Consider the following 69883-nt stretch of genomic DNA (forward strand, 5'->3'; position numbering starts at 1 on the left):
GAAAAATTTATTAATTTTGCTTCCAATTTCCACCCCTCCATCATTTTCACATGGTCCATCTTTGACACTTCCCTTCCCTTCCTTGACCTCTCTGTCTCAATTTCTGGTGATAGGCTGTCCACCAATATTCATTACAAGCCTACCGACTCCCACAGCTACCTTGACTACAGCTCCTCACACCCCACTTCCTGTAAGGACTCCATCCCATTCTCTCAGTTCCTTTGCCTCCGTCGCATCTGTTCTGATGATGCCACTTTCAAAAGCAGTTCCTCTGACATATCTTCCTTCTTCCTTAACTGAGGTTTTTCACCCACAGTGGTTGACAGGGCCCTCAACCGTGTCCGGCCCATCTCCCGCGCATCCGCCCTCACACCTTCCTCTCCCTTCCAGAACCATGATAGGGTCCCCCTTGTCCTCACTTATCACCCCACCAGCCTCTGCATTCAAAGGATCATCCTCCACCATTTCCGCCAACTCCAGCATGATGCCATCACCAAACACATCTTCCCTTCACCCCCCCTGGCGGCATTCCACAGGGATCGTTCCCTCCAGAAGGTCCACTCCTTCATCACCCCCTACACCTCAACCCTCTCCCACGGCACCTTCCCATGCAACCGCAGAAGGTGCAACACCTGCACCTTTACTTCCCCTCTCCTCACCGTCCAAGGGCCCAAACACTCCTTTCAAGTGAAGCAGCATTTCGCTTGCACTTCCCTCATTTTAGTCTACTGCATTCGCTGCTCCCAATGCAGTTTCCTCTACATTGGAGAGACCAAACGCAGACTGGGTGACCGCTTTGCGGAACACCTTCAGTCTGTCTGCAAGCATGACCCAGACCTCCCTGTCGCTTGCCATTTCAACACTCCACCCTGCTCTCATGCCCACATGTCCGTCCTTGGCTTGCTTGCATTGTTCCAGTGAAGTTCAACGCAAACTGGAGGAACAGCACCTCATCTTCTGACTAGGCACTTTACAGCCTTCCAGACTGAATATTGAGTTCAACAACTTTAGATCATGAACTCTCTCCTCTATCCCTACCCCCTTTCCGATCCCCCTTTTTTCCAATAATTTATATTTATTTTCCCACCTATTTCCATTATTTTTAAATGTATTTCCATCCATTGTTTTACCTCTACCTTTTTGACTATTTTGATCCCTTCCCCCCACCCCACCCTCACTAGGACTATCTGTACCTTGCTCGTCCTGCTTTCTACCCTCAATGGCACCTATTAGTACATTTCTTAGCTAATATAATCACCGTCAACACTTCTTTGTTCTTTTGTCTATGACATCTTTTGGCAATCTCCACCTATCACTGGCCCTCTATCCAGCTCTACTTGTCCCCCGCCCACCCACCCCCCCTCACCCTCCCCCCTTAAACCAGCTTATATTTCACCTCTCTTCTATTTTCCCTTAGTTCTGTTGAAGAGTCATACAGATTCGAAACGTTAACTGTGTTCCTCTCCGCAGATGCTGTCAGGCCTGCTGAGTTTTTCCAGGTATTTTTATTTTTGTTCTTGTTTTGGATTTCCAGCTTCCACAGTTTTTTGCTTCTGGCTTAGACTGAACCCTAGGTGTGGGACATGTGTTCTCTTACATCACTGTGTGGGCGGCACTGGACTCAGTCCCACATTAACCCTATTTATGCCAGACCCTTATACAACAGAAAACAACCTCAACAGGTTCAGGAGTAAATGTTCCATTCCTGACACACAATGGCTGGAACCAGAATGTTGCAAGCACGCCACTCGCTGAATTATTCCAAGCCTTACCTCACATTATTTTGTGAGGTAAAAAGATTGAAATAACTTATATAAGCCCCCAGTCTAGATTGTGCCTGCAGATGGGAACTCACCCAAGGTTCAGCTAGAAAGTCTTGAGAGATTGCATCTCCTAAAGAGCTGCCATACAAATTTAAAGGATTGAACCCACAAAAAAAGATCTTTTGTTATGGGTGAAAATGTATTTTAAATACTTGCCACCCCAATGGGAGTAAAGAAGTGGTAGGCAAAAACAAAGGAAAGCATGACACTGCAACTGTTGGCAGGGTGCAGCAGAGCACCAACCCGAGATGGCTGATAACATTATGGTTTTATGAGGTGGATGAGTGGAGAATTGTCCTGATAGATACATTAAAGGACGCTTCTCAGAGGACAGCAGTGAACCATGAGGAGGTTTATAGTCAGGCTCAAAACTATTTTTGCAAGCACTGGGCCCAAATGTGCAAGAACTGATGGCTCACAGGAAGAAATCTGCAATGTTACTCAACAATATCATGTACCAAGCCAATGACCCCATAAGATGTTGTTGTAGAATCATATAGCACACAAAGAGGCTATTTGGCCATTCATGCCCTTGGTGACTTTTTAGAAGAGCTATCCAATTAGTCCCATTTCCATGCTCTTTCCCCATAGCCATGTGTTTTTTTTCATTTCAAGTATTTTTTCAATTCCCCTTTGAAAGTTACCATTCCGTTTCCACCACACTTTTAGGCAGTGTCGGTGGAAATGGCTTCTCCTTATTTACTCTATTAAAAACCCTTCTTAATTTGAACCCCTCTATTAAATCTCCTCTCAAACTTCTTCATCTTGAGGGGCAGTGTCAGGTGAAACAGAGTACACAGGTAAGGAGAAGCATATGGTAGCAGAGGAGGAACAGGAACTTGCTGGTGAGAGGGCCATATTACATAACTCCCATCAATGATCCCTCTCTACTCTTAAAAATACAGCATTGCAGTGAATTTAAGACATTGTGCCCTGCTATCTCTGCATTAGCCACATTCCAATCTTGAGCCTCCATGATGCAGGCATTTCATGAACATCACATGTCCAGTGGTTGAACCAAGAGGCCATAACAATCAGTAACAGAAGGTTAGAGATTTCAGCATAGAATCAAGGTTGACATGCCATGTGCACAACTGGAAGCAGATTTCAATTAGATATGAAACCAAGGCCCCTCCTCCCTCTGAGGTGCAGGTAAAAGATCCCACAACTATTAAAAAAACAGCAAGGCCCGGTGTTCAGGCCAATAATTTCCCCTCAAACATCACGTTGCTGTTACTGGGATTTTGCTAAATGTATCCAATTGCTTGTAAAGCACTTTGGGATGGCCTGAAGTTGTGAAAGGCGCTATATAAATGCAAGTCTTCCTTTTTCTTAAGTAAAGAACTACGAGCCGCATTCATTCACCTTCTCAGTCAGAAAATGGAGCAGAGGAGGGAACAATTGAAAAATTGATTGGAGTGGGGAAAACCTAAAAGGAACATATAGGCCTCGACCTTCTGATTGATGGAAATGCTGGGTCTGGGGTAATGGATAGGCAGGTCAGGGGTGGTGGATAGTCAGGTTAGGGGTGGGCAATTGGTTCGGGAGGGTGGGTAGTCGGGTTGGTGGATTGAGCAGTCAGGTTGGAGGGGTAGGTAGTTGGGTTGGGGAGATAGGCAGTCTAGTCGAGGGGGTGGCTAGTTGGGTTGGGGGTGATTGGGAGTGTGGGGGCTAAGTGTGGGGAGTGGTGGGTTTGGTTACGCTGTTTCTCTCTGAGTTACACCAGGGATTAAACAGGATAACAATTCTAGGGTAAGTATCCGGGTAAGTAGTGCATTTGTAGCCCAAGTCTGTGACCTGAGATCAGTGTCGGAGACATTCATCGAGGGTCTCAGGCAGCACAAATCAGCCCATCTGAAGTTTAAACATCCTGGGCAATTACAGTGCATGTGCACGCATCAGGACTTCCAATGGGTCCTGAAGTGCAACGGCGGTGGACATCTCAATATTTACCGCTATTGGCATTGAAAGTTCTGGCCCATGATGTCTCAAAGCACCAAAGTAGAAGAATTTATCAAGATGGAAGTGTACAATTAAACACGTGTTCTGCAGTTTTATTGGATTTCTTGTGGGTGGCAAGATGAAACAAGGCTACAACTTTCCTCAGCAAGTGCACTGAAGAAACAAGCTTGCTTCATAAGTTGAATGGCCATTTTTTGTTCCATTCTTTCTTAGGGTGATATTTAGTCTGCTAGCTGAGTGGTTACAGTAAGCTGCCATATTGTAGATGAGACACTCATATTGTGAGTTCATGTCCCTCCAGGATAAAATGTATGTATTAAATTCAATAAATGTTGTGATTTGTGGGCTGACAAAGAAGTTACCATGAAAGATATCATATTGCTGTAAAAATCCACTGGTTCACTGCTATTCTTCATAGGGGGAACCTGGTCTGGGCTACACATGACTCCAGTCCCACACTTAATGGTTGATTCTAAATGCCATCAGAGCTCTCAGGGGTGGGCAATAACAACTGGCTTAATAGTGTTGCCCACATTACGAGAAATAAAAAAATACTTTAACTCACGGGGCCAGATTTTTGTGGATGAGGCAGATTTTTGTTCAAGTCAGGAAACTTCCCAACCCAGCAACCCATCTCCTTTAAAAGGGCCCCCGCCCAGTGTACTTTTGTTCCAGGGGCAGGATGGAGTCGGGCCAGCCCCCTATGGAGGCAGACTCGAGGCGACAATGGAGGCGGTCAGATCCTGGCACTGGAATGTACACCTCTGTGTACTGGGCATCACCCCAGTTTTAATGATAAATATCAGGCCCACAAAACCATACCCCCCCCCCCAACCTACATTCCTCCTCCATGCCCTGATACTCCATGACCCCCATGTATCCTCCATAGCCACTCATCCAGTATCCATTGCGGGAAGACCTCAAGATATCTTTGAAATGGACATTAAAAAAAAACTTTTAACAATCTAATAGAGCTGAGAGACACATTCTACAGAAAAAAACCTCTCATCCCAAACAAAAATGTAAATCCCCTCAAGTGGGAAATTTGTTATAAAACAAACACTTATCCAATCACAATTTAAAGGCAGTTAATCCTTTAATACCCTCTTCAAACTGTAAATCAAAATGTGAACAAAGCATCCCTCCCGCTAACAGCCCCCCAACATCCCTCCTTTGAGATAAGTGGTTCTGGACCTTTTAAACTCAGCCAAGCATTCATATTAGCCCCAGCTATAAAAATAAATTCTGGGAAATGTCAACAATGAAGTCCATTGACATTGAGAAATCAGATGGCCTTATTTTTAAGCTGCAGCTACATTTCCCTTTCCATTACAAAGCAGATTGCCTCTCAATCAATGGAATAAAACAGGAACTCAGACTATTTTTAATGTTCAATAACAGCCATTTTTTTCAAAACTCAGTCTTAACTAGATGGGAGAGTTTCCCAGCAGATTTTCTAAAGTTTTGAATGCATTATAGCACTTTCTCTACTGGAAAAAAGCACTGTAAAGCATGTCAACACTTACACAATGGTAGTCAATGTAATAGTCAATGTACCTTTGCAGGACAGAGCCCTATAATCGCTGCAGTAAAAACACATATAACTTGCAACTCCTCTGTGGTGCTCGGAACCACATCTCCTACCACAACAGGCCCGATTCCATGAAAAAAGCGGGGTGTCTGAAATGCCCACCTCCACAATAGAATAGGCAAGGGCACAATTGCTGAGTTCAGGCTTACCACTTGCACCCTTATCCAAGGGCCTTAAAAACAAGGGTGGGAATTTCAGAGGCGTGTCCCACCTGCCATTTTTAAATCCTCCTTCTTCCATTCCGAAACAGATGGAGGCATGAAAATCCTGGCCGTAATGTTTGATAAGCAGTAATCGTTGTGGAAAACATAGCAGATGAAAGGCATTCAATACATTTCAATAGACATAAAGTCTCTTATACTTAATCTTTATTATATTACATCATTTTCATTTGGAAGACCACAAATATAACAGAGTTCCTTACATTGTATTTTTTGGCAACAATGGAATACTTTCTACATTCACCTGATAAAGGTTGTAGTGTGCGTGTGTAAAGAGTGAGGAGACCATAACAGAAGGAGAATGAGTTTCTCTTTTAAAAAGGCACATTGACCTACTTTTACCCTGAATTTTCCTGGTGTGGCATTTCTAGCAAATATCTGTGGTACAAATACAGCTATAGCATTTTATACCATAGATATTCATGGACTAAGGGTTAACGAATGCACAAATGGCATTCCTCTGTCTACCGTGCCGCAGCTCCACTGTCAAAACTGGAATCACTTTTAGTGACTGTGTTTCCACTGTGAATCCAGAATAAAAACGATGCAGGTGCTCTAATTGTCAGCAGAGACCATTCCATTTCAGCACTAGCTAGTAATTATAGCACTTTCATTTTTTTGGCTGTTCAGTCCAAGATCTATGAGGTAACAATGCTGGGAAATAGAATTTATGTTCACTTTTGCAGTGACAAAATAATGCTCTCTCTGATCTAGTACAGTGTTGGCTAGATGTGAATAAGGCATTTCCCCTTACATACTTCCAACAGTACATCCCAACAATTTTAGAAAAGAATCTGGATGAATATTTCCATTTACTTCACATTCTATACCCGAATGCCCTCTCAGAGACACTGATTCATCATTACCATATTAATGCTGTCTGTCTTTTCTAGATGGAACTTGAGACTAGGAAACACATCTCTGGGAAGGATAGGCTAACTACTGTTTGTTCACATTTTTCTTTCCATTTAATGAGACAGACAAGCTCAAACGCAAACCCTAGTAGACTGTATGAGTACAATTATGTCGATTTTCCTCATAGTAACAGTTTCCAGATCACATTAAGTCCCAGAAATTGCACTTTCAGCACGCATTGATAACTGTGGTGGGAGTGTTTCACTTATTCAGTCTTTTTGCATTTCTTCTTCCTTGTCCCTTCATTAAGTTCCTCCTTTGTCTTGGCCGTGTATGGAGACAGATTGCAAGGGGTGCTGCTCTGCATATTGTCACGAGAACAGACACGATCATGATCATCGTAGATACCGCAGGCATTCCCAAAGACAATGGGGCAAATAAAGGCTTCAATTGGAGCGAAAGGTGACCCATGGGAGTGTGTCGCTGTCATGAATATCTACAATGGCAGAATGTAAAATGTCAATAGCTAGTGACATTCATTTGCTTATAACATAATTTTTCTGACATTATTTTAGTCATTTGTAATTATAATTAAATGAAGAACAGGAATAGATAATTTAGGCCCTCAAGCATGTTCCACTATTCAGTTAGATCATGGTTGATCTGTACCTCAACTCCATTTACCTGCCTTTGATCAATATCTCTTAGCTAAGAAAAATCTTTTGATTGACCCAGCATCCACAGCCTTTCAGGATAGAATTCCAGATTTTCAATGCCTTTTGTGTTCTAAATGGTTTAGAATGCACCCCCTTATCCTGGATTCCTAAACCAGAATTGTCATTCTTGAAGCTGAAGTGGATTACCTTGCACTTCCCCATATTGAACTCCATCTGCTATGTCTATGGGCAGAAACATCCCAGATTTGCACTAAGTGCGGTAGCAGGTAAGAAAAAGGATGTTTCACCCACTGGCCGCAATGGCGGGTTTTTTGGCTGTATCGACCCATTCCCGGCTTCATTAATAATGCATTCCTGGGAAACACAGTGGATTGCTGGCGGGGCGGCCTCTGATTCACCCGCCGTGCCTTCAGGCCTTCAGTAACCCAGTCACCATATTTAAAGGGCACCCTGCACAGAGCTAGCATTCTCTAAGTGATCTGAAGCTGCTGCAAAGTCATAGCTGCCAAAGGGAGGAAACATGCTGGCCCCAAATTTACCGACGCCTCCCTCAGACCTACAGGATGGATTGGACGTCTGCCGCAAAGTCCTCTACTCCCGCCCTGGGAGAAGACCAGCAAGCAAGGTGACAAATCCAGCATGGGAAGCAATGGCAGAGGTGGTCATCACCAAACCCCTGCAAAAGAGGACAGCCATCTCGTGCCAAAAGAGGATGAATGATCTCCATTCCGGCAGGGCAATTCACTCTTATCACTCTCAAATCACACACACACAAACCCATCACACATCCACAGGGATCTCACTCACTGTCAGTTCAAGGGAAATTATCATTCACTCTCTCACACACACCTTCATCTGCCCTGCGGATTGTGTCCTCATCACGTTCATGGCACTACTCACCTCCCACACATGCCAGGCATCCTTTTTATCTGGCCTGGCAGGCGTCCTGCTTACACTCTTTCCAACAGTCTTCATGCAGGACAAGCTGGCACACAACAAAAGGGAGAAGTCGTAGACTGGTTGAGGAATGCCTGACATCAAGGTCCTAACAGACTTTGAAAGAGAGTCATTCAGCTGCCCGATCTGGACCATTCCTGTGCTTACAGTAAGGTCGGCAGTGCTTAACCAAATGAGGATCCAGCAGTGCAACATCCATCAGACAACCATGCTGTGAGTCAGTTCCCCTGTTCCACAATCCCCTGCCATGCACGAATTATCTCTCCTTGTTTTCACAGGCACATCTGGGAGGCAGCTGAGGGGGCCCATGAGCCTGGTCCTTGACTCAAGCCTCGAAGACATCTCGGAAGAAGAATCTGATGACACCTCGATTGAAGCACATTCACAGCGTTCACCCACACCCTCCACCCACACCCTCACCCACACCCTCCACCAGCACAGAGCACACACCTGGGTGGGACCAAGTTCTAGAGTATCCTTGGGGTCACAATCTGGTGGGCATATCACCCTGTCTGATCCACAGCAGGCAGCAGCAAGGACTTCCCAGGTTTCCAGCACTCAAAGGACTGCTGGAGGCCAGAAATCTGCTGAATCCAAGTCAGATGAGGAGCCTCTGGACTCGGTCATACCTCAGTTGCTGGAGCTGCAAAGGCAAGCTCGGGAACATTAGGGAGGGATGTCCGCTGCACTCCTCAGATTGCAAGGCACAATTGTCCGCCTTCAGTCTGACACGCCACCGCACTGAGGTCAAAACTTGTAGGATGGCGGCCGCCATGGAGACCTTGATCCAGGACACCTGTCCTGCACTGCTGCGCTGGCTGAACTCCATCGCTGATGCCATAGTTGGCCTCCAGCAGTGTCAACGTGAGAGGGCTGCAGGGCAGCTCGATCTCACTCCAGCTTCCCCTTCTGGTCAAAGAGTCAACCTGGGGCACTCGGGCACCCATAGGGAGGAGCATCAGCTGGTGCACACCCCAGGCCATCCACCCAGGTGACTCCGGGAGTGTCCGACGCATCCAAATCCCCTCCTGTGACCCAAGCAGGCCGGGGCCCTCCAGGTCTTGGCCCTCCAGAGGACGCCCATTAAGGTCATCACAGACAGGGCACAGCAGTCAGCAGGCTGCCTCCACCTCCACTGTGGATGTCGGGGAGCACCAAGACATAATGGCAAGGTTAGGAAGATTAAGAAGATGTAACTCGAGTTATCAACAGATCGCATGTAACTCATTCGAGTACATTCACAGTTCTTGGTTTCCGGCAGTGGGACATGAACCCACAACCTTCTGACTCAAAGGCGAGGGTGCTATGAACTGAGCCACAGCTGACACAGCCTGGGCACGGGTGTTAATCACTTGTACATAATATTCACTATTGTAAATAAACTCCCAAGAATGTCTCCTTACCTATGGCTCTTTGTTATGATAAGCAGTGTTTGTGTCACTCAGATGTGAAACCTTGGTTCCTGCAGAAGATAAAGGCAGGTGTCTCAGTCCAGGGCCTCTTTTCCATGCAGTTCCACTTCAGACTAAAGTGGTGGTCTGGCTTGACACTCACTTGGCACATTATTGATGCCTGCACCTCGATGCTGCTTGTCATTGCTCCTAGAATGTCGTGGGCAGGCATCAGAGATTTCCATTATTCTCTCTGAGCGCTCCCAGCACCTTTGAGGTGGGGCTGGCCCTCCCATCTCCTCAGCACCTGTGACTGATGACGCTGTGCTCCTGAAGGGGTCAGGTGCTGAAGGCTGACAAAGAATTAGGTGAATTTAAAGTTTTACAGCTGCATCTCCATGATATGACCCTGATCACAAAAGTGCAAGTGAGCTGCCCTCAGCCCGACAGGAGTCAGACATTCACAGAGGCAATGTAAAGATCTATGGAGTGTCCTCACTGCATGTCATCATCATCCTCCTGGAATCTAGTGACTATTAGGACCTCCACTGCGTCTCTATGACATGAGCCTGAGTACTGAGGGTATGTACCCTGCCATCAGCCAGACAGGAGTGAAACGTTCACAGATGCAAGGTGAGGATGTCAGGACTGTCCTCACTGCATCTGGTCATCATCCTCCACGAATTTTGCAGCTATGAAGGCCTTCCAATCTTCTGCCTGCCTCAAGAAGCCTTCTGTTTTATCATCATCATCATCATCATCATCCTCCATTGCCTGGGGAATTGGAGCCAGGAAGGCATTCTGTGGGGCCTGCAGAGGAAAGAGTAGAGGGAGAGAGGATGAAGGCCTTCCAAACGCACCTGCCTCATCTGACCAGTGCGATGGCCTTATCGTGGGCATCCTCACCTTTGAGGGCCTCACTATCATCATCCCCCTCAACGTCCTCCTCATCAGAGGATACGTGCAGCTCCCCCATCTCCTCAGCCAGGTCTTCCCCCCATTGCAGCGCCAAGTTGTGGAACGCGCAGCAAGCGACAATGATGCGCGACACCCTCTGGGGCCTGTACTACAGGGCTCCACTAAACCTGTCGAGGCACCAGAACCTCATTTTCAAGATGCCTATCATTTGGTCCACCAAAGTCCAGGTCGCGGCATGAGCCTTGTTCTGTTGTTCTGCAGCAGTCTGCGGTTGCCGCACCAGCATCATCCACCATGTCCTCTACAGGTAGCCCTTGTCCCCAAGGAGCCGACCCTGCAGCTTCTCTGGACCATGGAAGATGTCAGGGATCTGAGACCTATGAAGGATGTAAGAATCGTGGATGCTCCCTGGGAATCGTGCGGAGACCTGTAGGATACATTTGTGGTGGTCGCACACCAGCTGAACGTTCAGAGAGTGGAAGTCCTGCAGTTGACATAGTTGACTGCATTTTGCCATGGAGATCTAAACACTACATGAGTGGAGTCGATGGCATCCTGCACCTGTGGAAAACCAGAGATCTGCGCAAATCCCAGTGCTCTTGTTTCCTGGCTTTCCTGATCCCGGGCGAAATGCACAAAATTCTGTGCCTTCACGAAGATGGCATCCATGACTTCCTGGATACACTTGTGCGTGGAGGCTTGCAAAATCCCACACAGGTCACCAGTGGAGCCCTGGAAGGAGCCACTGACGTAAGAATTGAGCGCCGCAGTCACATTCACGGCCACAGGCGGTGGATGCCCTCCATGTCCCTGTGGCGCAAGATCCTACAGCAGGTGGCATATGTGACTGACCAGTCTTTGCCAACACTGGTTCTCAGTCATCTGCACGAATGACAGGCGCTGTCTAGCTAGGTGCCTCCAAGTGACAGCTTGTTGTGGATCTTCAACTGCGTGCACAGGAGGCCCTGCCGCACCTTCATCTTGATGGAGGTGCTCATTCCTTTGTCGAGCCAGGTGCCTCCGCCACTCCTTCTTCTCTGGTCCCTGTAAGCCATGAGGCAAACCGCTAAATCATCAGGCTTCATGATGTTCTCCTCCTGCAGGATCAAAGAGAGAAACATGTGGGTTAGCATATACATCCTAAGAACCTCTCTTGGTTAAGTCTAAAGGCCCCTTCATGCATGCAGGAGAGTGCTGGACACTACTTGGATGGCCATAGAAACATAGAAAATAGGAGCAGGAGTAGGCCATTTGGCCCTTTGAGCCTGCTCTGCCATTCATTATGACAATGGCTGATCATCCAACTCAATACCCTGCTCCTGCTTTCTCCCCATAGCCTTTGATCCCTTTCGCCCCAAGAACTATATCTAACTCCTTCTTGAAAACATACAATGTTTTGGCTTCAGCTACTTTCTGTGTTTGTGAATTCCACAGGCTCACCGCTCTCTGGGTGAAGAAATTTCTCCTCATCTCAGTCCTAAATGGTCTACCCCGTATTCGCAGACTGTGACCCCTGGTTCTGGACTCCCCCACCATCGGGAACACCCTTCCTGCATCTACCCTGTCTAGACCTGTTAGGATTTTATAGGTTTCTATGAGATCCCCCCTCATTCTTCTGAACTCCAGCGAATATAATCCTAACCAACTCAATCTCTCCTCAAATGTCAGTTCCGCCATCCCAGGAATCAGTCTGGTAAACATTCGCTGCACTCCCTCTTATAGCAAGAACATCCCTCCTCAGATAAGGCCAAAACTGCACACAATATTCCAGGTGTAGTGCGCTCATTGGCTGTCCAAAACCCCACCCACCTCCGATTGGTGGCAGCTTCGGCTATGGACTGAATGCTGTGCTCTCAACTCAGGTGCAGGCATTCTCCTAACCTGCACTGCAAGGCTACGCTATTAGCTTGAGCCATAATGGATACTGGTCCAAACCTTAATAAACACATTGCAAAGGGCTGTGAGTGCCGCCACCAGTGATTGCACAATGGCCACCTTTTTACAAGGGGATTGTACAACTTGCCCAGTCAACCAATTGTTCTGCTGCCCCCTGAAATGCACATTAATTTACATTTCCTGCCTAAGGGGTGAAAATTTCTTGAGCATTTGGTGGCATTTTCATGCTTTTGCATTGCTTGAATGGGCAAAAAGCTTCAGAGGCCCAACTCTAAGCATGTCAATGGAGCTACAGCTGAACAGCCTCAGCTGCAAAAGAATGCTCATTTTTGACAAGCTTTTCCAAGTGCGGGGCTGCTTCCATCACCTCCCCTCCCCCCGCCGCCCAGGCATGTGCTTGCGTGTTTCCTTCAGTCTGTCTGTGCTGCCTTGCTCCCCACGCCCCCAGCATGTGCTTGAATATTTCCTTCAGTCTATCTCTGCTGCCTTGCACCCCACGTGAATGCGTGGTGCCTCTTTCTTGATATCTTACCTCCAAGTTCCTCTTGAAGTTCAGGTCGCCAAGTGCACATCTTTTAAAGGCAGTCGTGAAGCATGCCAAGGGTGGTAAATTTGACGTGGGGTGATGATTCCAATGAGCAGGGCTTATAAATAGATGTAAATAAATTAAAATGACCTTCCCGACGTGCGGTGGCGGGAAGCGTGACCTGTTATTAACGGTGAAGCAGACAATCGCAAACTGGTTTCGTGACGGCATAAAATCGATTTTTGACCTTCTTACCAGAAGTCCCCCTGCCCGCCATGATGCCCAATGCCAATGGGGCTTGAAAATTCCAGCCTCATTTTTTTCTAACTTCCTGCTCCCATCTACAGCATTTACTGTGCCCTCTTAGCGTCATCTGCAAACTTGGATGTACAACTCTTTATTTCTATGTAATATGTATATATATATGGTGAAAAGCTCAGTTTAATTTAGTTGTCTCTGGATATATTTTAACATGTGTTATTACTAACATTGACTTATAAACTGTTTGAAAGAGTTCTTTTATTTTAAAATGAGGAATCAGTTGCAGTTCCATAGGAGGCATAAAGAACCTGAAGGGTTGCATTTAATGAGAATACCCTTTTTCATCAACAATCCAAGTCTTACATAAAAACCACCTCTTCTCTAAATTATATTCAAAAATGTGTTATCCCCATCAGATAAGCAACAGGATACACAATCACCAAATTAGTGGCATAGCCGTAGCATTATGAATTAGTATTACAGTAGCATTAAGGATAGTTAAATCAATCAGTAGAACAGTGGAATGTGTCAGTATAACTGGTAGAATCACAATGGTAGTAAGGATTGATATCTCTAAAAATCTTAATGGTATGGGGATTAGAATGTCTGCAGTGCAGTGGTGATGTGGACAGATTATCTGAACATGATCACTTTGCTGTTTGTGTGACCTTGCTATGCTCAATGGCTGTCGTGCTTCCTACATTTAAAGACTACATTTCAAGAAGAATTTAATTGGTTGTAAAACCCTTTGGAACATCCTGAGGTCATAAAAGGTATTATATAAATGCAAGTTTTTCTTTTTTTGGTCAGTCAGTGATAGCATGGGTTGGTACTACTGACAGTCTTTTGTCTTTGGCATTCTAAGTGCTATGTTCCATTGGTATCTTTTGCATTGTGCTTAGTCTGAATTTTTGCTGTCCAAAGCCTTAATGGTTGCTCACTCTAAAGGACAGCATTAAGTATGACCAGGCCCTGTATTCATACAATTCAAGATGGATTGGAACATCCCTGCAACCTCTATCCCTTCCTTTGCTTCATATTATTACTAGGAGTGCATCCGCTAGTAATAAAGTGAAAAAAACCATAGGTGAGGTGAGAGTGATTGCCCTTGACATCAAGAAAGCAACTCGACTAAGTGTGGACTAAGGAGCACGAGTAAAATTGAGGTAAATGGAAAACACTCTCCACTTGCTGCAGTCATACTTAGGAAGGTGGTGGTTGTTGCAGCTCCCAGATAACACTGCTAGAATTCCTCAGGACAGTGTAATAGGCCCAAACACCTTTAGCTGCTCCATTAATCACCTTCCCTCCATCATAAAGCCTGAAGTGGGGATGTTCACTAACAATTACACAATGCTCAGTCCCATTTGTAACTCCTCAGATAATGAAGCAAGACCTGGACAACATTCAAGTTTGGGTTAATAAGTGGCAACTAACATTCGCGCTACACAAGTGCCAAGCAATGACCATTTCCAACAAAAGGGAGTCTAAACATCTCCTGTTGATATTCAAAGGCGTGACCATTGATGGATCCCCCAACATCAACATCCTGAGGGTTACCATTGACCAGAAACTTAAATGGACCAGGTACATAAATACTGTTGCGACGAGAGGCTGTGAACTGTGCAGTGAGTAACTCACCTCCTGACTCCCCAAAGGCTGTCCACCATCTACAAGGCACAAGTCAGAAGTGTGATGGAATATTCTCCACTTGCCTGGCTGAGTGTAGCTCCAGTAACACTCAAGAAGCTCAACACCATCCAGGACAAAGCAGTCCACTTGTTTGGCACCCCATCTACCATTTTAAACATTCACTCTCTCCACCACTGACATACAGTGGGTGCAATGTGTACCATCTACAAGTTGCATTGCAGCAACTCAACAAGACTTCTTCAACAGCACTTCCGAAGCTGCAACCTCTACCACCTAGCAGGACAAGGGCAGCAGGTTACTGGGAGTACCACCACCTGCAAATTCCCCTCCAAGCCACACACCATCCTGACTTCGAAATATATCGCCATTCCTATGCTGTTGTTGGGCAAAGTCCTGGAATTCCCTACCTACTAGCACTTTAGATAAACCTACACCACACGGACTATAGCAGTTAAGAAGGCAGCTCACCGGCAACTTGTCAGGGGCAATTCGGAGTGGGTAATAAATGTTGGCTTTGACAGCAGCTCTCACATCCCATGAATGAATTTTTTAAAAACCATGTCCTAATAGACAACATTTAAAAACACCAAAACAAAGATTAGAAGTTTTGAATAACAATCAACATTGACTTTCAATATTTCAACCTCTCATGAACTTTTAGGTTGGAAGGGCATTCCCCACTTACCAAGGCAAGGCTTGGCACGACGCATTCCTGAATCCTATTTTTATTTTAGTGAATTGAAAAGATGTATTTACCTTTGTAACAACCATGAAGATAGTGAATAGGAAGACGATGTTGTGTTTGGATATGGGAAGCCAGCGAGCCTGCTGTAGGGTGAAGATAACTGCTCCAACCAAACTAGCTTTTGTCGGGCTGCGAGAAGTCATAATAAAATTGTACAGTTAGCTTCACCATCTGTGCAATATTTACAATTTCATTTTAGTGAATATTTTGAGAGATTTTTTGCGCTCTTAATTTCCATGTCTAAATCATTTTAATAGCTGAAAACGACAATAGATTGTCTGCTTTCAGGTTCCACCAGAAGGTTTGTGACTTCAAATCATCAGCAATGCTGTTCATGACTCTTCTGTTCCCTTGTGGGGAGAACCTAGTTTCTGCTTAGTGTCCTTTTCACCACCAACACCCCGACCCCCACTAAACCCCTCCACCACCGCTCCCATCCCTCCCACCTTTCCACATCAGCATGGCTGAGACCTGAAGAACAAGACTGAACCTGCATATGTCACTGTCATCAAAGATTCAAACATTAATTCCTCCACCCTAGAAATAACTGGGGGAAGGCGGAAGGGAAAGTAGTTTTGAGTGGCAGAATGAAGCAGGCTTCTATGAATCGACAGCCCATTTTATATTCCTTTTCATATTCTTTCCCAAAATTGGGCAGGTTGCAAAACAGGCTGTCAGTTCCCTTTAGCTCATTTGCGCTACTGCCCAGGATGAATTTTATCCCCTGTGTGCTGCTATTTTCACTTACAAGGACATGTTGAGAAATTCATTTGTTTCTGGCTTCCAGACTCCACGAATTAGCTGCTCAAAGTTGGAGATCAATGCAACTCCAGCACCTGTGGGAAACAAAATAACAATGACCACCACCAGTTAGTGGTCCAAGAAGATCTGGGTTTTTTCCTGCCTTGACTGTATAGCTAGCTTTATCTCTATACAGATTGCAATTTTCCATATCACAAATTTTTACATTCTTTGAAACCAATACCAAAACCCATTTCAGGTTCAACTGCAAAGAAATAAATTTTGCTTGAGGAGAAGGCAGCTGGAAGATAGGTAGCTCTCACGAGATTTCCAATTACTCGCACAGTAAGGGCAGGACTGGTTAACACAAAATGAACATTTAGCACTGTAATACCTAGTGTAACAAATCAAAAATTAATAGATAAAAGGTGACTTACCTTTGGCCCATCCAACCAAAGCCATGATGATCCATCCATGGTGGTAGGCGTGGTGTGCATGGACAACACCCATACTAATTTTGCGGACCCGCACCACCTCTTTCATAGCAGTAAGCACCAACTTCACAGGCATGAAGGCCACACATTTGTAGAAAAGGTTCAGCGGGCAGTAAAAGATTAGGTACCTAAGTTGAAATCATGGGTTTATTTGAGTCAGTAACGAATGTTCATATACTTTCATTATTAGCAACTAAAACTTATTTAATGGGTGCTATATAAAACCAACATAAGTGTCATCAAATACGTTTTTAATGTGATTTACTTTGAAGATTTCTTTCGCCCACAGTGCCCTGGAACAGTAGGCACAGTTTCAAGCTGCGTAATGCCTCTGCTGGGTTCTGAAATTCATTAAGCGACTGAGATGATCTAAGTGGAGGAAGCTTAAAATAGAGGGGAAAAAATCCAAAAGGTAAGGGTTTACAAAAATTGCCATCACTAAAAATTTCAATTGTTTTGCAATTCTCTTTTGCTTTTCCCAGATCTTGGTAAGCCATGACTGTCATTAGTACAAATCCATTGTGTTTACACATCATAGCCACTGAAAATGAAAGAAAGTGTAGAATGCAACTGAAAATTGTTTTAGCTGAATTGTAAGATTCATCTCTCAAATTACTGTACAATTGTTCTCCTTAGAGAAGGTTAATGGACGATTTAATAGAGGTGTTAGAAATTCTGAAGGACTTTGATCGAGTAAATAAGGAGAAACTGTTTCCACTGGCAAGATGGTCAGTGTCCAGAGGACACAGATTAAAGTTAGTTGGTAAAAGAACTGGGGGAGTGGCATGAGGAGAATTTTTTTTAGGAAGCAAATTGTTGTGACCTACCTGATAGGCTGGCGGAAACAAATTCAATTGTAACTTTCAAAAGAGAATTGGATGTATACTTGAAAAGTCAAACATTTCAGGACTGTGGGGAAAGAGCAGGGGAGTGATACTAATTGGATAGCTTTTTCAAAGAGCTGGCACAAGCACGATGGGCTGAATGACCTGTGTTGTAAGATTATTTGCACAAATGGGTCTAAAGTTAAGAGTTAGAGAACAGTTGGGAGTGTGAGGCATTCTATTGTCCTTCCCAGAATAAATTAGCGTTTTAGTTTAGATAAAAGATACAATCTCTCCACATACAAATATAGATTCTGTGACAGGTCCTGCAGTTAAACAAAACAGGCTTTTTTTCTGTGTGGTCCTGAAGTACACAATTTTCTGGTCATCCTAAGCTAACATGTAATAAATATTAATTTGTAAACTAGTGTAACTGCATGTGTAATATATATTAATATATAATTAATTAATATATATAGCCTATTGCTCCTAATTCGTATGTTCATATGTATATATGTAAACAGTTATGTTTATGCTCCATTTCATTTAGTTAATTAACTGATTCATTAAGAGCTAGAATGCACTGCTTGAGAGTATTGTGGAGGCAGATTCAATTGATTCAGAGAAAAGATTTGCAGGGCTATTGGGAAAAGACAGGGAATTGGCACTAGTTGATTTGCAGAGCGCAGCCGTGGACACAATGGATGAAATGGGCTCCTTCTGTGCTGTAACCATACAATGATTCTGTGTAGTGTGTGGTGTGTCAATGAGCAATACGAATCCAGAAAGTCCAGATTCCAGTCTCTGTTTTTTGTTGCATTGACAACACAATCATAAGCCTCAGCATTTTGAATTTGGAAAGAGAAATCAACCACACCTCTAAGCATCTTCCTATTATAGGAATTGACTCACACTACCCTATATTTACTTGCACAACAGTGTAATCACAGGAGTTGGAGTGTAACAATAGTACCTCCTTGTGACCTAAACACACATCTATCTTTTGCACATGTACTTCTCCAATTTCTCTAAAGGTGGATCAAAGAAACACTTGGTAAGTTGAAGCTTAATACAATGTTAAGCTGCTTTATTTGACAATGAGCGAAGACAGTGAATGTTGTGATCAGATTCTTTTAAATCCATTGATATAACTTGTAATTATGCAATAATAGAAAATCTAATGAATACATTATGCTTTCCCACATTTCATAGATTACTTAGAATTTTACAGCACAGAAACAGGCCATTCAGCCCAACAGGTCTATGCCAGTGTTTATGCTCCACACAAGCCTCCTTCCATCCTAAACAAAAACAGAATTACCTGGAAAAACTCAGCAGGTCTGGCAGCATCGGTGGAGAAGAAATCAGTTAATGTTTCGAGCCTTCATGGCCCTTCGGCAGAACTGAAGCATAGTTAGGAGAGGGGTGAAATATAAGCTGGTTTAAGGTGGGGGGGGGCGGTGGGGGAGAGAGAAGTTGAGGGTGTGGTGATTGTGGAGATAAGCAAGCAGTGATAGGAGCAGATAATCAAAAGATGTCACAGACAAAAGGATCAAAGAGGTGTTGAAGGTGGTGATATTTGTCTAAGAAAAGTGCTAATTAAGAATGGAAGACAGGACACTCAAAGTACAGCTCTAGTGGGGCTGGGGTGGAAAAGACTAACAAGGTTTTAGTTTTAGATTTAAAAATAATGGAAATAGGTGCCTAAACATGGACCAAAGAGCTGAACTCCACAGGTAAGGTGAGAGTGATTGCCCTTGACATCAAGGCCGCATTTGACCGAGTGTGGCATCAAGGAGCCCCAGCAAAACTGGAGTAAATGGGAATCAGGGAGAAAACTCTCCACCGGTTGGAATCATACCTAGCACAAAGGAAGATGATTGTGACTGTTGGAGATCAATCATCTCAGTTCCAGAACATCACTGCAGGAGTTCCTCAGGGTAGTGTCCTAGGCCCAACCATCTTCAGCTGCTTCATCAATGACCTTCCTTCCATCATAAATACTGTGGCTACAAGAGCAGGTCAGAGGCTAGGAACCCTATTGCGAGTAACTCACCTCCTGACTCCCCAAAGCCTGTTCACCATCTACAAGGCACAAGTCAGGAGTGTGATGGAATACTCTCCACTTGCCTGGATAAGTGCAGCTCCAACAACACTCGAAGCTTGACACTATCCAGGACAAAGCAGGCCGCTTGATTGGCACCACATCCACAAACATTCACTCCCTCCACTACCGACACACAGTGGCAGCAGTGTGCACCATCTACAAGATGTACTGCAGAAACTCACCAAGCTTCCTTAGACAGCACCTTCCAAACCCACGACCACTACCATCTAGAAGGACAAGAGCAGCAGATAGATGAGAACACTACCACCTGGAAGTTCCCCGACAAGCCATTCACCATCCTGACTTGGAAATATATCTCCGTTCCTCCATTGTCGCTGGGTCAAAATCCTAGAACTCCCTCCCTAACAGCACTGTGGGTGTAACTACACCCCATGGACAGCAGCGTTTCAAGAAGGCAGCTCACCATCACCTTCTCAAGGGCAGTTAGAGATGGGCAATAAATGCTGGCCTAGCCAGCGATGCCCACATCCCATAAATTAATTTTTTTAAATGTTGCCTAGGCCCCAAGCTCTGGAATACCCTCCTACATGTCTCCAGTTCTCAACCTCGCTTTCATCCTTTAAGACACTCCTTAAAGCTATTGGTCATCTGACCTAGTATCTCCTTAAGTGGCGCAGTGTCTTATTTGGTTCTATAATACTCCTGTGAAGCACCTTGTGATGGTTTCATTTCATTAAAGGCACTATATAAATATAAGTTGTTGTTGTCGTTTACTTGGTGAGTGCCCAGGACAGCAACTCTACAATACAATGGTTGTGAGCTGTTTATCATTTGTCAAGACAAGCAACAAATTGTTAACTCATTGGCATCTTAATGACCTATTATTGCATATCCATCTTTCTGTGAAAAGATAATCAAAAGATTCCAAAATGTGATTGGAATTCATCTTAACATACAAAATGACAGACAATGATGCAGCCTCTTCTATACAGTTGTGGTGCCTTACACATACACTCCCCACCTCATGTCAAGCCACATAAAAACCCATGTCAATTACGGAGTAGAAAAGAATCTTTTCCAACTAGCCCAGGAAACCATTCTGGCCCTGACTGATGTTACACAGTACCTACACTTGTACCAGGTGACCTCCATCCGAACTAGAAACAGCTCTCACTTGAAGAAATTTAACAATCAACATTCATCACACAAACCAACAAACTTGTTTTACAAGTTCACTATTCCTCTGCCCATTAACCTTGATCAGATTATCCCTAAATTTATGTTTCTGTAGATACCCAACTCTTTGAACTGATCTGGGTAACTATGATGATTTAAATTGGAAATTAATCATGTGGGTCTCCTCTATACCCACCCTCAATATCACCTAGTAGGGCACAGTATTTTAACTGGAGTCCAAACAAGGTCTTGTATAAGTGAAAAATCGTATGATTAGTTTTATGGTGAATTATGCTATAAATATACCCTTGTATCTTCATGGTCTCATCTGACCACTACCTCGGAGCTTGTCACATCCATAACAAAAAGTGAATTTAACAATGTAAATTCTCTGAACGACAAAATCTATGTCCACTCACCAAACTGCAGTTGCCAGCAAGATGTGAGAAGTGTTGTTAAAATAATGGAGGGGGGATTCTCCAAGCAGTACATCAGCCATTATATAACTGGCAAAGCAATAAAGCATTGCACACATCCATGAGGCAATTGGATTACGACGGGATACATCCACTGATCCTGGAAAAATAAACAAAGCAATTAGCCATTTCTACTAGTTGTTATCCTTTTATAACTGTCATTGAAGATGAGGTGCCTTCCCCTTGGTCTCCACCACACTATCTACCTTTTGCAGCCAAAAGGGACTGAAAATCTGTTCCCTTCTTCTTGCGATGCCATCCTGAAATTGCTGGCACAAGAGTTAAAAAAGACTTGCATTTATATAGTATCTTTCATAATCTCAGGACATCCCAAAGTGCTCCACAGCCAATTAAATACTTTTGAAATGCAGCCACTGTTGTCATACAGCCAATTTGTGTACAGCAAGCAGCCACAAACAGCAATGTGATAATGACCAGATAATCTTTTTTATGATGAAATTGGTTGAGGGATAGATATAGACATCAGAGAGAATTCCCTGCTCCTCTTCAAAATAGTGGCCTAGGCTCTTTTATGTCGACCTGAGAGGGCCACGGCTAAACATCTCATTCAATTTCCTTGATTGTCAGCCTAGATTTTGTGCACAAGCCTCTGGGGTGGGACATGAACTATCAGCCTTTGATTCAGAGACAAGAGTGCAACCACTGAGCCACTGGTAATGACTACTAAGTATGACCGTCTATTCCCCATTCCCTCCATTCAGGGCCTAAAATCATAGCTGAGATTGGGAGTTTAGAAGAGGACCACCAATGTGATGCTATATTTCACTTCTTTGTGGAGGTGGGCGCAAGCCCTTTGGCTCCAAAACACTGTGCCGACACAGTCACATTTATCCCCCTCCCCTAACTCATTTCACAGTCAAGTTAGTTCCAAGCATTATTGTTCAGTTTCGGAGCCACAAGTTGGCCATATGTCCCTATCAGTCCCACATCTTCCCGAATCGCTTCAGTCCACATGCTAACAATCTGGTTCTCATGAGTTGGTTTGAGTGCTGGGACCATAGCACCTTACCACGCAGAAGGAGGCCATTTGGCCTCATGCCTTTGCCAGCTCTTTGAAACTGAATGTAGTCCAACACCCCAACTTTTTCCCATAATCCTTCAAATTAGTCCTCTTCAACTACATGTCAAACTGCCTAGTTTCTCCTGATTTTCAATATTAAAACCTCTGATAATTTTTAATACTGTAGGTTGGAGAGGTTGGGACTGTTCTCCCTGGAGAGGACAAGGCTAAGAGGAGATTTGGTAGAGGTGTTCAAAATCATGAGGGCGCTGGATAGAATAGATAGGGAGAAACTGTTCCAGCTCGTCAAAGGATTGAGAACAAGGGGGCACAGATTTAAAGTGATTTGCAATAGAGGCAAATGTGATGTGAGAAAAAGCTTTTTCGCACAGCAAGTGGTTCGGGTCTGGAATGCACTGCCTAAAAGTGCAGTGGAGGCAGGTTCAATTGAGGTATTCAAGAGGGCAATAGATGATTATTTAAATAAAATCAATGTGCAAGAGTACGGGGAAAAAGCAGCAGAATGGCACTAAGTCAATGATGCTCATTTGGAGAGCCAGTGCAAACACGATGGGCCTTCTGCACCGTCACAATTCTGTGATTCTGTATTAGGTTTCTCTGCTCGAAGGAGAATAATCCCAGCTTCTCTAATCTCATCATATAACTGAATTCCCACATCCCTGGTTACAGTTCTCTGTACCTTGGATCTTGGCAGCATTTCTAAAGTGTGATACCCAAAATTGTACACAGTACTCCACCAGAGATTTGTAAAGGTTTTTATATTCAAAGCCCTATTTACAAAGCTAGTCGTCCCATATGTTTCTTGACTGCCTTATCAACACATTGTTCCACCTTCAAAGATTTGGGAATATGCGTATTCCTCATTATAGTAGCATTTAGACTTAACTGCCTCTCCATGTTGTTTTTCCCAAAGTATGTTGTTTCAAATAATTGTTTATTTGTATTAAATTGCTTCAGCAATGTTTCCGTCTGTTTCATTAGTCTGTCCTCCTGAAGTCTGCTTCTATCATGCTTATATTTACTGCATTGCCAAGTTTTGTATCGTCTGCAGACTTTGAAATGATACTGTCAAACCCAAGACCAGGTCATTTATATAATGACAAAAAAAGCAATGGTCTTAATGGACCACTGGAAGATCCCACTGCACATTTCTCTCCAGTCAACAAAACATCTGTTCATCACAATACTCTGTCTCTTATCCCATAGTAAATTATATACCCAAGTTACAGCTGTCCATTTAATGCCAAGTGCTTTAATACCATGTGCTTCTACTTTCCGAATAAGTCTGTCATGAGATACTTTATCAAATGCCTTTTCAAACTCTACATATACATCTACTGCACCACCTCATCAACTATGTAAGAAATAGTAGTGCTATAGAATTGTAAGGAATAGTGGTATATAGAATCAGAAGTTCGTTCAGGAAAAATCTTCAGCAGTCTGCCTGAGCTAAACAGAATAGTCTTAATCATGTCAAATGATGTTTTTCACAAGGGCCTGTTATGTGGCCAAGGACACCAACCCAGAAACAGACCCTTGTGTAGGCATAGTTGGACCTGATGAGAGAGAAGCCTCAAGATCCACATATCTTAACAAATGGTAAGGTAAAATGTCCATACAAGAGATAAGTAAAAGGTTGATCTTATGGGGCCAGAGCCTGGGTTTGGAGAGGTCCACTTGAATATCTATTCCCCAGTAATTGGACAACTCAATGAATAAATGTAATTGAATGATTGACATGAGGTATCCACTGGACCCTGAAATAAGGGTTATAAATGGGCAGTCAAGAAGAAAAGCGGGGCAGATGAAGGAGAACTCCTCGAAGTGGATCCATGCTAACTTCGGTTTAACACCTCAGCCAATTTGAGAGACGACCGAAGAAGAAATCATTACCGTAGGCTGCAAATGTCAAACTGTTCTGCTTCATCATCCATCTGTCTGATTTGGGGCCGGCAAACCTTCTCATCTGTTATGAGTCTATGTCTATGTCTATCTTCATTACGTGTTGTATTTAAAGTGTTGTTCCTCAATAAACTGCCTATGTCTCCTCGACTCTTTTGCGTAAGCTGTGACTCTTGATTAAGTCTCACAATCATATCAAAAACGGGGTCACAGAAGTAGGAGACATTCTCGCCTTGGTTTGTGAGAACTGTAAACTCAATCAACCCTGTGTGATCACCACTAAGACTGCGTACGAAAGAGAGGGCATTTTAAATAAATGAAACCAGAATTACAATGACAATAGCATTTCACAGGGAACAGTTCATAGATATCCTAACAGAGAAAACAGACACACTTGAGGTGATGAACATCCTAAGAGTTTTAGAGGAGTGCAATGGGGATTACAATTACATTCTCTCTGAGGATTACAGACTCTCTGAGGACATGCAGAAATGCAACCTTAAGCTAAGAAAAAGCAGAGATAAGTTGCTCTTTGGGGCACACTTTGTCTCACTGTTAAAACAAAGTAAGTTATGTATGGAACCAAAATGAGCTGCTGCGACCACAGTTCAAAAGAAGAAAGAAAATAAACTTAAAGTTGAAATCATCATTGAAGCTGACAGCCAGGCTCTGCATCAAGAAAAATGAAACATGAAAATTACTGAAAGTAAGAAGTTACCATGTTTCTTTTGTCTGAAGTCTCTTTAAAAATTGAGTGATTTTTTTTTGCTTTGATTCTAGCACCACCCACCTTCTGGGAAAGAGCTAGAAGTCATTTAACTCTTTGTAGTCTTGTCTTTAATGTTAGCAGTATATAGGCAGGTTTTATTTTAAGTTCATTACTTGCCGACTCCAAGCATGCATATACATGTATGTATTTTGGTGGGGAACTGGAGTCATATTTTTGGTTTGAACCAGTTGAAACTCTAAATTTTCTTTTTGCCCAAGATTTAGAAGTATCACAAAAAGTTTGGCACTTTTGAGTTCATAACCCATTACAGAAATCCGTATTTCTAAATTGCCAGAAAGTGTGAATGTGATTGTTGACTGTGTTCATTTTAATTTAAGATTTTGCACCCAGAATTGGAATAAAGGTAACATTTTAATTTAAAGATGCAGTTGTGGATTTATTAATAAAAATTTACTTGTATAACAATGAAAGGCACCAAAGAATTTGTTTTTATGAATGATGAGCTTCACTTTAAAGTGACCTTTAGTGGGATGCTTGGTAGAATTCAATTTAAACTTTTCAAAACACTTTGCTTTAACTGGATGAGAGTTTTAAAAAAAGCTGCCATTGCTTTGTCCAGTTTAAATTGAAGATGTGTGGTCTCAGTGACTGTTTCCAAATATTTGTGGTGGTTTACAAAAGAAGGGTACCAAGATTTGGGGAAAAATTATTAAAATAGTTTGTTCTTTTTCAATTGGATATTTTTTAATTTATGTATCGTGGTGCAATTGCATGCAACTCAAAATGTTTCACTCCATCGTCTTGCAAATAAGCACACCGACATTAACTATTTCCGCAGACAGCTGATTTTTTTTTAGCTCACCACGCAACAGCTTTTGTTTTAGTGAAGGTAAATTTATATACTGGGTTTTATTAATTTTTACGTTTCTAAGTTGACAGAAGGAAATTATAATTAGACAAATTAACCCCTTGGGCTCTTAACATTCTTTGTTTATTCTTACAGGTGATGATTGTTTTCTGTCCACATGGCACAGCAAAAGATCCAGCAGTTTTAGGAATTTAAGAACTCATCTGCAGACATCAAGGGCAGGATTTCTAGGTCCCACTAGGGGCGGGGAACAGAGGCGGATGAAGGGATGAGGGGATGAAATAACTGGCGCCAGCCAATATGGCTTCCCACCGCTGTTCCCAGCATAGGCAAGTTTCACCAGTCCTGGGAACCTGCCCGATCCATAAATAACAGTAATTAAAGTAGCTGAAGAGCTCATTAAGAGTTAGTTGAGGGCCATGTTCAAATTTTGATGGGGGTGCATGGGTTGCACACTGGGTTTGGGGAAGATCAGGTGCATGGAGGCAGACACAGCCGGGAGCATGTCATGGCTGAACCAGGGAATTAGATAGGTGAATTAGATGAAAGAGAGAATGGCAGAGGGGCACTCGGCCATTGGTGCACAGGTCTGCACAGGTTGTGGGGAGAGTGGTCAGTAAGCACTTGGGCTGTGCAGGGGTTTGTCAACTTACTGGAATCAAGGGAGCTTAAGAAGAGGGGCCAAGGCTTACAAACGCAATTGGGAGGCCACCTGAATACAAGAAAGGTAGCAGCTGGCTATGGGAGTGTGACCCTCGGATTTTGGGCCCAGTGATGATGAGGAGCAAAACCCTTCACAGGAAGGGGTGAGCCCCATGCATCAGAGGGCATGGGAGTGGGATGAGGGGCAGGAAGACAACAGAGGCCATATCCTCAGCATAGGATCTGCTGCTGAAGACAGAGCTACCTTACAATGACCAAGAACCAGTGTCAGGGGAGACTGTAGCTCTCCAGACGGACGTTCACAGAGAGCACAGAAGACATCACACCTCACAGCATTGCTTTCCGCTCCCTGCCAGTAGCCATAAAAGTCACTTTGGCCTTGAATTTCTTCGCTCTGCCTCCTTCCAAGGGTCAGCTGCAGACTTTGATGGCATCTCACAAAACTGATACCCCATTTGCGAGAGCTGGACAATACATTTAATTTCAGACAGACAAAGCCTCGCAGGCACAGAGGGCAATGAGTTTTATCCCCATCGTTGGATTCCCCCAGATGGAGGGCATCATTGATTGCACCAGCTGAGCAATCAGTGAGATATGTCAACAAGAAGGGCTTCCACTCTTTCAGTGCTCAGCCAGTCTGCAACCACAAGAGCTTCCTGCATTTGTTCACTTTCCTCGAGCTTCATATCTCCTTCATCCTCTGCCAATTCAGGCCGCCACAGCTCTTCACTCTACTCCTTAAATCCCATGAATGAATTCTATGGGACAAGGGATATCCCTCTACAAAAGACAGAGAAGCATTACAACTGAAGACAATTGCTCACTAGGACTACCATTGAGCAAGCCATTGGTCTTCTGAAGATGCTTGGACCAGTCGGGTAGTGCCCTGCAGTATACTGCTGCAAGGGTCTCACTCATTGTGATTGTCTGCTACGCTCTCCATAGCATGGCCCTCCAGAGAGGTGTGGACCTTGAAGAGGGAGGGGCTCTGGAGGGACATAGCTCATCAGAATAGGAGGTGGAGGAGGAAGAAGCAGAACACAGAGGTGCCCTGGCTGCACAGAGAGGTGGATGGGCCCAGTGCAAGGCTTGCGGGTCTCGTCAGAATGCTATTGATGTCAGGGAACATCTGATTCATGCTCGTTTCAGCTGAATGCCTCTAACTCAGGAGGAATGGCATAGTATAAAACTCACTTTGAGCTGCCTGTTGAGAACACCTCTGTCGAAGATGCAGCCTGGAATAGCTCAACTCCTACTGCCAATAAAATATGCACATTTGTCTAGAGCCATCAGTCACTTTCGTGGACCCCTACTCTCCTTCACCACTTCATCCCTATTTTCTTGTCCCACCATTAATAAAAGGAAGCTGATATGTCTGGTTCCAAGTGCCAATATTTGTATGGTGCTCAAAAGCCAAGAATAGAAGTAATAGACACCCCAGTGACTCACTCAGTTCCCTGCCCAATACGGAGGCCTCTGTTCTTAGTAAGCCTTGTGGCCTCAGAGGAGGTAGAGGCAGCCTGCTCACTTGTCTCTGCTTGTGGCTGAGATGCCACATGGCAGACCTCCCCACTGTGGAGGTCCCAATGGGGGCGCCTCCAGAGGCTGCTACACCAGTGCCTTTGCAGGTGGAGCATCTGTCTCTGAGCCCTGCTACACAGATGCTCCCTCAGTCAGAAAGAGCAAAAAAGCAGCTGATGATGTTGGTGCCCTGTGAGGGGTGGCTCCCTCATCTTCCTTGGTGATAGCCTCAGCCCTTGGCTGGCGGTCTGGATGACTGGAAGGGGCCACCAGATTGGGCACACTCTCAACCCCTCAAACCATTTCTGAGCCATCAGTTTCACTGACCGGATGATGCTACATTGGGTGCTCATCACCCAGTGCCACCCTATCTAATCATGTGCAAGGACCCATCAAAGTGTATCTGCGCTGGTGGAAGGGGAGCTTGTATGGTTCAACAGTGCTTGGTCTGAGCTCTGCTCTGGCATCGCTTGGCCAGATGGTGGTGCAGAATCAGTCTTAGCACTTCAATTTCTGAACCTGTGGGAGACACAAGAGATCATGAGAACTAGCCTTTGAGAGCAGAAACCTTTGCAGTGCTGAGATTTCCCAATGCCTTCGACATGTTGTTGGACGGGCTAGGGTTCAATGCACCCCCTCAATGTAAACATTCCAGTTTCTATTCACCCTCTCCTCCAGTAGTGCCCATCTCATTTTTCCTGACTTGCTCTTCATCAGCGATCCAGATGATTTCCATGGTTTCCTCTTCCACTGAGGTGATAGCATGCAGGTAGGGAACCCCTCCTCTGGTCTGGGCTCTTGGGTCATTTTGAGCCCATTTCTCCTGCAAGGGCAAAAAAGAGAGAGGAGGCACTGCTGGCCTCTAAGGCCAATGCCAACAGCTCATATACATAAGACGCAGCACCATGGCTCTGAGCCTTGCTGAGTGGTCACAAGTGCCCTGAGCACAAAATCCTCCCGTGTTCAGAAGCAGCATGCACCCTCAGGCTCCTCAGTTGGTGTGTCTGCTGCAGGGTGAATAACCAGGGACCAGTCCTGAGAGTTGAGCATTGAACTTAGCTTGCCTGAGCGAATCAGGTCATTGAACCTTTTTTTGGCACTGGACCTAGTTTCTGCACATCACACTCTGTATGCTCACGTTCCGGTTGACCTCAATCCAGGTCTGCTTTGTCTGGGAAAGTGGCCTTCTCTTGCCAACCTGAAGGAAGAGGACCTCCCTCCTCTCCATCAATGCCTCAAGGAGGATTCCAGGTCAGCATCTGCAAAATGAGCGGTAGCCATGACTTGGGTTCTATACCTCTGCCTCTCCTGCTCCATGTTTATTTCAACAAATAAATCTGTGAAATAGCAATTAGTAGTGGTTGCCATGATCTATTCAAATAAAGACTATTCTCTTTCAGTCCTGCCTCCATTCCTGCCCTGCAGCCAATTAACAGACCACCCCCATGAAAATCAAGGGCTCTAAGTGCTTCCCCATGGGGACAGGATTGGGATCCAGAAACAGTCACAATGTCCATTTGCCACCCTCAGGATGAAAATCCTGCTCCAAATGCCACAACATAATGATAATTATAGACTAATGGTTTTGTGTCACACAGACTTGGCCTCAATCCATTCAGGTATTTTTTTTCCTAGACAAAATGCTTGAGAAGGGAGATATGGAAGCCACCTCCAAAATAACTGCAAGCACTTTTTCCTCTAATGTGAAACCACTGAGCCTGGGATTCTTTGTTTCTGAGATTTGAATCACTAAAAATAAATTGCTATGTGTTGCTATTTCAAGCACTCAGGGAAGGAAAATTTACCTGAAGTTTAAGGGAATAATCAAATTTTCACTTAAAAGGAATTGGTGGAACTAGGTGGGGTTCTTATGTATCATGGCCTCGATGCTTGCAGTGCCTGAATGTGAGAGGACACTGATGTTGATGCATCTGTCCTTCCACCACTGCCTGCGGAAAAATAGGAGGACAGATGCACCAACATCAGTGTCCTCTCACAAGCAGGCACCACAAGCATCGAGGCTATGATCATTCGCCATCAGCTCAGTTGGGTTGGTCATATAATTCGAATGTCAGGTACCAGGCTCCAAAAGCAGGTCTTCATCTCCCAGCTCAGTTCGACACACCAAAGGAAAGTGCTTCAAGGATGTGCTGAAAGCCAACATGAAGAAATACAGCATTGACATTAACTCCTGGGAGATCATGGCTTTGGACCAAACCAGATGGTGGTAGAGCCTGTGGGAAGGATCCCAGCATTTTGAGATGAAACAACAAAATGAAGAAGAAAAGCAAAGCAGCGAAAAAAAACACACCATGCCTCGAACTGATAACACACAACCAGACATCCCACATGACAACAAATGCCCTATATTCTATAAAGGCTGCAGATCCCAAATTGGCCTCATCAGCCATCTTCCAACTCATGGAAGACAATCATCTTCACTAGTGTGGGATAGCCAATAATAATAAATTTTCAAGTAATAAAGTTTCTTTTCAGGAGAAATAAAATTGAACATTGACAAAAGCCCAACAATGCTGCTATTGAATTTGGGATAATTTTCAAATGATTAAAATGTCAGGTTCAACATAATTGTTATTTTTAGGACAGAAAACGTCATCCAAAATAAAAAAAACAAAATTTGTTAGTAACTGGGACCACATGGAAATGTTTAACTTATATTTTAAAACCTTATAAGAATATTTGCATTGGACAGTAAAGTTCCTCTAGGGTTCATGAATGAGATAGAATGGTAACTAATGTGATGCCCAACTGAGGATTGAAGGTAGGGACAGGAAGAACACAGCACCAAATGAGAATTGGGATAATTGGAACTTATTAACCTGGTAACCAAGTACAATTCTAGTGAAAGTCTGGAAAGTGTTGATTAGAAAAGTAATTTTGATAGCTTTCTCTTGAAGATATGTGAATCATTGCCAATGAACATTTTAAGAAAACTGCATTTGATATCCTGGCCATTACCCAAGATATCGGGACCATGCAAGGGAGATAAGAAAAGATCTCAGGTCAGATACCCCTCCAATCTTTTGTATCAAATGGCACATGTGGCATAATATTGAGATAGCACTCTGTGTACAAATGTGATTTGTTAGATGTAAAACAAATAACATGCGGTAATGCATGGTGAATCTGCACTGAAGAATAGGCGTCAGACATGCTTGTCCACTTGACAACAACATAACATAAAATAGTTAATGTGGCCAGTAGGGTGAGACATTGGCTGGAATTTTCCATCCCCGTTGGTGACAGGCATCATGGACAATATGGCGAGAAGGCCAAAATTCAGTTTTACGTTGTTGTGAAACCAGTTTGCGATCATCTGCTCCACCTGTCAATGGCGGGTTGCCTTTCCTGCAATCCAATTTCGGGAACATTATTTTAATGCATTTGCATCTATTTATAAGCCCTGCTCACTGGAATAATCACCCCATGCTGAATCATCCGGGCCATGCCTACGTGTTTCACAACTGTCCATAAGCAACATGCATCTGGCGAGCTGCACTTCACTTGGGACTTAGAGATTTGTTTGCCCATCTTTCTTCAGGCAGCACTCACAGTCATTAGCGCCAGGTTTCACAGCCAGCGCCCTATCACTTTTAGGGTGGGTTCACGGGCAGGTGTCTACCTACCGGACCAGCTTTAAGGCGGGGGTGGCTTTTCAACAGCTGCAGGGCTAGGGCCTGCTTGGGGAAGGGGGAGAAGTAGCTTCAGGCAAGGGAAGAGGCTGCAGGCTGAGGGCTGTACTCAGAAAGGGGTGTATCCCAGGGTGTGTGCGGGGGCACGTGTTGTTCTGCACAAGTGGCCTCAAGGTGGTGAGGGCTGAGGAGGCAGTCTCCAGAGGAGATGAGGCCAGATGATGATGTGAGGGTTTGTGTGAGAGAGTGAATGATGATGTCCCTTGAGCTGGCTATAAGTAAGATGCCAGTGAATCTGTGACGGCCTTGTGAGTGTGTGGGTTTAGAGTGATGAGATGGTTGCCTTATGCTGCACATAAGAGGTCAGCCATCCGTTTTCTGCACTGGATGACCGACCTCTTGTGTGCAGCATTGGCTCTGACCACCTCTGCCACTGCCTCCCAAGCCAGAATGGTGAGACTGATGGGCCTCCTACGGCCAGAGCTGGGGTAGAGGACATCGCGGCAGGCTCCATGGTGTCCAGAAGGCATCCCAGGGATTATTCACTAAATCAGGGGATTGCACTCTTCTTGGCTTTTGGAGCCAGGTCTTCACCAGTGCCCTCCTGGGCTGCAAGCATTGAGAAGTGTGCACACAGCTGCAGTCACTAGCCCTCAATTTTCTTAATCCTGATTCCATATTCTCCTTTAATTTTACTCCTTTTGACAGCTGCCAGTGTGTTTAATTCTATCCTGATTATGTTAAAGTTGATTTCTCTATGGTATATGTACCAATGCCTTGATGATTTAAAATGTTGGGCAGAATTGTCCCAGATTTGCACTAAATGCAGTAACAGGTGAGGAAAAAGGATGTTTTACCTGTTGGTTGCAATGGCGGCTTTTGGCGCCTTATTGTCCCATTCCCACATCATTAATTATGTAGACACAGGAAACACGCCATCTCGCTGGTAACAGCGTGGCGGGCAAATCGGACACCGGTAAAAGTGTCACTCCTCAACAAAGTGCTTATGACTCCTCGACCCTTTTGGGTAATCTGCGACCCTTGATCAAATCTTGCGACCCTTGATCAAATCTTAAAATATTTTTGGTTACTCTATCATAGAACACATTCAGGTTAGTCAAACATGATTTACCATTAACAAATCCATGTAGGCTGTCCCTTATTAATCTATGCTACTCCCAGTGAGAATTAACTGTATCCTTAACAATGGTCTCTAGTAGTTTGCCCACCAGTGACATTAGACTGCTTGCTCTGTGGTTACCAGGTTTTTCCCTCTCCCCTTTTTGACCAGGAGTATAACATTTGCAAACCTCCTGTCCTCTGCCACTCCTATAACCAGGGAGATTGTGGTCAGAGCTTCGATCTCCATCATAGGTTCTGACATTACAACAGTGACCACACTTCCAAAGTACTTCATTGATTGTAAACCACTTTGGGAGAGATGGAAAAGGTGCTGTATGAATGCAAGTCTTTCTTTCTCTCTTCCTTCAGAAAGGTTATGATTTTAAGCCTATCATTCTACATGTGGCAAGTCTCACCAGATCTCCTAGAGAGCAAGAAGTTCTGAGCAGAAACAAATCCTTTATGTTAGCATTGGTGGGATTCTAGGAGTAGGATACCTGCCACGTCTTAGTCCAGGAACAGCATGTGACACTTTGGCTGGGAAACTTGTAAAGAAGCGATTTGATAACTTATAAGAAAATTATTGATTTGACTTTTGAGGTTAGAGGTAATCGCACATGGTTGAATGATCAGAATTAAATAAAAATTATAAAGCATCAATAACTCATGTAAAATCTGAGACAAAGCTGTAAGTGAAAGCAGCTTTAAATTTCACTTCATAATCGGGTTCATTTGGATAGTAATATAGTCAATGCAAATATGTTATTTCTGTATACTGCAGGCTTTTGCATATCTGAAGGGGATTGCAAGTGATACAAAACTTGTGATGCTCTGAATGCAATTTAATGTAGTCAAAGGTGAAAGCCTAATTATATCACTGCTTATTTGGAATCATTTCCACTTCCCCATCGACACCTCCAACACCATTCAAAGGAGCCCATCTATTTTCTCATCTTGAAGATTGAAACGATTCACTGCTCCCTTCTTAACACCCTGCCCTGAACTCTTCCCAGCAATCCCATATCCAGCTTTACTCCATTCCTTCCTTTCCCCAACCATCATTTGCATCTGACTCAGGTCTTCACCAGGCTGATTTACATGAGCTTTATCTCCTGTGCACTTGTTCCCCACTCAGCCCAACAATTATCACATAGCTACCCTCCCTCAGCTTAATGACTGCTGACTATCAGTCACCTCACTTCAGACTGTGTCCTCCCTCAGCCTAGTGATTACCATTATTCATAACCTTCAATCTGTTTCTGATAGTGCCCTAGTTAAAGTCATGAATAGTATTTTCTGTAACTGCAACCAGAGTGCAACATCCCACTCTCATCCCCCTTGGCCTCTCCATTGTGTTTGACACTTTATCCTGCTACACATCTGTGACCTTTCTCTGTGTCACTGCCCTAGTTTGTTACTTCCCCTACCTGTTCCAACACATTTCTCAGAGTGGCTTCTTCTCCTGTTCCCACAGATATTCAGGGGCCCCTGAGGCCTCTACCTTTGGTCCTTTCTTTTCCTCATTTACATGATGCTCCTTGGCAACCTCATGGAGTCAATTTTCACATATATGCTGACCAGCCCTGACTCCTCAACCACTATTCTGCTGTCTAATTGGTGATATGAATTTAAGGCCTGCAAAAGAGGAAATTGCTTCAACTCGACAGCCAGAAAACTGAAACCTTCCTGTTTGGCTCATACATCTTAGTCTTCAATTCCTTCCCTCTCGCTTTGGCAATTTCTTCAGTTTTAACCAAACATTCCAAAGCCTCAGTGTCCTGTTTTATCCTCAACTGTTAGACTGTATATCTTAGACACTACCAACATTGTCTGTTTCTGCCTCAGCAACGTTGCCTATTTTTACACATTTGTTATCTGAAGTGTCAATTATTGCAGCACTTGCTCTTACAAACCTCTCGAATTCTGGCCTTCACAAATTGCAACATACCCATAAGCTATCATCTGCACCTTAACCAACACTAAATTCCCATTCTGCTCACCTATTGTCCCTTCCCTCACCAACACTCATTGACTCTCTGTCCCCTAATATACTGATTTCAAAATCTTTGTCCTCATCTACAAGTCACACTTCACTCTTCCAACTGGCTGATTTTACATTCCCCATGTTTAGCTCCAGACCTATTTTGGCCCCAACATCTGGAATGCTCATTATGCTTGCTTTGTTCCTCCTTAAAAGCCTCCTCAAAATATATTTCTTCAATCTTCCCTTCACAGGTGCCAGTCTTCAGCCAATTCGATTCACTCCATGTGATATAAGGAAACGGCTGAAGGCACGGGATACTGCAAAGGCTATGGGCCCTTACAATATTTCAGCAATAATACTGAAGACTTTTGCTCCAGAACTTGCCGCGCCCCTAGCCAAACTGTTCAGTATAGCTACAACACTGGCATCTACCCGGCAATGTGGAAAATTGACCAGGTATTCCCTGTACACAAAAAGCTGGTCAGATACAACACGGCCAATTACCGCCCCATCAGTCTACTCTCAATCATCAGTAAAGTGATGGAAGGGGTCATCAATAGTTCTATCAAGTGGCACTTGCTTAACAATAACCTGTTCACTGACGCTCATTTTGGGTTCCGTCAGGGTCACTCAGCTCCTGACCTCATTACACCCTTGGTTCAACATGAACAAAAGAGCTGAGGTGAGAGTGACTGCCCTTGACATCAAGGCAGCATTTGACCGGGAAACTCTCCGCTAGTTGGAATCATATCTAGCACAAAGGAAGGTGGTTGTGGTTGCCGGAGGTCAATCATCTCAGTTTCAGGACAGCATTGCAGGAGTTCCTCAGTGCAGCATCCTACGCCCAACCATCTTCAGCTGCTTCCTTCCATCATAAGGCCAGAAGTGGGGATGTTCACTGATGATTGCACCATTCACAACTCCTCAGATACTGAAACAGTTGATGTGCAAATTCAGCAAGACCTGGACAATTTCCAGGCTTGGGCTGACAAGAGGAAACTAACATTCACACCACATTAGTGCCAGGCAATGACTATCTCCAACAAGAGAGAATCTAACCATTGCCCCTTGACATTCAATGGCATCACCATCAACATCCTGGGTGTTACCATTGACCAGAAACTGAACTGAACTAGCCATATAAATACTGTGGCTGGTCATAGGCTAGGAATCCTGTGGCAAATAACTCACCTCCTGACTCCCCATCTACAAGGCATAAGTCAGGAGTGCAATGGAATACCCTCCACTTGCCTGGATGAGTATAGCTCCAACAACACTCAAGAAGCGTGACACATACCAAGACAAAGCAGCCCACTTGATTGGGACCCTATCCGCAAACATTCACTCCTGCCACAGCTGATGCACAATGACAGCAGTGTGTACCATCTACAAGATGCACTGCAGGAACTCATCAAGCCGCCTTAGACAGCACCTTTCAAACCCACAACCACTACCATCTAGAAGGCAAGTACAGCAGACACATGGGAGCTCTAACACCTGAAAGCCAATCACCATCCTGATGTGGAAATATATCACCGTTCTTTCACTGTCGTTGGGTCAAAATTCTGGAACTCCCTCCCTAACCGCACTGTAGGTGTACCTATGCCACAGGAACTGCAGCAGTTCAAGAAGGCAGCTCACCACCACCTTCTCAAGGGCAATTAATGCTGGCCTTGCCAGTGTCACCCGCATCCCATGAATGAATTTTTAAAAAATTCACCCAGTCACACAGGATTGGTTAACAACCTTAAGCACCTTAAGCACAGGTTAATTATGGATCACAATTCTTGTGAGAAATACGGTAAATGTGATAGTGTAACGTCAGAGTTTGATTGAGGGTGCAGGGGAATATGCCATACCCCTTATTGCAATACTGTGCCATGCCACACTCTTCACTGCAGCATTCTCTGAAGTGCCACATCCCTCATGAGAACACTTAGATACACAGATAATTTATATTATGGCTTCCACACAAATTTCTTATACCTGTTATATTGAGCAATGTAGTACATCAGTATTGTACCGAGCATGAGTGATTTCAGAGTGCAGCATATCAAAGGGTTATGCAAAGATGGATGAGGATTAGAATTATAGTGAGGGATATGATACATCATATAAAGGCCTATGGTACATCAGAATATTAATGCAAGGCATGTCATTTATCAGTGTTATGTCGTAATTGGTGTGGAAGAAAGACAGGCATTTATATGCCTAGTTATTTTTGACAGATTAAAAGTATTTCACATGCTTTATAGAGAAGCGTTATACTGGTTTGGTATATCAGAATGCTGGGTGAGGCATATATTGTATTGAGTAGTGTGATATAGTGCATTAGTGTGTCATTAGTGTGTCATTGGGAGAATAAAGAGGCTGCTGTACTTTAAGCAGGAGCTTCCAACAAAAATAACTTGTTGGTAGTTATGCTTCCAAGTAACTCGGATACTGAAGAAATGATTGCAGAATCATTAATTACATCGTAGAAAAATGATAAAATAACGGATAGACATGACAACTTGGGTTCAGGTCTCCCATTATACGCTATAGAAGCTAGAGTTGAAAAGATGACAGAATGAAGTTCCATTTGTCCAACGTAGTGTTTCCAAATTGGTCTACCACAAAACAAAGTTGTTTTATAGGATTCTATTTGATGTTATATCATTCACAAGGCTGTACTGAACTCCCATTTAATATACAAATATTCATTATTATTTGAATGTTAACATTATTTTTTAAATCTCTGCCCAACACATGAAAAACTTGTTAGGTATTTCCTTCTAAGGGTTAGATCTCCATCGCAGTCTTGTTAGTAATAAAAAAAATTATTATAGATTTAATTCTAATGGATCTCAATGTACTCAAAGCTGAGGAGTTAATCTTCCAGAGCAGCTGCTCTCAGTTTGGTCCAGTACAGAATGATGAGGCTGCAGTTCATGTGTAAGAGATACTAGGATTCTCAAAATATCGTGACATGATCACTTCCAACTCCCTTGACCTGAACGCTCCCTGCCTCCAACAGGCTATCACCTGCTATAAACCTTTACCCAACTCGTCATCATGTCAGACTGAATATACAAATCATAAGCAACACACACCTAGTTTATATGAGGACCAAAAACTGAGATGCTATGCAGTGAGGCAGTTTGTCATGTAAAATAGCTTCTGAAGTCCTCAAATGTATCCAATTTGCAGACTGAGATATATGGATATATTATTTAAAAGATTTAATAGTTTGAGATAATGGTGGGGATTTTTAACCTAAATGGGCAGTAAGAATCAATTGACTTCAATGGAGAATAAAATTGTATGGGTGTAAAATCAGTGTTAAAACCTAATCCCATCAGCTTCTGAACGGGCCCAAGTCAAAATACAAAGTTTGTTATAAAGAATCTAACTGTCTAACACTTTCAGTGTGCCTGCTCTGTATTTTTTGGATAAATAGAGCCCAGTTGAAAGAAGGCGGCTCAGTTCGTAAGAAGGCAAAAGTTTAAAATGTTTTATTTTTACTGAATTTATAAATTTGGTTTGAATGTTCATTGATGTATGAATGTATACCACAATGGAAGGGTGGGGGTTGATTCAGCATTGAATCAATCACATTGAGTGCAACCAGTATTAGATGGAAACCAGAGTAGGGCAAGGACGGCAGGTGCCTGCCTGAGGCGCATTACTGATAAATTTGGATATTTATGAAAAGGCATCAGCTTTTATTATTACATTTCTAGTGCTAACTCAATATTACCAGGTATTTTAAAGTCACTTTCACTGGGTATCAGACCAGGTATTTTAACCTCTTTGTTACTAGTCTAGTACCATAACCACAGTTTTGAAGAAGTCATATTGGACTCAAAACGTTAATTCTATTTCTCTCTCCACAGATGCTGCCAGACCAGCTGAGTTTTTCCAGCATTTTCTGTTTTTATACCATAACCACTAGACTGTCATACCTACAGCTGTTCCTATTGTAGATAAGCAGAGGGAGGGGCAATTTTTCATTGGAAGTTGGTTTGAATTTAGGTTTGGGTTTGAATTCACCACAGTTTCTAAAAAAGGATCAGTGTCATTCTTACATGTGATTTCAAAGTCATGACAGAATTTATCAAACAGAGAAATATTTTCCTTGCTGTGTTCTGATGAAAGATGAAAAATCTGAACTGTTAACTCTTGTTTCTGTCTTCACAGATGCAGTCTGACTTCCTAAGTACTTCCAGCATTTTCTATTTGTATATAATTGTTTGTCTTGATTTGTTTTCATTAAAGATCACATGGTACAAAAAAAAAGGGCTGGAAGCCCATTTAGCCCATTTTTTCCACAGACAGTGCACAATGAGCTCTATCATAGGCTCCCCTGAGGGAGGCGAAATAATAACCGGTGAGCTTTCAAAAAGGCAAAACTGAAATTTCTCCACCATTTTTAAAAATAAGAGTAGGAACTACAAGATATAACACTTATTCAGACCTTATTGATGGCCATCCACAGATGGTATACTCTTGGCCCCAAAGGGACTAGAATCCCAAGTATTTCAGAGAGTACGTGATCATCTATTCATCCAGATTCTGGTTAAAAAGAATTCACATAACAGCTTTTGACAGGAATCTATTCCATTGGTAGAGAAACAATTTTCTTCATTGGTAATTGGCAAAAGAAACAATGGCAACATGAGGAAAAACATTTTTACGCAGCCAGTGGTTAGGATCTGGAATGCACTTCCTGAGAGTGGTGAAGGCAGGTTCAATTGAAGCATTTAAGAGGAAATTGGATTATTATCTGAAAAGAAAGAATGTGCAGAGCTGTGGAGAGAAGGTGGGGTGAATTGTTCCTTCAGAGAACCAGCACAGACATGATGGGCCGAATAGCCACCTTCTGTGGTGTAACCATTCAATGATTATCAAACTGAAGAGTCTTCTTTTAATATGAAAGGGCTTGAAGCCTCTGGACTTTGGATAGAACCTCCATAAGTGGCTTTCCATATTGTGGCTTTCTCCAAAACCAGAGTATTTTCACATCTAACATTCTTCATTTCTAAATCTATACTTTTCTAACTACACTATATAGTTTACATAACACAATATCTACTGTCAAAGTTGCCAGCAGGCAAAGAGAGACACATATACGTAAGGTGCAGTTTTAATCCCGCTGGCCTGTTCCGAAACCATTTGCAACACACTCCATTTTAATTGCTGAATTTGGCTTTTAAGATCTCAATAAACACACTGCAACGCTCAGGACACTGCTTCTCAATGTTGTCACAGCTGCATTAACTGGGACTTGTTTCATCATAACCACTACTTCAATCACAAGGGCTTTCTCTCGCTGAATGTTCAGCTGGTGTGCGACCACCACAAATGCATCCTGCAGGTCTGCGCACAGTTCCCAGGTAATGTCCATGACTCCTATATTCTCAATAGGTTTCAGATCCCTGACATCTTCCAGGGTACACAGAGGCCAGAGGGTTGGCTCCTTGGGGACAAGAGCTATTGGCAGAGGACATGGCTGATGACACCCTGTGACGGCCTCAGAGTGCAGCAGAGCGAAGGTACAAGACTCATGCTGCAACTCGCACCTTGGTGGAGCAAACCATCGGGATGCTGAAAATGAGGTTCCAGTGCCTGGACCGGTCTGGCAGAGCCCTGCAATATAGTCCACAGAGGGTGTCACATATCGTTGTCGCCTGCTGTGCCCTTTACAACAAGGCACTGCAAAAGGGAGAGGAGCTGGAGCAGCTGGATGTCTCCTCCAATGAGGAGGATGTCGATGGGGATGAGGGTGAAGAGGACCTCGAAGGCGAGGATGACGGCGATGAGGCCATTGCACTGGTCAGATGAGGCAGGCGCGTTCGAATGACCCTCATTGCTTCTAGATTTGTGGAGGATGATGATGACATGCAGTGAGGAGACATCATAGATCCTCTCATCGCATCTGTGAACGTTTGACTCCAGTCTGGCTGATGGCAGTGCACATTCCCTCTGTGATAAGGCTCCTGTCATGGAGACGCAGCAGATGCCCTGATCGTCACTAGATTCCAGGAGGATGATGACGTTATGCAATAAGGACACTCCACAGATCTTCACATAGTGTCTGTGAATGTCTGACTCCTATCTGGCTGAGGGCAGCTCATTTGCGCTCTGTGATCAGGGTCATATCATGACGACGTAGTCGTGAAACTTTAAATGCACCTGATCCTTGGTCAGCCTTCAGCACCTGACCCCATCAGGACCACAGCATCACTGGTCACAGATGCTGAAGAGATGGGGGGGCCAGCCCCACCTTAAAGGTGCTGAGTGCACTCAGAGAGAATGACGGAACTCTGTGACGCCTGCCCACGACATTCTAGCAGCAATGACAAACACCATCGAGGTTCAGGCATCAGTAATGTGTCCAAGGACTGTAAAGCCAGTCCATAACTTTGGTCTGAGGTTTTCACACTGCTCAGGGAAGAGGCCCTGGATGAGACACCTGCCTTTATCTCGTGCAGGAACCAAGGTTTCACGTCAAAGTGACAAGAACACTGCTCATCACAACAAGGAGCCATAGGCAAGGAGATATTCTTGGGAGTTTATTGACAATAGTGAACATTATGTACAAATGACTAACATCCAGGCCCATGCTGTGCAATTACATCTTCTTAACCTTCCTAACACTGCCGCTACAACTTGGTGCTCCCCCACTCTCCACAGCAGAGGTGGAGGCAGCCTGCTGACTGCTATGCCCTGTCTGTGATGATCTTGATGGTTAACCTCTGGAGGACCAAGACCTGCTTTTGGGGTCCTGCCGTACAGCAGTGGCACCGTCCTCAGGCTGTGGAGCTGGAGCTGTTTGGGATCATAGGAAGAGGGGATTTGGAAGGGTTCGACACTCCTGGAGTCACCTGGGTGGGTGGCCTGGGATGTGCACGTGCTGATCCTCCTCACTATGGGTGCCAGTCGGTCCCTAGCTGACTCCTTGAGGAGAAGGGGGAGCTGGAGTGAGATTGAGCTGCCTCACACCCCTCTCACATTGACACTGTTGGAGGCCAACTATGATGTCAGTGATGGAGTTCAGCCCGCGCAGCAGTGCGGATCAAGGTCTCCATCCTACCAGTGTCGACCTTGGTGCATTGGTATGCCAATGCTGTCACCTCAGGCTGAAGGCAGATGGACTCCTCCATCATGCCTTGCAATCTGAGGAGTGCAGCAGACATCCCTTCCTGATGTTCCTGAGCTTGCCTTTGCAGCTCCAGCAACTGAGGTCTGACCGACTCATCTGACTCGGACTCAGCAGATTTGACCTCCAGGAGTCCTCCAACTGCCAGAAATCTGGGAAATCCTAGCCACCACCTGCTGTGGATCAGACAGTGCAATGTGCTCACCAGATTGTGACCCTGGGGCTACTCTAAAGCTAGGTCCCACCGAAGTGTGTGTCTCTGCGCTGGTGGAGGGAGTCGGTAAGTGCTGTGATGGGTCTTCAATTTGGATTTCAGCAGATTCCTCTTCTAAGGTTTCTTTGGGGCTTGAGTTGAGGACCTGGGTCGTGGACTCCCTCAGATGTTTCCCAGATATGCCTGCAAAAGCAAGGAGAGATAATTAGTGCATGGCAGTGGCCTGTGAAACAGGACACATCACTCACAGCACGGTTGTCTGGTGGATGTTGCACTGTTGGATCCTCACTTGGCTGAGCACCGCTGACCTCACTGTCAGCATAGGAATGGTCCAGATCTTCACTGGCCAGCTGGATGACTCTATTTTCAAAGTCTGTTAGCATCTTGATGTCGGGCATTCCTCCACCAGTCTGTGACCCCTCCCCCTTGTTGTGTTGCAGCATGTCCTGCATGAATACAGATGGAGATAGCGTTGGCAGGATGCCTGCCAGGTCAAATGATAAGTATGCCTGGCATGTGTGGGTGGTGAGTGGTCCCATGGACGGGATGAGGACAATGAAGGGGTGTGTGTGAGAGAGTGAATGGTGATGTCCCTTGAATTGGCAGTGAGTGAGAACCCTTTGGATGTGTGATGGGTTTGTGTGTGAGCTGGAAGCACTGAGAGGTGTGCAAGTGGCTGCACTTTAAACATGGCGGTAGGTGTAAGAAAGTGGCAAGGTGACGGTGTGGCGGGTGAATCGGAGGCTGCCTGTCATTGAAACAGCGTGTTTCCCGGGAATGCATGATTAATGAGGCAGGATTTGGATGATACGGTGTGAAAAGCCACTATAGTGACCGGCAGGTAAAACGTGCTTTTTCCTGCCCACTACCTCACTTAGTGCAAATCTGGGACGATTCGTCCCTTTGTGGTTGATAATAAAAACTCCCCAATCAGCAAACTAGAAAGGCAAAGGACTGATTTGACTTCAAATCCTAGAAGGTACAGCACAGAAGAAGGCCATTCAATCCCTTGTGTGTATGTTGGCTCTTTGAAAGGGCTATCCAATTAGTCCTATTCTCCTGCAGTTTCAACACAGCCCTGCAATTTTCTCCTTTTAAAGTATAAACAAGCTGCTTTTTACTGGGTTTTTTTCTGGACTTTGCCATGTTTCCAAGTGTCCACAAGTGAATGTACACAAAGGAAAGTAGGAAAACAATGACATTCTTATAGTTTGGTAGGTACTAAGCTGGTATTTTCACATTGTCTGGAACGGCTGCAGCCACATGGGCCATCTACGGCCATGAAGGCTGCTTGTCAGTGATATCAGATTATGTTTTCAGGGAGGATGCTGAATGGCCTAATTCTATCTGTTCTGTTTCATGCAATAAAGTTCTCTTTTTAAGATCAATACCACCTCTTACTGGACTATTAATGAAACACTGTGAAGTAGGGGACAAAGGAGGGGAGAGTGAGCAATAGACACCCACTTGTTCTCTCATGTAACATCAGAAAACGAGGATCCAGGATAACTTGCTCTTTTCATGGGCCATATACAATCTGCTGGTCATGGATTCTACCCAGCCATTTTATCTCTTCAGTGGCGATTCTGCAAAAATTTGATCCCCAAAACTCTTAGAATATCTATCCATCCACACTTCCACTGTTCAACCATGACCAACTTCCTTCTAAACAATCCATTCTTTCCTGCCCCTGTGGAGATACTATTGCATTCACTGGAATATTTGTTCAGATCGGTCTATATTTGTACCTATGACCTTATATCCTACCTCAATTAGATATTTATCCATTTCTTTTTGAAAACAATCAACACAATATTTACTGCTTTCCTGTTCTATATATCCACTAGATCACAATTAGTAATTACAGTTGAGGAAGGCTCATCTTATCTATTCATCAAGAAAGAACCACATAAAACTGTACCTTCCACTTCAGCCCTCAGTAACCTCTGTGGGCAAAACACCATTCATAATGTTTTCAAGAATGCAACTGCAACACAAAAACTGACTTCCAAGTTCCCAGTAACCAGCAGTTTTGAAGTATAACACCCTCTTAAAGGAACAATTGAGAGCAACAATAAATGTGCAGGTGATCCTGATTATAAATTTTAGAATTAGGGGCAACTCAGTACCATAAGCTTGTCCTTTAAATAGTACTTAAATACAAAATTTAGCCTTGACTTTAGCCTTGCCTCTGAGTCAAAGATCATGGGTGGTACTTAATGGAGATGACTGGGATCTCGCCTGCCAGTTGGAGAGACAGCGAGAGTCCCATGTCACCTTTTTTGGAGAAGGCCTGCTGTATTGAGTGGCAATCAGGCACTTAGCTGGGCAGTGGCAGGATCAAGTACCCAGGGGTTGGGATCCTGCCCCTTGAGAGCTGCCAGTCAATCAGAGGCTGGCAGCTGTGCATTGTTCGGGGAAACAGTGGCTGCTGTCGGCAATGCACCCACCCAAGACCTAGGACTGACAAAGGATCCAGGCCACAGGTGAGCAGTGGCAGGATGGTTTGTCGTGGAGGAGTGGGGTAGAAGTGGTCCCAGAAAGAGTAGGATGTGGCTCTCAGCCAACCTCGCCCTTCTCAATGCCAGGCTCCTTGATCAAGCACTGAGTGCCTTTGAAAGAGGGACCCAGCCTCCCCAACCTTGGAAGCCCACAAGCAACTCCACCAGGGTTTGCTATTTGGGCTTCCAGTGTGGCAAGTCCCCACCCACCACTGGGTGAGTAGCAGCAGCAGCAAGATGAGGCCTTTAAGTGGGCATTAACTGCCCACTTAGGGGCCTTAATTGGTAGTGGGGCAGAAAGGCCAACCATGAGCCTTCCCATGCCTGACTTTTTAAAAGGCAACCGGACATAATTGATCAACTGATTGAAGAAAGAAGATGGACCTCCAGGAACACTCTGAAGCTGAAAGATGGGCCTCCTCAAAGTCATTGATGCTGGAAGATCCACCTGATAGATGCTTCCCCCAACCACTGCTGCATGGGTCGCTGGAGACCTCCATCCCAAACTCTGGAGGCAGCCCAGGCCTTCTTAAGGTAAGTGCTGACCACGCTACGTTGGTCCAGGCGTGTTCTGGATTGGCATGATTTCCCACTGGCGGGGCGGACGATTGGGGGGTGGGGGCAGTTCCGGTTAGGCCATCATCTGCTTCCCATCGGTTTCACGCCGGCATCTGGTGGTAATTGTGACCCGTCATGGTGGGCGAAAGCAGAAGATCTCGTTGTCATTTTACGCCGGCGTGAAACCGATTTTTGGAGTTCCCACCGCATTGTTCCCCACCCTCCCCCAACCCGCTGACACACCCACCCTGCATCAACCAACATCATCACATCAGATTGACTGGACATTTATTTCATTGCTGTTTTTGGGACCTTGCTGTGAAAATTGGCTACTGTTTCTGTTAAGAGTGTGTGAGAGATGCAATATAAAAGCAATTCCTTTCCTATTTAAAAAACACAATTCACCTCTAAACATTTCCAAGCTGACTGGTCTCTGCATCATGGTGTTGCAGTTGCAACCTTCATTAGCTTAGCAATAATTAAAATGTTATGTCTTCATCAATTTATCAACAAACTATGCTGCAGCCTTATACTATCTCACAATATTACTCTGCCCGCCCCCCAAGTGCATTTGTGCACCCGCCTTCAGCCACCTCCTCCAACATGCTTCATCTGATGTAAAGCTCATACAATTAAAGAGGCTTGCTCATTGCAATGATTTCAAGCACGAAGTTAGGAGACTTTGAAAGCATTGACTCATTACTAGTTGTTCTTTGATTTAAGTTTGGGTCTGAACGTTAGTGGATTCCATTTGCACAGAACAGCTGTGTAAATATCAGTGGAGGCTGGGGGCTAAAATTACATGCTCTCATAGGAATTCAGTGTTAATGCCTCAGCTACACCAGTTCATTTCAACCTTTCATCTGACAGTGTTGAACATTATGGCCCGAATTTTTCGGTGATCGGGCGCGTGTGATCGGCGGGCCCGGGAGTGGCTGGGAAATGGACTCCTGACTGCAATCGGCCCCCGACTGCGATTTCATGCTGGCTGGCCAATTAACGCGCACTGAAAAGCTCAGCACTGCCGGGATGGGGGCAGAAAGAGGGCAAGCGATGACATCACCACAAGCATGGGTGAGCGCTGCAAGAGAGCTCCCTGAAGACAGACAGCTGCAGGGAGCTGCAGACCTGCAAATAATGAAATAAAGCTGTAAAAAGTTGCAAAAAAAATGTCCATGCATCACAATCAAGCACCTGAAAGCATACCTCATAAAAATGCCGTCCACAGATATTTATTTTCATTTTATTTCCTAACGGAAATTTCATCCTGCTCTTGGATGATGTTTGATGAAAAATGTAAAGGCAGCCTGGCCGATTTGCCCGTCTGCCAACCATAAGGTTGGACGGGCCATGAAAAATCGCAGACAATTGCGCTGTTAATGGACTTAATTGCTCGTATAATTGTCAGCGGGCATGCTTCCAACTTCTGCATGCACCCGCCGAACGAAATATCGCACGAGTGTGCGATGAATTCGGGAGACCCGCCCGGCATTATCTCGCATGATTTTACGCCTGATCGGGTCAGGCGTGTGCCCGCCCGCGGAATGTAAAATTCTAAACCAAAAAATCTGTAAGAAAGCTAATATAGACCATGGTTCACACTGTGTAGACTTTAAGCAATCAACATGGCTGGAATTTGACTTGCACTGTGAACTGCACCATGATATTCTTATATGCTCACCGTTCCTCAGTATGGGTTCTGCCAGGATCACTCAGCTCCTGACCTCATTTCAGCCTTGAGTTAAACATGGAGCTGAACTCCAGAGGTGAGGTGAGAGTGACTACCCTTGATACCAAGGCAGCATTTAACCAAGTGTGACATCAAAGAGCCTTAGCAAAACTGGAGTCCATGGGAATCAGGGGGAAAACTCTTTGCCAGTTGGAGTCATACCTAGCACTAAGGAAGATGGTTATGGTTGGAGGTCAATCATCTCAGTTCCAGGACATCACTGCAGAAGTTCCTCATGGTAGTGTCCTAGGCCCAACCATCTTCAGTTGCTTCCATCATAAAGATGTGGGGATGTTCGCTGATGACTGTACAATGTTCAGCACCATTCGCAACTCCTCAGGCACTGAAGCAGTCCATGTCCAAATGCAGCAAGACTAGAATAATATCCAGGCTTGGGCTGACAAGTGGCAAGTAAAATTCACACCACACAAGTGCCAAGCAATGACCATATCCAACCAGGGAGAATCTAACCATCGCCTCCTTGACATTCAATGGCATTACAATCGCTGAATCCCCCACTATCAACATCCTGGGGGTTACCATTGACCAGAAACTGAACTGGACTAGCCATATAAATAATGTGGCTACAAGAGCAGGTCAGAGGCTAGGAATCCTGCGGCGAGTAACTCACCTCCTGACTCCACAAAGCCCGTCCACCATTTACAAGGCACAGGTCAGGAGTGTCATGGAATACTTTTCACTTGCCTGGATAAGTGCAGCTCCAACAACACTCATGTAGCTTAACACCACCCAGGACAAAGCAGCCCACTTCATTGACACCCCATCTGCAAACATTCACTCTCGCCACCACCGACGCACAGTAGCAGCATTGTGTACCATCTACAAGATGCACTACAAGAATTCACCAAGGCTCCTTGGGCAGCACCTTCCAAACCCACGACAACTACCATCTAGATGGACAAGGGCAACAGACACCTGGGCACACCACCACCTGGAATTTGCCCTCTAAGCCACTCACAATCCTAACTTGGAAATATATTGGCGTTCCTTCACTATCGCGGGTCAAAATCCTGGAACTCCCTCTCTAACAGCACCGTGGGTGTACCTATTCAACATGGACTGCACCGGTTCAAGAAGGCAGCTCACCACCGCCTTCTGAAGGACAATTACCACCACCTTCTGAAGGACAATTAGGGATGGGCAATAAATGTTGGTCTACATCTGATGAATGAATGAAAAAAGAGCCCATGTCCTGTTTAAATGCTGATCTAGGTGGAAAGGAGGTTTCAGTGTGTATTACTTGGGTTATGGGAGGTCAGGCGTATTTGGGGCTGGAATCATGATCTCCACTGGTTAGAAACACAATGGGAGCTATATTTGAAGGACAAATCCAAGGACAATGGACAAAGATTAAGACATACAAACAAGTGTTGACAGAAACTGAGACAATTGATCAGACTATGAAAGAGTGGCAACCAACTAAATACATTTTTCGGAAATTACAAACTGAGAAAAGATAAAAAGGAAATTTTTACAGTGTGTGAGTTCACACTCAGCCTTTAAAATCACACAATGAGAGAAAAGAAATTCAAGAAGGCTGGGAAAAGAATGGATTGTTATACCAATATACTGCTATCTTTGAAGACCCTTTATAGATTCAGTATAGTTATATATTCTTCATTGGAATACGTTCAAAGAAGCAAGAACTGAGGCTGATTAAGGCTAAAGGTTAGGTTGGCAAATGGGCATTAGAGAGAGGCAGTAGCCCTATGACTTGCATAACAGGAAGAAAACGTAAGTTGTTGGACATAGGTAATGACTTGCATTTGAAGGTGAGGTCATGTCAGTTGGTTAATGCTGCTTGCTGATTTTGACAGGTGTGGTGTTCTATCCCTCAAACAGACATTAAAGGAAGTGCTTTCCTTAAGGAAGACAGGAAAATGGGAAAGGAGACTTAGCTATGCTCACCCAGCCCTACCAGCCTGTTATAGAGCAGCAACAGCAGGACTTCATTGTCACCAACTCCATTATAGGTTGATATGGATGTAGAGAATCATTCACCCCATCATGTCTGTGCTGGCTCTTTGAAAGAGCAGTTGTGCTTAGTCCCACATCCTTTTTGTTTGTAATGCTGTAAGTTCCTTATCCTCAAGTACCTGTCCAACTCCTTTTTAAAATTATTTAGGAATCAGCTTCCAGATCGGCACGCAAGAAGGGCAGTGGCTGTCTTACTGGACTGTGTTATCCAGAGGCCTGGACTAACAATCTGGAGATATGAGTTCAAATCCTACCATGGCAACTGGGAAATTTAAATTCAGTTAATTAAATAAATCAGAATTAAAAACCTCGTATCAGTGTGGTGACTATTGCATGACTGGATTGTTCTAAAAACCTGGCTTCTATGAAGTCCAGACCCACAACAATGTGGTTGACTCCTAACTGCCCTCTGAAGTGGCCTAGCACTCAGTTGTCTCAAGAGTAATTAATAAATGCTGGCCTTGCCAGTGATGCCTATATCCCATGAATAATGAAAAAAAACAAGTTTCTGAGTAAAAACATTTCTGCTCATCTCCCCTCTAGATTATTGTCCAAATTTTGAATCTATTAGCTTTGATCCACTCGACAGATAGATTTTTTTCACTATTTACTTTCTCAAAATGCCCCATCATCTTGAAAAGCTGTATTGGGTCTCCTCTTAACCTTCTCTGTCCCCAGGAGAACATTCCGAACTTTTTCAATGTCTCTTCATATTTGAAGTCCCTAATCACTAGTAACATCCTGGTAAACCTCCTCTCTATGCTTTCTACTCCCTTTGCATCTTTTCTGAAGTGTGGTGCCCAGAATTGTCCACAATAATCTAGCTGAGGCTTAACCAGTGACTTATAGAGTTCTAGCATGATCTATTAGCTTTCACATTCTGTTCCTCTATTTATAAACCCAAATAATCCATATGCCATTTTATCACCTTATTAATTTGCTACTTCACCTTTAAGAATTTGTACACATGAACATCATGGTCTCTCTGCTCATCTACACTTTTTAAACTTATGCTATCTATAGTCTTTCTATATTAGTTCTCCAGAAATGCATCACTTTACACTTAAGAGGACAAAAAGAATTGTTGGTAAGCAAAGGAAGAAGAAAACAAATGGTTTTAAATATTTAAAGTAAAGGAAGGGAGGACTTGAACAGTACTGATGCTCATTTGTATAGCAATACAATGAAATGACCATAGAGCCTCATTCCTCTACACAATGAGTGCCTAATCTCGGCTGTGCTGACATGGAAGACCAAGAAGGAAAATGAGATCCTACTACTCATGCACCATCTATTGGCACTGACTCTGACAATGATCTTGCAGTGGATTGGCCATCTCTCCTCTCAGATGGGGCATGACATGGACAGATTCAGCATTGGAGGACACAATCCCAAACTAACTGCCCAGATCTGAGAATTTTGGTCTCTTATATATCAACAGTGTTGCTCTTGTGGAAGATGTTCTAATTCAATATTCAAATTCAATTGTTATTTATTTAATACCCTGCCCCATAGCAGTGAAAGGAAGTTTAAAATTTCAACCTCGGACCAAAAATATTCAGCTGAGCATTAAGTTGTATTTTTTCTTCCAGATTCCAAAACTGTTTATGTTTTTTATTTTCCTTTCTTGGAAATTGTGTGGTTCTGTGATATCTGAAAAGTTAAGCTTCTTACATCTATATTAAGAGTAGCTGTGTGCCTTCATTGCCCCTACTGGGAATTAGCAGGTACAATCCAGGCAGCTGCAACTATTCTTGGACATTTCTATTTATTCTATCCTCTTCTGGCACATCAGGAGATTCCTGGAGATTCTCAGCCCCCCGCCCCCCCAAAAAATGTCATAAATGCCCCCATCTATTTTGATTGGGTTTTTTTAAAACAAAAGGAAGATGAAGTAATATAAATTTAATTAAATTAATTTAAATATGTTTAAATAGCAAACCCCATCAGTCACTGAGATGAACATGAAAGTAGCATGCCTCATTGTAAATTGTTACATGGAGATAAATCCCATTCAGGAGGTGGAAAGGGACAGAGTGCGGTACTGGACTCGCTGCACCAACACAGCGTCCGACTGATGTCCTCAATTTCTGGGACGATCGCTCGTCTTCCTTACCCTGATGTCGTTCTGACCAGCAACAGTCTATATATATATAGGTACAGAGTCATGCGTTTAAGGCCCCTCGCTTTTAGATTCAGGTAAAAACGCCCCTTGCATTGCTAAACAGGCTAAAACACAGCAAATTCTACACATATTGTACTTCTGGTCACAGCGGCTGTGAACGGTGCAAACATCGAAAGATATCTCTCACCCTAGCAAAAAAAAACAATGCCCTCAACACAGCAATGAGAGTGAAATACACAGACCTGGTTCGTATTTCAGGTAGAGAATGGACACGATGTAATATGCCAAGTCAAACAGCGGGAACATGGACATCTTTGAAAAATAAAGAGCGACTTCGCTTAGGTTCAGCACCGCCAGGATATCCATACTGAGGGAATTCGGCGTCTGCAGCTTCTGCGTGTGATTCCGATAGGTGCTTTGGCCAAGTGGTTCTGAGTCTTGTCTCCAGTTCCTTGTCTTTCTGATGTATCTTTCTCTCTCTCTCTCTCTCTCTGTCTCTCTATACTCTATCTATCTGCCTTTCCCCAGCTGCGGTTGACAGTGTAACTGCCCCAACCAGTCCCCTGGGCTATCACAAATAACCCCCTGACGTCACCCACACAGCACACAATTGCACAGCTAACGTCTAATCCAAAGCCAATCAGGGAGTAAGTACTGCAGCCCAGCCAGAAATAAACAACACACACAGCCCTAAAAAGGCAGCAGAGGAAGCAGTCATCCAGGCACAGCCCAGTCAGAAGCAAGGCTTGATGAAATTAATCTGTCACCCTGCAACATCGTCAATGGCCTCTTGGAGTTTCCTAACGACTCAGGACTGAGTGGTACCGGGGTGAAGCAGAAAGCAGCAGCCCGGACCCCACACAAGCAGACTTAAATCCTTTAAACCTGAATCCAAAATGCACGTTTGTAAATCAAAGGCAAAATACTGTAGGTGCTGGAAATCTGAAATAAAAACAGAAAATGCTGCAAATATTCAGCAGTCAGGCAGCATCATTGGAGACCGAAACAGAGGTAATACTTCAGACCAATGACCTTTCAGAACTCCCTCTGTAAGATAACCCAGGGCGCATGATTATACCGAGACAGCCTTGAAATAACTATACCCGGAGGAGTCAAAAAAACGTCAATACTCCACACACCCCACCCGCACACAGATCTGTAATGTACATGCACAGAAACACGAACACATACACTTCCAACTTCCTGAAATATGAACTCATCTACTCACTCCACAGATGCTAACTGACCTGTAGAACGTTTCCTGCATTTTCTGATTCTTGATTGTATTAAAAAAAACAGAGCTCTTCTGCTTCTTTTAAATGAATCCCATAAATAAATTTTAAAAAACAGAAAACGTAAAGAACTAGTATTTCTATAGCGCCTTTCATATCCTCAGCATATTCCAAAGCATTTTACAGCCAATGAAGTAATTTTGAAGTATAGATACTGTTTAATGTAGGAAAGTTGGTGGCCAATTTGTACACAGTAAGGTCACCTTAATAATAGTGAGATAAATAAGCAGAAAATCTGTTTTGATGGTATTGATTCTGGGATAAATATTGGCCAGGACGCCTAGCTGATGTGTTTGGAATAGATAGAAATTTGAGGAGGCTTTTAAGTCCATGAGCCTGCTCCACCATTCAATGAGATCATGGCTGATCTAAATCTTAACTCCATATAGCTGCTTTAGTTCCATATCTCTAATACCCTTAGCTAACAAAATATATCTCTTAGTTTCAAAAATTTTAATTGACTCAACAGCAAGTTCCAGATTTCCACTACCCTTTGTGTGAAGAAGTGCTTCCGGACATCAGGCTTGAATGATCCAGTTTACCCACCAGAGGAAATAATTTCTATCTACCCTACTAACCCCTTTCATAATTTCAAACATCTCAATCAGATCACATGAGCAAATGAACATACAAATTAGGAGTAGACCACTCAGCCCCTTGAGCCTGGTCTGCCATTCAATAAGATCATGGCTGATCTTAAAATAACCTCAACCCCACATTCCTGCCTTCCCCCAATAACCTTTCACCCCCTTGTTAATCAAGAATATATCTAGCTCTGCCTGCAAAATATTCAAAGACACTGCTTCCACCAACTTACAACTCTCTGAGAAAAGAAATTTCTCCTCACCTCTGTCTTAAATGAGCGACCCCTTATTTTTAAACGGTGACCCCCTAGTTCTAGATTCTCCCACAAGAGGAAACATTCTCTCCACATCCACACTGTCAAGACCCCCCAGGATCTTAAAGTTTCAATTAAGTCACCTCTTACTCTTTTAAATTCCAGTAATTTAAGCCTAACCTGTCCAGTCTTTCCTCATAAGACAACCTGCCCATTCCTGGTATTAGACTAGTAAACCTTCTCTGAACTGCTTCTAATGCATTTACATCTTTCTTTAATTAAGGAGACCAGTACTGTACACAATACTCCAGATGTGGTCTCACCAATGCTCTGTACTACTGAAGCATAACCTTCCTACTTTTGTAATCAATTCCCCTCACAATAAATGATAACATTCTATTGGCTTTACTAATTACTTGCTATACTTGCATACTAACATTTTGTGATTTATGCACTAGGACACCCACATCCCTCTGAATCTCAGAGCTCTGCAACCTCTCACCATTTAGATAATAAGCTTTTTTATTCTTCCTGCCAAAATGAACAATTTCACATTTACCCACATTATATTCCATTTGCCAGATCTTTGCCCACTCACCTAACCTATCAATGTCACTTTGTAGCCTCCTTATGTCCTCTTCACAATTTACTTTCCTATTTATCTTTGTGTCATCAGCAAATTTAGTAACCATTCCTTCGGTCCCCTCATCCAAGTCATTTATATAAATTGTAAAACTTTGAGGCCCTAGCACTGATTCCTGTGGCACACCACTCCTGCCAACCAGTAGAAGACCCATTTATTCCAACTCTCTCCTTCCTGTTAGCCAGCCAATCGCCAATCTTCTATCCATGCCAATATGTTACCCCCTACACCGTGAGTTTTTATTTTTTGTAATAACCTTTGATGTGGCACTTTATCAAATGCCTTCTCGAAATCTAAATACAGTACATCCACTGGTTCTCCTTTATCCACAGCACATATGACTCTTTTTGAATAAAGGAGTTATATTTGCTATTTTCCCATCTAATGAAACCTTCTCCAGATCTAGAGAATTTTGGAAAATTAAAATCAGTGCATCAACTATCTCACTAGCCACTTCTTTCAAGACCTTAGGGTGAAGTCCATGGGGATTTGTCAGCCCGTGGCCCCAATAATTTGCTCAATACCACTTCCCTGGTGATTGTGATTTTCCCGAGTTCCTCCCTCCCTTCCATTTCCTGATTTACAGCTATTTTCGGGATGTTACTTGTGTCCTCTTTAGTGAAGACCGAAGCAAAATACCTGTTTAATTCATCTGCCATCTCCTGACTTTCCGTTATCAATTCCCCAGACAAAGTCTCTTTTGGACCAATGCTCACTCTGTTAACTCTTATTTAAATATCTATAGATACTCTTACTATCCATCTTTATGTTACTAGCTAGCTTTTGCTCATACTATAATTTTTCCCTCCTTATTAATCTTTCTGTCATTCTTTGCTGTTCTTTATATTCTTTACAACCTTCTGACCTGCCACCCGTCTTTGCCTAATTATGTGCCTTTTCTTTAAGTTTGATACTATCTTTAACTTTTTTAGTCAACCACGGATTGTGGGCTCTCCTCTTGGAATTTTTCTTTCTCATTGGAATGCATATATTCTGTGTATTCTGAACTGTTCCTTTAAATGTCTGCCACTGAATTTCTATAGACATATCCCCTAACCTCATTTGCCAGTTCACTTTAAGCTAGCTCTGCTTTCATGCCTTCATACTTGCCCTTATTTAAGTTTAAAATACTAGTCTTGGATGCACTCGTTGTTCTCTCAAAATGAATGTAAAATTCAATCATATTATGATCGCTGCTACCGAGGGTTGCTTTCACTAGGATGTTATCAATTAATCGTATCTCATTGCTCAATACCAGGTCTAGTATATCCTGCTCTCTGGTTGGCTCCAAAACATGCTGTTTTAAGAAACTATCCTGAAAACATTCTATGAACTCCTCATCTTCGCTACCTTTTCCCATCTGATTTTTCCAGTCTAGATGTAGATTAAAATCCCCCTTGATTATTGCTGTACCTTTCTGGTAAGCTCCCATTATCTCTTCTTTTATACTCTGTCCTACTGTGTAGCTACAATTACACCACTCCCACAAGTGCCTTATCATTCCTCATCTCAACCCAGCTTCTACATCCTGGTTTCCTGAATTTAGGTCATCCCTCTTTAACCTGCTAAAACCATCCTTAATTATCAGAGGCACCCTCCAGCTTTTCCTAACTTCCTGTCCTTCCTAAATGTCACATACCCTTCAATATTCAGGTCCCAAACTATGTCATCCTGTAGCCATGTCTCTGTAATGGCTATCAGATCACCCTTTGGTCTTCCATACACAAGGGAATACAAGCTTAATCTACTTGACCCGCCTTCATTGTTTATCCCTTTTAGCCCCAATATCATTCACATGAATTTGTCTGCACCCTCTCCAATACAATATTATTAATGTATGGTGCCCAGAACTTGAAATGGGTTATAATTAAAGTTTTTTTTTTATTCAAGAATGGGATGTGGGTGTCACTGGCTGGGCAGCACTTATTGCCCATCCCTAATTGCCCTTCAGAAGGTGGTGGTGAGCTGCCTTCTTGAACCACTTCAGTCCACAGTCTGCATGTAGGTACACCAACAGTGCTGTTAGGAAGGGAGTTCCAGGATTTTGACCCAGTGACAGTGAAGGAATGGCAATCTATTTCCAAGTCAGGATGGTGAGTGGCTTGGAAAGGAACTTTCAGGTGGTGGTGTTCCCATGTATCTGCTGCCCTCATCCTTCTACATGGTAGCATGGGTTTGGAAGGTGCTGTCTAAGGAGCCTTGGTGAGTTTCTGCAGTGCATCTTGTAGATGGTACACAATGCTGCCATTGTGCAACAGTGGTGGAAGCAGTTTGCGGAAGGGGTGCCAATCAAACAGGCTGCTTTGTCCTGGATGGTGTCAATCTTCTTGAGTGTTGTTGGAGCTGCATTCATCCAGGCAAGTGGAGAGTATTCCATCACATTCCTGACTTGTGCCTTGTAAATAATGGACACACCTTGGGGAGTCAGGAGGTGAATTACCCGCCACAGGATTCCTAGCCTCTGACCTGCTCTTGTAGCCATAGTATTTATATGACTAGCCCAGTTCAGTTTCTGGTCAATGGTAATTGCAGGATGTTGATAGTGGGGGTTTCAGCAATGGTAATGCCATTGAATGTCATGGGGGGATGGTTAGATTCTCTTGTTGGAGTTGGTCATTGCCTGGCACTTGTGTGGCACAAGTGTTACTTGCCACTTGTCAACCCAACCCTGGATATTATTCATGTCTTGCTGCAACTGGACATGGACTGCTTCAGTATCTGAGGAGTCACAAATGATGCTGAACATTGTGCAATCATCAACGAACATCCCTACTTCTGATCTTATGATGGAAGGAGCTGAAGATGGTTGGGCCTAGCACACTACCCTGAAGAACTCCTGCAGTGATGTCCTGGAACGGAGATGATTGACCTCCAACAACCACAACCATCTTCCTTTGTGCTAGTTATGACTCCAACCAGAGGAGAGTTTCCCCCCTAATTCCCAATTACTCCAGTTTTGCTAGGGCTTCTTGTTGCCACACTCGGGCAAATGCTACCTTGATGTCAAGAGCAATCACTCTCACCTCACCTTTGGAACTCAGCTCTTTTGTCCATGTTTGAACTAAGGCTGTAATGAGGTCAGGAGCTGAATGACCTAGGTGGAACCCAAGCTGAGCATCAGTGAGCAGGTTATTGCTAAGCAAGTGCCACTTGATAGCACTGTTGATGATCCCTTCCATTACTTTACTGATGATTGAGAGTTTACTGGTGGGACGAGGACTGGCCAAGTTGAATTTGTCCTATTTTTGTGTACAGGACATACCTGGGCAATTTTGCACATTACCGGGTAAATGCCAGTGTTGTAGCTGTACTGGAAAAGCTTGGCTGGGGCATGGCACTTCTGGAGCACATGTTTTCAGTACAATTGCTGGACTATTGTCAGGGCCCATAGTCTTTGCAGTATCCGGTGCCTTCAGCCATTTCTTGATATCACGTGGAGTGAATCAAATTGGCTGAAGACTGGCATCTGTGATGCATGTTACATTCGGAGGAATCTGAGATGGATCACTGACTCGGCACTTCTGGCTGAAGATTATTGCGAATGCTGCAGCCTTGTCTTTTGCACTGATGTGCTGGGTTCCTCCATCAGTGAGGATGGGGATATTTGAAGAGCCTTCTCCTCCAGTGAGTTGTTTAATTGTCAACCATCATTTGCAACTGGATATGGCAGGACTGCAGAGCTTAGATCTGCTCTGTTGGTTGTGGAATTGCTTAGCTCTGTGTATCATTTGCTACTTATGCTGTTTGGCGCACAAGTAATCCTATATTGTAGCTTTGCTAGGTTGACAACTCATTTTTAAGTATGTCTGGTGCTGCTCCTGGCATGCCCTCCTGTACGCTTCATTGAACCAGGGCTGTTCCCCTGACTTGGTGGTAATGGTAGAGTGGGGGATATGCTGGGCCATGAGGTTACAGATTGTGTTTGAGTACAATTCTGCTGCTGCTGATGGTCCACAGCTTCTCATGGATGCCCAGTCTTGAGTTGCTAGACATGTTCAAAACCTATCCCATTTAGCACAGTGGTAGTGCCACACAACATGATGGAGGGTATCCTCAAAGGAAAAACCAATAAAACTTGGGAAATGACTGGTACTGATATGAACTGGTCTTGTACTGGTATGAACTAGTCTTGTATACCTTAAAATGGAAGCCCAGTTTGGACCAGTACCGGTCGTTTCCAAGTTTTACTGTTTTTTACTTCTGGGGAAGGTGGAACTTTGTCTCCACAATGTGTGATGGTCACTTCTACCGATACTGTCAGGGACTGATGCAACTGTGGCAGGCAGGTTGGTGAGGATCAGGTCTAGTATGTTTTTCCCTCTTGTTGCTTCCCTCACCATCTAGCGCAGACCCAATCTAGCAGCTATGTCCTTTAGGACTCAGACAGCTTTGTCTGTGGTGGTGCTTCCAAGCCACTCTTGGTGATGGACATCTTAGTCCCCCACCCAGAGTACCTTCTGCAGCCTTGCCACCCTCAGTGCTTCCCCCAAGTGGTGTTCAACATGGAGGAATACTGATTCAACAGCTGAGGCCGGGAGAGTGGGGGGCAGGTAGGCAGTACCTGGTAGTCAGCAGGAAGTTTTGCCCATGTTTGACCTGATGCCATGAAATTTCATGGGGGTCAGAGTCGATGTTGAAGACTCCCAGGGCAACTCTCTCCTGACTATATCCCATTGTGCCGCCACTTCTGCTTGGTCTGTCCTGCCGGAATGGTGATGGTGGTGTCTGGGACATGATCTAAAAGGTATGATTCCATGAGTGTGACTATGTCAGGCTGTTGTTTGACTAGTCTGTGAGACAGCCCTCCCAATTTTGGTACAAGCCCCCAGATGTTGGTAAGGAGGACTTTGCAGGGTCAACAGTGCTGACATTGCCATTGTTGTTGATGCAGGGTGGTCCGTCCAGTTTCATTCCTTTTTGTTGACTTTTTAGCGCTTTGATACAAACGATTGGCTTGCTAGGCCATTTCAGAGGGCATTTAAGAGCACAATGAAAATCTGCAAATATAAGTTGTAACTATGCAGGCAGAATTCCCAAAATTAGCAACAGTTGCAGTGAACTGGAACAGCCAAGCTCTTCACCATAGTCTGTTAAACCTGATAGCCCTTCAATGGCTGCAGATAACTGAATACCCTGCTAAAACTGAGTACTGGGAGCTGCAGAACATCAACTCAGGCTAACTCTGCCTCTAACTCACCTTCAGTTGGGAAAATAGCTGAGCACCAACCAACAGTCTTCCATCTAGAGAATAGAGAATAACTTAACAAGCACAAAAATGAAAGCAAAATACTGTGGATGCTGAAAATCTGAAATAAAAGCAGATAATTATGTAAATACTCAGTAGGTCTGGCAGCAACTGTGGAGACAAAAACAGAGTTAATGTTTCAGGTGAAGGAACCTTTTTCAAGAAAGGCCTCTTGAGTATTTCAAGCATTTTCTGTTATTGTATTAGAGATTAACATGACCTGTTTATCTGTCCGTTGTGTTCCTCCTTGGGGTAAATCCGAATTCAAGCCACACATGTGAGATTCCAAAGCCACCTAATAGGAAAGGGTAGCTGAGATGGCTCCATTATTGTCCTCTTGGAGTACCTTCCCTATGGACTATGTAGTTAGTGCTAAAGAGCCTCATCTCTCTGAACAAAGTAACCAGCACAGGCTACCTGCTGGCCTTCCCAGTGGGAAATTGATGTTTGGGTAGGAACGCAATGGTAATCCACACTGCCCAAGCTTCTTGCCTTAGCCTCTCCTGTCCTTACTGTGCACACACCCATCTGATGCAATACCTCCAACAGCTGTCCTTTGGAGATTCTAGTCTCCACTTGTCTGTGTTATTTGGTTTGGGCTCCAACCATCTGAGTGGGAATGTTCCCACAAAGCAAAAGCTTACATCCTACTCTATACCACCCCACAACAATGTCCATATGATGCCCTATTAAACTTTCAAATTTTATGTTACACAAGACAATAAAGGAGACGATGACAAAAGAGAATACAAAAAGGTTAGAGAAAAATATAGAAAACAAGCAAGAAAGCAACGAGAAACTACAAAATTAAGTACCGAGGAACATGAAAATAAATAGTACAGACACATAAATAGTGTAATGAAAAGCTGATTACTGCCACAAATTACTTACGGGCATATTGACTTTTTAAGGAAGACCGTGTGTTTTTAAAGAAATACAAGCAAAGACACTAAGCTGATAATGTAAAGTGACCACTTTCTGGAAAATTCCTATGTGGATTATACTGACCTGTCCTGAGAGAGCATAGAATGTCACACCTGAGAAGGTGTCATGGCCTTCTTCAAGCAGACACTTGAAAGGGAGATAGGAAAGATGCATAAGACTGAACTTTAATCTTCTGTGGTTGCAGAGACAAAAGACTGATTTTCACTTCTCAACAGTCACCCAAATATCCATCTCCTGTTGATTTATGTCTCAGAATGTGTAAATAGTTCTGAGATGGATGCAAGATGATTATACATGAAATATACAGGAAAATGGGTTAAAAAGCTAGCTGCAGAGCAGTGCTAGTAAGCTGGTGTGCTGTGAGAGTGACAGTACAAGAAGACCAACTAGTCACCCCTGCAGTTGCAGGCAAAATCTATCTTTCTCTCTCTGTTGCTGGAGGCAAGGCTTAGCAGAAGCCACAATCAAAAAGAAAATAGAGCAGCATCTTCAACTACCCTGAAGAACCAAGAGTCTCCAAATCAACTGCAAAACTGCCAAAGTCATCTCTACTGGAATCACCCAGCCTAATGGCTGCAACGTTATGCTATCTTCGCCTCAAGGATAAGCCAAAGACTGATTAGTACATTTTTTAAACTTTTATTTGGACTCTTAACTTCTCATTTCTGACCTGTGTGTATGTGTGTTGCATTTTAACTATTTTTCTCAGGTTTTGTTAACTAATAACTAATAACTTTCTTTAACTCAAGAAAGCCTGCTTAAATTGGCTTCTTCTAAAAAATATCGACATTTGGAATGGGAAAAGGTATCCCTGGCAGGGGGAAGGGATCCCTTTTAAATTAACCTTGTTGCAACCAACTGAAGGGGTTGAATAAAGAAGGGAAGCCAGCTCATTCCTCTTCACCCGGGTGCATAACAAAATTGGGATCCCATTCGTGAAATTAACAAATTTGGAGACCTTGTGCAGGAACTGATTGTAATGATAGCAAAAGAAAAATCAAGATATGCTTATGGGTAATGATAGCAAAATGACATAAATACTAAATAATTACCCTTTATTTACCCAAGGAACTAACATGGTAGGCATGGTATTAATAAAAGAGATTTTTCTGGATGGCAAGCTGTAACTAGTGGGGTGCCACAGGGTTCGGTCCTTGGGCCCCAACTATTTACAATCTATATTAATGACAGGGATAGAAGGTACTATAGCTAAATTTGCAGATGACACCAAAATAGGTGGGAAAGTAAGTTGCAATGAAGAAATAAGAAATTTACAAATGGATATGGACAGGTTAGGTGAATGGGCCAAAATTTGGCAGATGGAGTTTAAAGTGGATAAGTGTGAGGTTATCCATTTTGGTCGGAAGAATAAAAAGGTGACTTACTATTTAAATGGAGAGAAACTTCAGAATGCTTCAGTGCAGAGGGATCTGATTGTCCTCGTGCATGAATTGCTGAAAGCTAGTATGCAGGTACAGCAGGTAATAAGGAAGGCAAATGGAATTTTGGCATTTATTGCTAAAGGAATAGAGTATCAAAATAGGGAAGTGTTGTTGCAACTGTACAAGGCATTGGTGAGACCACACCTGGAGTACTGTGCACAGTTTTGGTCCCCTTACTTAAGGAAGGATGTAGTTGCACTGGAGGCAGTCCAGAGGAGGTTCACTAGATTGATTCCAGAGATGCGGGGCTTGTCTTATGAGGAGAGATTGAGCAGTTTAGGCCTATACTCGCTAGAGTTTAGAAGGATGAGAGGAGATCTAATTGAGGTATATAAGATGCTAAAGGGGCTAGACAAAGTAGACGTGGAGCGGATGTTTAATCTTCTGCGGCATTCTAGAACGAGAGGCCATAATTTTAGGCTAAGGGGTGGTAGATTTAAATCAGAGATGAGGAGGAATTACTTTTCTCAAAGGGTCGTGAATCTGTGGAATTCGCTACCTCAGAGTGCAGTGGATGCCGGGACGCTGAATAAATTTAAGGAGGAGATAGACAGATTTTTAATTAGTAATGGGTTGAAAGGTTATGGGGAGAGGGCGGGAAATTGGAGTTGAGGCTGAAATGAGATCAGCCATGATCGTATTGAATGGCGGGGCAGGCTCAAAGGGCTGAATTATCTACTCCTGCTCCTAGTTTTTATGTTCTTAAAAAATACAAAGCCATTTAAGTTAAAAAGAGGAAAGATAATTGATAAATTAAGCAATTTGGAGAGGATAAACCGCTGATCTAATGGAATACATCTATAAATACTAAAAGAAATTAGGGAGGAGATAGCAGAGATACTATTATATATATATTTAAAAATTAGAAGAGGGAATGGTACCACAGAGGACTGGCAGAATTCTAAAGTGATTCTTATATTAAAAAGGGAAATAAAATAAGTCCAGGAAAGTATAGGCCAATTAACTTAGCATGGATAGTGGGAAAGGTAATGGAATACTTATTCAAAATTGTAGTAGACAAACAGACAAACACTTAGAAAGCAAAAATATAATAATGAACAGTCAACTTGGATCCCAAAAGGAAAGGTTATGCCTGAACGACCTTATTGGATTCTTTGAAGAAGTAACAGTGAGGGCAAATGTGAGTAATCTAGTAGATTTAATACATTTAAATTTCCAAAAGACCTTCTATAAGTAAACTTTTAATAAGGTCAGCGTATTGTTATGATCTTGGTAGAGATGAGTAATATTTTTAGTTTTTCTTTTAGAATCCAAAAGCCCAGATATTTACTAAAAGAATGCAGCTACAAGGTTCACAGTTTAAATAAAATAATTTTTCAATACAAAAACCAAAGAACATTAACTACAATAATGACTGTGAACTCGCTTTTGGAAAATGTGAAGGACATTGAATTTTGGACATTCTTCCTCCTGAGTTATTTTTACAAGTTTGCAATATTAACTCAAGGCTGTGAATATGCCATTCTTCAAGGAACCACAGGTCAAGATAGATGTCCAGTGTGGAAAGGGAAGGGTTAACAAAGAACTGATGTTGCCAGGCTAAAGACTCTTGCTGATTGGTTGAAAACACCTGGCCTAAAAGAAGTATTTGATTCTTTGACTCTCAGAGAGTGTGTGTGGGTGCCTTAGAAGCAAGCTTCAAGGAAAAGACTCTCCCTTTGACGCCTTTGTGTTATATGTGGTGTAGAGTGAGTTAAACTTTCCTCAGAAACGTATCATCAGGATTTATTTTGAAAGTCTGAAAAGTTGTGATAAGTTACAGTCCTCAAGGACAGTTTCACCAACAAATCCATCGAAGGAACTTCTAGATCTATTGTGACCAGAATTCTGTCAGATCAACAGCATTGAGATCTCTTTGAATTTTTTCCTTTGAAAAGAAGTGTTTCCATACTCCAGCCTCTGCAGGGGACTGTGTTTGTTTTGTCCTATTTTGTGCTTCTGTGAGAGAATGGGGGTTTGAATATCTGTTTTTTAAAAAGGAGAAAATTGTTACTCTTCTAAACTACAACTTGTATGTTAATCAGTTTATTAACTTGTTTTTCAGAAAGTAGTTTGTTTTATAATAAATCAATACCTCCAGCAGCACCGCCGCACCCTTTTTCAAAGCTGCGCGTGCCCCCAGTTTCATTTTATTCTTCGCCTCATCCGTCGCCTCAACAAGAAACTTTTTCTCTTTCTCTCAAGTGCTAAGGAACGCAAGCTCCAACAACTCATTGACACCAACACCCATCTGGGATCCTCCACCCCTGCTTGTCCCTCCGTCCCCACCCCATCTTCCAATCCCAGCCCCAGCCGCGTATTCACTATACCCCCTGACCTTCCCCTCTCCGATGCTGAATGTTCAGTGCTCAGCAAAGGACTTAGTTTCATACCCTTACGCCCTCATCTCAATGAATTTCGGGCTCGGCACGATGCTGAACTCTTCTTCCGCCGTCTTCGTCACCGTGCTCACTTCTTTGGGCAGGAGTCCTCTCCCCGTTCAACGGATCCTTTTACCCACCTCCAATATTCTCCCTCCACCTGGACCCCTCCCTCTGGATTCTTACCTTCTCTTGATCTTTTCATTGAGAACTGTCGGCGTGACATTAGCCGTCTCAATTTCTCTGCTCCTCTCACCCATTCTAATCTGTCTCTCTCTGAACTTACTGCACTCCGTTCTCTCAGGTCCAACCCCAACATTGTCATCAAACCCGCTGACAAGGGTGGTGCTGTTGTTGTCTGGCGCACTGACCTCTACCTCGCGGAGGCTGAGCATCAACTCGCAGACACTTCCTCCTACCTGTCCCTGGACCATGACCCCACCACAGAACATCAAGCCATTGTTTCCAGGACTGTCACTCACCTCATCTCCTCTGGAGATCTTCCTCCCACAGCTTCCAACCTGATAGTCGCCCAACCTCGGACGGCCCGCTTCTACTTCCTACCCAAAATCCACAAACAGAACTGTCCTGGCAGACTGATCGTGTCAGCCTGTTCCTGCCCCACGGAACTCATTTCTCGTTATCTTGACTCCCTTCTCTCTCCCCTTGTCCAGTCCCTTCCCACCTACATCCATGATTCCTCTGACACCTTACGTCACATCAACAATTTCCAGTTCCCTGGCCCCAACCGCTTCCTCTTCACCATGGATGTCCAATCCCTCTACACCTCCATCCCCCACCAGGATGGTCTGAGGTCCCTTAGCTTCTTACTTGAACAGAGGCCCGAACAATCCCCATCCACCACTACTCTCCTCCGTCTGGCTGAACTTGTTCTCACACTGAACAATTTCTCCTTTAACTCCTCTCACTTCCTCCAAATAAAAGGTGTGGCTATGGGTACCCGCATGGGCCCCAGCTATGCCTGTCTCTTTATGGGATATGTGGAACATTCCTTGTTCCAGTCCAACTCCCGCCCCCTCCCACAACTCTTTCTCCAGTACATTGATGATTACTTCGGTGCTGCTTCATGCTCTCATCGGGACCTGGAAAAATTTATTAATTTTGCTTCCAATCTCCACCCTTCCATCATTTTCACATGGTCCATCTCTGACACTTCTCTTCCCTACCTTGACCTCTCTGTCTCAATTTCTGATGATAGACTGTCCACCAATATCCATTACAAGCCTACCGACTCCCACAGCTACCTCGACTACAGCTCCGCACACCCCGCTTCCTGTAAGGACTCCATCCCATTCTCTCAGTTCCTTCGCCTCCGTCGCATCTGTTCTGATGACGCTACCTTCAAAAACAGCTCCTCTGACATGTCCTCCTTCTTCCTTAACTGAGGTTTTCCACCCACGGTCGTTGACAGGGCCCTCAACCGTGTCCGGCCCATATCCCGTGCATCCGCCCTCACGCCTTCTCCTCCCTCCCAGAAACATGATAGGGTCCCCCTTGTCCTCACTTATCACCCCACCAGACTCCGCATTCAAAGGATCATCCTCCGCCATTTCCGCCAACTCCAGCATGATGCCACCACCAAACACATCTTCCCTTCACCCCATCGGCGGCATTCCGTAGGGATCGTTCCCTCTGGGACACCCTGGTCCACTCCTCCATCACCCCCTACTCCTCAACCCCCACCTATGGCACCTCCCCATGCCCACGCAGAAGATGCAACACCTGCCCCTTCACTTCCTCTCTCCTCACCGTCCAAGGGCCCAAACACTCCTTTCAAGTGAAGCAGCATTTCACTTGCATTTCCCCTAACTTAGTCTACTGCATTCGTTGCTCCCAATGCGGTCTCCTCTACATTGGAGAGACCAAACGCAAACTGGGCGACCGCTTTGCAGAACACCTGCGGTCTGTCCGCAAGAAAGACCCAAACCTCCCTGTTGCTTGCCATTTTAACACTCCACCCTGTTCTCTTGCCCACATGTCTGTCCTTGGCTTGCTGCATTGTTCCAGTGAAGCCCAACACAAACTGGAGGAACAGCACCTCACCTTCCGACTAGGCACTTTACAGCCTTCCGGGCTGAATATTGAATTCAACAACTTTAGATCTTAAATTCCCTCCTCCCATCACCACCCCATTTCTTCCCCCTCCCTTTTGTTTTTTCCAATAATTTATATAGATTCTTCTTTTCCCACCTATTTCCATTATTTTTAAATCTATAACTAACACTTTGTTAGTCTTTCCACCCCACCCCCACTAGAGCTGTACCTTGAGTATCCTGCCATCCATTCTTAATTAGCACTTTTCTTAGATAATATCACCACCTTCAACACCTCTTTGATCCTTTTGTCTGTGACATCTTTTGATTATCTGCTCCTATCACTGCTTGCTTATCCCTACAACCACCCCACCCTCAACTTCTCTCTCCCCCCACCCCCCCACCTTAGACCAGCTTATATTTCACCTCTCTCCTAACTATACTTCAGTTCTGCCGAAGGGTCATGAGGACTCGAAACGTCAACTGTTTTCTTCTCCACTGATGCTGCCAGACCTGCTGAGTTTTTCCAGGTAATTCTGTTTTTGTTTTGGATTTCCAGCATCCGCAGTAGCTTTTAGCTTTTTGTTTTTAATACTTTTTGTGTTTACTGAAAGAAACCGGTTAGAGCATTTTTATACTAGGAATAACAGTATCAAAAGGTAATAATTGGCCAGTTTTGCAGGCGAATTAAACATTTAAACTATTGTTGTGACCTGTGGAGAAGTGGGGCCAGAATTAACTGCACACTCCTCCCACCTCTGTATGTAATACTACATTATATCTTAAATAGTCAATTATGGTAAAGATAGTAAAATATAATGAACCCAATTACTTATACTCCAAATCAAATGTCATAATTCCATTTTCCTCCTAAAGCCATTAGACTCACACCCCAAAGTTCTCAAGTCAATTACTTATCAACAATTAGAAGAATAACCACTTGGTCTAATTACTGTAACAATGATTCATACATGAACTGAGATCTCTTTGGTCTTTTGTTTACTTCCAGCAAGGTTGTCCCTTCAAATCTCCTCCAACTCTTCCTAAGGTTGCAGACTCCCTGCTCAACATGGTGCATCTGATGTCTTAAGCATAGCTGCCTCGGGTCAGAACTCTCCTGGTTCGCATATTCTTTAATTATGTATCTGAAACTCTTTCTCTCTCTCGTCAGCTTGGCTACACCAGAAATTCAAGTCACGGTTAGCAGAGTCCTTCAGTTAACAAGCGTTTTATCTCTTTTAGCCAACAACCAGAAATTCAAACAAGTTTTGCTGAAAGAGATGTTTCCTTCACTCCGGTTTATTCTAAACCCCCAAAGTAAACTGTTTTATCAGAGAACCATCCTTTAGGAACCTATTCACCCCTTGACCATTTTCTTTATATTGTTCATCTCTCAGGCAACCTGGTCACATGATCATTCACTGGAACCCAGCCTTTTCTTTTTACCAGAAATCAGAGCCTAGTTATTAAAGAGACCAGCACCCCACATCAAATACAAATTTTTTCACCCCAAAGCACATAGGCCATTACAATATGCAGAGTCAGCAGACAAGTAACAGAATAGATAACAACCTGGCTACAAACCAGAAAACAGTGGGCTGAATTTTCCAGCTGACGCGCTGGTGGCGGATCCCACACGTCAGCACTTAAAATGTCGCACGCTGACGTCGCGCGAGCGTCCCAACGTCAGCGCGCGGCATCATGATATTTAGGTGGGCGGGCGCACTATGCAGCGTGACGTCTGCCTGCCATTAATTAAAGGCCTTGTTAAGGCCCTTAGCTCGGCAATTGACGCCGATTTTGAGGAGCCCATGACATCTTCGGCTTGGCGCATGGACCCAACGGGCAGGCGGGTAAGTGATTTTTTAACAAACCTCATCCACGGGCAGGATATGTGGGCTCAGAGTAGTTGTTCATGTATTTTCTGAAGTATTTATTGCAGAAAGTGTTTTCAACTTGCCTGTGTGATTGTTACCAGTTCAGATCGATTTCCAATAGCTTTCTCTGTACTTTGAAGCTTCAGCTCAGCAGTCTGCAGACAGTAATCTTTAACAGCGCCGAGGCCAGCAGATGGCTCTTGGCTATGGCACCTTGAGGCTCCCCTTCCACCATCTCATCACCATCAATAAGACATGTGTTGGAGTTCTGATTATGTGTCTAGCTGCCTCCCCTGCAGGTTGCCCCCAGACTACTTAAATGTGACTAACACCAACATATGCTGCAGGGAGAACCCATCTTCTCCTCAACCACTAAGGCTGATGTAAGCATGGTCACTATCTGTTTGCCCACCCACCGTGCGCCAAATGCCCAATGCAGTAATGACACTAAGACGTGGGGGGGTGGGGGGGCTCAAAGGCTAAGGCTACCTGCTGGGTTAAATGGCCAAGGCTGACATGGTACTCACCCTTCCAGAGCGCAACAAATCATTGAAGCGCTTGTGGCACTGTGTCCCAGTGCACCGCACATCGTCATGGGCGCTTACGGCCATCGCTACCTCCTGCCACGCCTGCCTGGTGACGTGGGGGGCCCTCCTCTTCCCATTGTCTGGAAACAAAACATCCTGATGGTTGGACACCTCTTTGAGGAGGACAGCAAGGCAGGCATCTGAGAACCGAGGGGCACAGTGGCCCCCCCGCTGGCCTATCCTGCAGCCTGCCCCCGTTCTCCTCCTCCTCTGCCCTCAAACCAGCATGTCCTTCCCTATGAATGGCCATGGTGAACTGCCTCAAGGAGGCTGCCTGGCCAATCTTTACTTAGACTGCTGGTTCCCCATTGGAACCGGCGGTCTGAACACGCCCGCCGCCGATTCGATTTTCCCGTTGTACACGGGATTCGCAAACCCGCTGGGCGGACCTTAATTGGCCCGCCTGTGCAAAATGGCGGCATGGCCCGTTTCGGCAGCGGCAATCGGTTGCCCACCCACCGCCAAGTCGGTTGGGCCCGCCCGCCCATCAAGGGCAAAATTCAGCCCAGAGAGTATGGAGTTGAGGATTGACAAAAGATGAGAAGTAGTGTTCAATAAGAAACAGTGCTGGGACCACTGCAGCTGGCAATTTGCATAACTGATTTGCATACAGGAATCAGAAACACAATTTCAAAATTTGCTGAAGACACCAAATTGGGAGGTGGGGATATGGTTATTACAGAAGGTGACTATGACAAAATATAGAAATGTATGAATAAAATTGCAGAATGGGCATGGAATAAACAAATGAACTTCAATATAGATAAGTCTGAGGTGGCTGATTTTGGAGGCTGGGGTACCAGATATACAAGTTTCTAAAAGTAGGACATCAGGATAATAAAGCCTTTAAAAAACCAAGACCAGGGAGGTTATGCTAGAACAGTATTAAACACTAGTTCGGCCATAGCTGGAGTACTATGTACAGTTCTGGTCACTGCATTATAGAAAGAATGTACTCACAGTAGAGAGGGTACAGAGGATATTTATGAAGATGTTCAGAATTTAAGAAGCTTGGAGAATTTTAGCTGTGAGGAAAGATTGGATAGACTGGGGTTATTTTCTTTGGAACAGTGAAGGATGAGGGGAGATTTAACGGAGGCGTATAAATTATGAGGATCTCAGATAGAGTCGTTAGGAAGGACCTATTTCCCTTAGCAGAAATGTCAATTACTAGGGCGTACAGATTTAAAGGAAGAACGATTTGCATTTATGATGCCTCTCACAACCACACAATGTTCAAAAATGCTTTACAGCCAACAAAGTATTTTTCAAAGTTTAGTCAGTGTTGTCATAGGGAACTTATTGGCAGAAAGAATACAGGGAGTTGAGGAGAAATGCAGTAGGGTGCTAAAACTTACTGCCTAAAAGACTGAAAGAGGAAAAAGTCCTCCTTGCAGTTAAAAGTTGCTTGGAAATGCACTTTTAAGTGCTGTAATCTACAGCAATGGAACAAGAGCTGGAGAGTGGGATGAGGCTGAATATCTCTTTTTTGGTTTTGCACAGATATAATGGGTCAAATGGCCACCAGCTATGCTTTACTTTTTCTGTTTCTATGTAATAAAAATAAACTAAT

The 69883-nt window shown here is 43.9% G+C and overlaps 1 protein-coding gene across 1 annotated transcript; it reads right to left on the reverse strand.

Annotated features, from left to right (window-relative positions):
* Positions 1–5706: 5706 nt before the first annotated feature.
* On the reverse strand, positions 5707–51512 carry tmem38a (transmembrane protein 38A). Its single transcript, XM_078555590.1, has 6 exons — positions 51249–51512; positions 21199–21355; positions 16655–16839; positions 16225–16312; positions 15488–15605; positions 5707–6948 (listed from the first exon to the last, which is right to left on the reverse strand). The coding sequence occupies exons 1-6, from the start codon at positions 51370–51372 to the stop codon at positions 6718–6720; spliced, it is 903 nt and encodes a 300-aa protein (XP_078411716.1). The 5' UTR covers positions 51373–51512; the 3' UTR covers positions 5707–6717.
* Between the last annotated feature and the right edge of the window lie 18371 nt (positions 51513–69883).

Source organism: Cetorhinus maximus, chromosome 13, assembly GCF_964194155.1.
Source record: "Cetorhinus maximus chromosome 13, sCetMax3.hap1.1, whole genome shotgun sequence".
In the NCBI taxonomy this organism is placed as follows: Eukaryota; Metazoa; Chordata; class Chondrichthyes; order Lamniformes; family Cetorhinidae; genus Cetorhinus; species Cetorhinus maximus.

Bases quoted from the DNA above. Each gene is read 5' to 3' on its own strand.
- tmem38a (XM_078555590.1), bottom strand. From the start codon at position 51,372: ATGGATATCCTGGCGGTGCTGAACCTAAGCGAAGTCGCTCTTTATTTT. The intron at 16,840-21,198 runs GTGAGTGGACAT...ATTTCAACTTAG, and splicing joins TTGCTGGCAACTGCAGTTTG to GTACCTAATCTTTTACTGCC. The intron at 6,949-15,487 runs GTAAATACATCT...CTGCCATTGTAG, and splicing joins TCTTCATGGTTGTTACAAAG to ATATTCATGACAGCGACACA.